At 42.6% G+C, this 71,588-nt stretch overlaps 2 protein-coding genes across 6 annotated transcripts in view; both read left to right on the top strand.

Moving 5' to 3' along the window:
- Positions 1-11,959: 11,959 nt before the first annotated feature.
- On the top strand, positions 11,960-38,743 carry PRPS2 (phosphoribosyl pyrophosphate synthetase 2). 4 transcript variants are annotated; one of them, XM_057718767.1, is made up of 8 exons: positions 11,972-12,200; positions 17,213-17,396; positions 24,975-25,073; positions 26,437-26,561; positions 33,285-33,458; positions 34,379-34,538; positions 36,232-36,338; positions 38,300-38,743. In XM_057718767.1, the coding sequence occupies exons 1-7, from the start codon at positions 12,079-12,081 to the stop codon at positions 36,322-36,324; spliced, it is 957 nt and encodes a 318-aa protein (XP_057574750.1). In that variant the 5' UTR covers positions 11,972-12,078; the 3' UTR covers positions 36,325-36,338; positions 38,300-38,743. The 4 variants fall into 4 exon arrangements, with proteins under 4 accessions (XP_057574748.1, XP_057574750.1, XP_057574749.1 ...); XM_057718766.1 differs by having other exon boundaries at positions 38,279-38,743; XM_057718765.1 differs by lacking the exon at positions 38,300-38,743 and having other exon boundaries at positions 11,960-12,200; positions 36,232-37,301.
- Positions 38,744-54,636: 15,893 nt separating this feature from the next.
- TLR7 (toll like receptor 7) overlaps positions 54,637-71,588 on the top strand; it is a 22,144-nt gene continuing 5,192 nt past the window's right edge. The window contains exons 1-2 of one of the 2 annotated variants that reach the window (XM_057719024.1): positions 54,637-54,783; positions 55,147-55,247. In XM_057719024.1, coding sequence (XP_057575007.1) covers positions 55,245-55,247 — 3 coding nt within the window. In that variant the 5' untranslated portion in view covers positions 54,637-54,783; positions 55,147-55,244. Of the gene's footprint in view, positions 54,784-55,146; positions 55,248-68,888; positions 69,057-71,588 lie in introns of those variants that run through there. The other variant, XM_057719025.1, reaches the window with a different exon arrangement.

Genomic DNA, 71,588 nt, shown 5'->3' with positions numbered 1-71,588 from the left:
AATGCAGGGGATACGGGTTCGTTCCCTGGTCCGGGAAGATCCCACATGCCTCGGAGCAGCTAAGCCCGTGCGCCACAACTACTGAAGTCCAAGGGCCTAGAGCCCGTGCTTCGCAACAAGAGAAGCCATCGCAATGAGAAGCCCGAGCACCGCAACGAAGAGTAGCCCCCGCTTGCTGCAACTAGAGGAAGTATACGCGCAGCGACAAAGACCCAACACAGCCAAAAATAAATAAATTAATTAATTTAAAAAATTAAAAAAATAAACTACAGTTGACCCTTGAACAATGCATGGGGGTTTGTGGCCAGACCTTCCTCGAAGTTGAAAATCTGCGTATAACTTATAGTTGGCCCTTTAGCCCTCCCAATCTAAGATTCCTTTCTATCCATGATTCAATCAACCCCTTACTCTGGTATTTGCTATCGAAAAAAATGTGCTTATAAGTGGACCCACACAGTTCAAACCCATGTTGGTTGAAGAGTCAACTGTATATAAAAGACCATGTGTGAAATACGTCCAATCAACTACCTCACAAAATACACGTTGAACAAGCAAGTTGTCCACAAACATTACTATAGTAAGTGGTACAAGTAAGTCAGAAATAAGGTCTAATATACAATTGAGTTCAAGTGTAGAGAGGGTGAAAGCAAAAATTCCAGAAAGAACAAGGTATCTTAAGACAATTGGGGAAACCAATGTCAGTAGATCAGAGGGTCTGTTAGGGAAGCTTGTAGGTGACAAGTCTGGAAGAAAATGAGAGCACACTGGTATAGACTTGAATTCCATGTTGACACAGCAGACAATAGCATCGCTCATTTAATTTCGCTTAAAATATACTTTTGTAATCACAGCAAGGCTTCTCTATTCGTCTCTGTTCTACCAGTTTCCTAGCTTCTGATATTCAATGGATTTTTCTTCACCAAGTTAATGAAATAGAAGCTGTGTACTAGTAAAGATTAAGCGCAAATAAAGGGCCAGAAGAAAAGGAAAGAGCTGTAGCTGTAAGACACAGCTACACACACACACACACACACACACACACACACACACAAACACACACACACGACCATCTAATCTTTAAATCCACCTCCATCAGGATTTCTCAGTCTCTGCGCTATTGGCATTTTGGTCTGGATACTTCTTTGTGGTGGGCTGTCCTGTGCATAGCAAGATGTTTAGCTGTGTCCCTGGTCTCTGCTCGTTACATGCCAGCATTAGCCCCCAAGCTGAGACAAACAGAAATGTCTCCAGACATAGTCACACATCCCCTAGGGGGCAAAATTGTCCCTGATGGAGAACCACTGGCCGAGAGACAGGCATATTTATTAGGGAGTGTATTCTATGGTACTGGCATTCAAGTTGTTAGAACTACCAGGTGGAATCACATGAAATAGCTGTTTTTGTAGGTCATAAATAGTTCAGTATCAGTCATTTCATGTTTCAACCTGAAATTGATATATTTCTCTACTAATTGGTAAATAGTAAGATAGCAGGTGCTATGAGTAGTAAGAATAATTAATAACGTGCTTTCTAATATAAATTTAGAGCCAAACTTTGCCATGTCATTGAATGTTATGATAACCAATCATTGGGGAGGCTGCATGACTCAGTAAATTAATACAGATATTAAATATATTAACATCCCAGCTAGAAAAAGTGGCTGGAAAATGTTTTTATTAATTTGCTATTGGTTCATTAAAACTTGAAAGTGAATTAAGCACTGAGAATAATATGGTTGCTATTAACATACATTCTCTGCTGATTAGATGAGAAATCACCAGACAGTACATCTCTCTGGCAGCTTTGAAGGCAGGTGGGGGCAGTGCCAGTATAGGGTGCCCAGCAGGCTGGAGCAGGGGGTGTTGGTGGCCCCATGTCTGAAGAACTATAGTTCTCATGGTCCACACCATGTAGAAAGCTCTGGTATCCACAGCTGAGCCAGCTGAGATCTGGAATACCCAGCCTGGTGGCCCCTGGGCTGCAACAAATCCAAGAGCTGCCATTGGGGCCCTAGTGACATCCATTGAAGGGGGACATCATTGGATGAGTTAGATGTGGTTCCTTGTGTCAAATCACAGCTCAGACAGGGGCATCGTTTAGTTGATCATAGCTGCATCAAACAAAAGATCATTTGGACAATTTCTAAAAATCAGGAATGATTTGGAAAGTATTTGATAATTAAGGAGCAATATGGGGCCCCTTAGATTATTTGGTAAATGGTCTTGGATGATACAGCTTAGTTTATTTAGAGACTAAAAGGGAACGCTCTTATAATTTTATTTATGTATGATTTTCGTATTAATTTTACTCCCGTTGCAGTTGTAAAATACATTCATTTCACCAGTGACCTATCATCAGATAATTAGCATCCCACTGGTTCCCAAAGGACAGCTCACCCTACCCAATATTGAAGAGTGAGCAATTATCTTCTGTTTCAATGTTTAAAAAAAAAAATCAAACTTGTACACAGAAAACAGAGAGTTCAAATCCTTGCCCACCACTAACCTTGGCTGCCTTACTTTTTCTGTATTAAACTGATAGGATTTATACCTGATGCTTTGTGTTTCACACAAGATGGGTATTTATTAAATTGTTTTATTGACTTAATTTAAAGCACCTGCAATTTAAAGGTCTGAATATTCTAGAGGAGTGTGTTTGAACTAAAATTCCTGATCATGGCTTGTTGCAGCCTTTCTCTTGCTATGATAGTATAACCTTGAAGGAGTGCCAATGGAGTTAATAATTGACTAAGTGTGCCTTTTTCCCCAAAGACACTTGAGCTGAAGCTTTTTCAAGCCTGAATAAGGTCACATTATTCCTCTTTCAAAAGATCAAGAAAATCACATCATGCTTTTGAGAAGTAGATAGATAGTAGGTAGATAGTTGTTATACGTTGGCATTCAGGGAAATGAACTTTTTTTGTTGCTGTTAAAAAGCTATGCTTGTAAATCAGATTCTTATATATGATAAACCTTCAGAAAGTATATGCTGAACTCGTTGACGTACTTTAGAATTTTATTTTGGAGAAAAAGAAAAAACTTTCCAAAAGTATTCATTTTATCTTTAAAAAAAATAATAAACACCCTTTTCACAAATAAACACTTTAAATAAACACCAAGAAAACATTGATTTCAACATCTCCCCACTACCTTTGCTAAATTAATTAGGTGGTGTATCTTTTTAACTGACTCCTCTGAGCCTGAGGAACACGAGATGTGTAACAAGGGAGCATCACAGCCCTAATGGCATGAATGATGGTGGGAAAAGAGGATGCTGGTCTACAGAACTAGGCCAAGAATAAAATGACCACAACTAAGAGCAGGTGCACCACTACATTGGGTGCTATTTTTTGCATTCACTGTGAATTCCTCCAAGGAAAAGTGTTTCAATATTCTGGGGAAAGAGAAGAAAAGGATGGGGCAATTCAGGATCCAGAAGGACAAAAGTCAATAATAGAACTGGAAAGATTAAGGGTGTGTTTGTGTGTGTGTGTGTGTCCCTTATTACACGATGATTAGAAAAACTTGTGTTGAGTTATTCTTCATGGCTCTAAGAAGTTTCTAGGGGTGTTAGATACTAATTCCTATTTTATCACTGGAGTGTTTATGAGAGTGGCTGTGTCTGCACAGCGTAGAGAGAAGTGGATCTTTCGGAAGATGCCAAATGATGAAGGGACTTTTGGTTGCTATTTATGTTGATCATGTCAATTGCAAAATAATCACATTTTCATTTGACCATGTGTTTATTCTCTCCACACACAAATTTAAGGAATATTGGTTGGAGAATATTTCTCATTTTTAAATTCTTCCCTGCCTGTCTTCTTTATTCCCCCAAAAAAGAAAAAGAAAATGAGAATCTGCCAAGCAATGTGCTAGATGAAGGACTGTGAAACTTCTTATGGCCCACGGGCCAAATCTAACCCACCTCGTTTCTGTACAGCCTTTGAGATAAGAATGGTTTTTACCTTTTTAAATATTGAGGGAAAAAAAATTTCATGACACACAAAAGTTAAATTGCAGTGCCTATAAATAAAGTTTTATTGAAACACAGCCACGTGCATTCATTTACATGTGTGGCTGCTTTTGTGCTACAACTGCAGACTTGAGTAGTTATGACAGAGATCCTGTGGTCCATAAAACTGAGAATATTTACCATCTGGCCAACCCCTGTGCTAGACTCTGAGGATAAATCTGTGACCAAGACTGACCCAACCCCTGACTGTGTTACCTACAGTCTAGTCAATAGGCAGTATGCAGCTAAAAGCAACAAGATGATAATTATAGATTAAGATAAATGCTATGAAGGCAGTCAACACAAGGAGCAAGGAGGTAAAGAAAAAGTGGAGTGGGATTGAGGGGAGGAAAGAGAATTGCAGTTTTTGGAGAGATTAAAGAAGTGACATTTATAAACTGAGGCCAAGACATCAAAGGAGCCAAGCCTGTGATGGAGGAGTCAGTGGAAAGAGCTTCCTAAGAGAGGAAGGCACATATGCAAAGGTCCTGTGGCCAGAAGGGCTCTTTATGTTGTAGGAAAGAGACAAGAGAAGCTGAAGGTCAGTGAAGGCACATGAAGTTGGAGGGTTAAGCAGGGCCAAATTTCAAGTACAATAGGAAGCCACTGACAGGTTGTAAGCAGGAGAGTGATGTGATGTAATTAGCTTTGATTTTAAACCAAAAACCAAAAAACAAAAACCATTCTGATTATTTTGTGGAAAGGGACTGGAGAAGCAAAGATCTTGGGATGAATATCATGGAGGAGACCAAGACTGGGGCTGACTGGTGGCCATGGAGATGGACAGAAGTGAACGGACTTGAGATTGAGACTTTGCAGACAGAACCAACAGCCTCAGCACATGAAAAGCAATGAAAAGCACATGAAAAGCAATAGTAAGTATTTAGGCCTTAAAGCCACAAGATCTCTGCCACAACTCCTCAACTCTGCCCTGGTGGCACAGAGCAGACAGACGTGTCAATGAAAATTTCCATCTGTTTGTGAATGTGTAAAGCTTTTGTAACGAAACAGGCTGTGAACAGAATTTGGCCTTGGTTTGCCCACCCATTATAGAGTTGGATATTCAAGCGTAGTCCTCAGGAGAGAGGATTGAACTGGAGATATGAACATGTAAATCATCAGGATTTACCAGATCATGGACCTGGATGGTGGCAAAGAGAGCTTGTAGAAAGATCAAAGAAAACAAAAGAGGCCGAGGCATTCTAGCAACATCCCAAGAAATGTTGGTTGAGCGGGATAATCTTTATCAAAATTGCGTTACTGTGATTTTTTTTTTAGAAGTGGGAGATATTATCATAAGGAAGAAGTACTCTTTTTATACATCACATTGATCTAAAATGGAAAGCCTTCTTCAGTTGCTCCTGCTTACAAGATGGAGTGATGTAAGAGGCAGTGGGTGCAGTAGTAAAAGCTGCCTGGCTCTACTACATAGCTGTGTGACCTTGGGCAAGTTACCTAACCTCTCTGTTTCCCAGTTTCTTTACCTGTGAAATGGAGATGAGAGTCATAAGACTGACTTCATAGGGTTGATGTGAAGGCCTGCAATGTAGTAAGTGCTATATGCACAAACAATATTATTATTCCTTCTCTCAGTGGTTACCTTATTCTAGAAACAGTTTGCAGCAGCTTGCTTTTTTGGTTCTTACTTAATTTAGACCCTTCACTTCTCTGTTTGGCTCACACAAAAATGAAGCTCAATTCAATTTAACTGACTGTTGCTCCGCTGCTCAGAACATTCCCCCACCTCCTCTCAACCCAGAAAACCTTCTATCCCCTTGAAGAACCTTCTGGCACCACCATTATAAAACTTCCTCTTGCTCCCATCTATGCCCTGGTTGGGAATTCCTGTGCAACTTAACCAGCTCTCAGAGTCTTTACCGTTGATCTAATTTCCAGAAGTGACTGATCCGACCCACATGAAAAGGAGATTCCCCTGGGCAGCATTAGATTGTATGTAATTACCCAAGAAATCGGCTAATTCCACCTTCACCTTGCCTCTCAAGAAAGCAAACTCTTTAATGACCAATTTTCACAGAAAGGAATTAGTTTAATAGTCATCTTCACTGGGTCCAAGTGAGGTTGACTTGTGTTCCTGTTTTGTTCTGGTTTTCATTTTATCACTTATTGTTACGGACTTGTTGATATTTAGATATTTTGTACATTTCAGGCCATTATCAATCCCTGAATTTTTGCTGTTCACATTGTCCCATTTTTGATGAGAAGTAACCACTTTAAGCCAGCTCCCTGATCCTGCAGAGATAGTCCTCCTTGTCCTGGAAAGAGCTGACACAGGGTGTCCTGGCTCATATTACCCGTCCCCTGCGTCAGACCTTGGACCTGCCAGATCTCTAAGGACCCCGGTTCCTTTCAGTGGGAGATAACATTTATACCAAACTCTGTACTCTAAAATCTGGTTGTTAAAAGGAAGAAAATGAAATTTTTGTCTTGATTTTCCAGTACAAACTATATTTTAGGGTAACCACGTAGCTGTAGAAGATGAAGGGATGTTCTTCTTTACTGGAGAATTCCAGTGAATATTTGTAGACAGGAAGGGATGATAGAATTAGAGAATTAGCATTTGTGAGGGTAGAAAAGAGCCTTATAATGAAGGAATCAGATCATCACCACCTTAAATCAGTATCATCTTCAATATCCCTAATAGGACAACCTGATATGTTAATATGTTAGATGTGATCATGGTATTGGAGTCATAAAGAAATGTCCTTATCTTTAAAAAAGTCTTACTGCGATATAACTCACATACTATTTGATTTATCCATCTAAAGTATAAAATTCAATGACTTTTAGTATATTCACCGAGCTGTGCATCCATTTCCATCATCAATTTTAGAACATTGTCATTAACCCCTAAGAAACTGCACACGCCTTAGCCATCACCTCCTAGTCCCGCCATCCTCCCATCTCCCAGCCCTAGGTAACCCCTAATTTGCTTGTCTATAGATTTGCCTATTCTGGACATGGAATTGTGCAATATGTGGTCCTTTGTGTCTGGCTTTTTTCACTTAGGATGCTGTTTTCCAGGTTCCATCCACATAATAGCACGTATCAGAACTTCATGCCTTTTTTATGGCTGAATAATATCACATTGTATGGAATGAGCACGTTTTGTTTATCCGCTCATTAGCTAATGGACATCTGGGTTGTTTTCATCTTTTGGCCATTGGGAACAGTGCTGCTGTAAACATTCATGTAAACTATGTCTCTGAGTACTTGTTTTCAGTTCTTTTGGCTGTATAACTAGGAGTGGAATTGCTGGGTCAGGTGGTAATTCCGTGTTTAACTGAGGAACCGCCAGACTGTTTTCCAAAGAAGCTGCACCATTTTACATTCCTACTAGCAGCATACGAGGGTGCCAGTTTTTCCACATTCTCACCAACATTTGTCATTATCCGTCTTCTTGACTATAGCCAACGTAATGGGTGTGAAGTGGTATCCTTGTGGTTTCCATTTGCCTTTCCCTGAAGGCTAATGATGTTGATCAGCTTTTCGTGTGCTTATTAGCCATTTGTCTATTTTCTTTGGAAAAATATCCAGATGCTTGGCCTATTTTTTTTTTTCATTCTTTTAATGGACTTGACTTTTTTAGAGCAGTTTTGGGTTCACAGTGAAATCGAGTGGAAGGTACAGAGAGTTCCGACATACCCCCTGCCTCCACATACCAGCCTCTCAAACTATCAACATCCTGTACCAGAGTACTACACTTGTTGCAATTGATGAACTGACATTGACGCATCATCCTCAACCAAGGTCAATAATTTACACTAGGGTTCACTCTTAGTGTTGTATATGTAGTCAATGGGTTTGGACAAATGTATAGACATGTATCTACCATTATAGTATCATACAGAATAGTTTCACTGCCCCCCAAAATCCTCTGTGCTCTACCTATTCATCCCTTCCTCCCCCTAACCCCTAGCAACCACTGATTATTTCACTGTCTCTGCAGTTTTGCCTTTTCTAGAATCATATACTATGTAACCTTTTCCATTTGTTTCTTTTACTTAGTAACTGCACATTTCAGTTCCTTTGTACCTTTTCATGGCTCCACAGCTCATTTCTTTGTATCACTGAATAATATTCCATTGTCTGGATGTAGTACAGTTTATGTATCCATTCCCCTACTGAAGGATATCTTGGTTGCTTCCAAGTTTTGGCAGTTATGAATGAAGCTGCTATAAACGGTCCAAGTGAGGGTTCCTTTGCCTGTTTTTGAATTGTCTTTTTATTGAGTTGTGGTCATGTTTATACATTCTAGATACAAGTCCCTCATCAGATATATGCATTGCAAACATTTTCTCCCATGCTTTGGGTTGTCTTTTCATTTTCTTGATGGTATCCTTTGAAGCACAAAAGTTTTTAATTTTGATGTCCAGCTTATCTATTTTTGTTGTTGCTGTTGCTTGTGCTTTTGGTGTCATAATAAAGAAACATTGCCTAATCCAAGGCCATGAAGATTTATACCTATGTTTTCTTCTGAGAATTTTATAGTTTTAGCTCTTATATTTGGGTCTTTGACCCATTTTGAGTTAATTTTTGTATATTATGTGATATCCATATCTTTTTATAGATGTAGACTGTCATTTTGAGGTGAATATATGATGACTGTAATTTAGAACACTTCAGAAAAAAACAGATGAAGGAACTATAGCAAAATTGTGACAGCTGCTAAATCTGGGTGATTGGTTTATGGGTGTTCATTTTACTCTCCTCTCTATTTAAAAAATATTTTTCTTTAAATAATAGAAAGGAAAAGGAAAAGATATAGAAATAAAAATCAGAAAAATACTTGATTATGAGTGAAAATGCCACTAATTGTAGGATAAACTACATTTTCTTGGAGGCTTCCTCAATTCCACATTCTGTCCAAGAAGTCAGTGCACTGGGTAGACAGCTGGTGGACTGGGGGACCTAGTATGCATGCCCTTATGTTGTCCCATACCACTTTGACGCTGGTCTTGGCCATGTGACTTGCTTTGGTCAATGGGACATTAGCAAACAGGATAAAAGTAGGGGCTTGATAAGCTCTTGCTCATCGAGGCTTATCTTCTTGGCACCCTCTTTCTTGGAACCCCGCGGCCCTGCTGTGAGGAGGAAGCCCAAGCAGCTCCAAGAAGAGGTTCACATGGAGGAAGAAAGGGACAGTGGTTTGTTCAGACAAGTGGTTCTCAACCTGGGGGGATTTTACTCTTTAGGGCACATTTAGCACTGGGGACACTTTTGATTGTCACAACTGGTGGGGAGGTGCTACTGGTAGAGGCCAGGAATGCTGCTAAACATCCTACAAGGAACAGGACAGGGCCCACAACAAAGAATTACCCAGCCCACATGTCAGTAGTGCCAAGGCTGAGACACCTGCTCTAGACCAAGGTTTCCCACAACACGGGTGCTATGGGTCAAGAATAAAGGGGCCTGGGAGAGAAAGTGTTCACACTTAAATAAAAAGCGGCTTTCTGGACAGTCTGCTACTCATCGTGATTTTAGATGATTCTCATCCATCCTAGTGGGAGACTTCCCCTTGTTTACCCTCAGCATTTAAGCATAGTAACGCATCAAAGTGTTGCGCCAACCATTTTATTAGTTGCCCCAACCCAGATATGGCCCCTCCCTGGTAGTATGGAAGTCATGGTTTGTGACAATTCAATCAGAGCTTCCAAATGCCCAACAATTAACAGATGTGGAGGACAGGGGCTGTAACTTCTACTGTTTATATTATAGAGTCCATCTGTTTTGTTAAAAAAGAACTGCAGTCCCACCATGCTAACAAGAAGCCACTTTCCCTCTGAGAAGAGTGTGTATATACTTTGTCTATGAGAGAAATTTTAAAGACGTAAAAATTATAGTAATACTGTTGGTAGTAAATTTTAATAGGAGAGTTTAAAATAATTACATTGGCAGACCCATTCAGTAAAAATTTTAAACATATCGTTGAATATGAGTACAGCGCTCATTGCTATGGTAATTATCCATAGAATACACAGATAATGTCATCGCAAGTAGGGTTCCCCCCCAAAATAATAGAGCACATACACATATCCAGGCGGGATGAAAAAGGGGCAGTAGTGCTGCCAAAAGTAGTGCTTTGGACAATTTTTTGGTAAGCAGGCAGATGCAGGAGTTTAAAAGAAACACTTGATGTGCTCGGTAGTCTAATCTGCAAAGTACATGGACCCAGATGAAAAATTCCAGTGATGTGAATAATCCCAACAACCCCCAAATCCTAAGAATATGGAGTCACATTAAAGCAGGCTACAAGCCACCTGCACGTGGCCTTCTCTTATACATGGAGAGCCGATGCTTGGCGACAGTAGGTAAAACGCAGCCATTTATCCAACCTGTTTAATCTGGTTTCATTGAGGAACGTTACACTGTGACCAGCATATCGACACAGGGGTCCTCCACCCCATGTAACTCATTCCCTTCCCCTACATTTGGTTTGTGCCCAGAGGTTGGCTTTTGGATTGTATTTGCTTCTTGAGAAAGCCTTTTTGTTCCTGTCTGCAGAGAGGGAAGGGAAGGCGGGGCCTCCAGGGATGTGGAGGGCTGCAGCTGGGGGCCACCTGGGGCCGTCTGCATTCCTGGGGTCAGGCCTTTGAGAAAGTGACAGGCAGGAGGTTGCGAAGCTGGAGCGAGGACCACCACATATACCTAAAAATGAGGAATCTGGAGGGGCCTTGGTTCGATCTAACATCGAGGACAACCTTGCCCCCTCCACCTGCGGTCAGAGCTCAGATGGTCACTGGCATTGTGGCTTTTTCAAGAATTCTGGGCAATTCTGTTCTTTGACTAAGGATTGGATGGTAAATAATTTAGGCTTTGTGGGCCAAGAGGCAAAATGGAGAGGATATTATGTAGCTACTTATATAACAAGAGAAAAAACTTCACGTTTTTATTGATGAAATTCAAAATAGAGTACAAGTTTTTTTCAGTACACACCCACTAATGAGAGGAAAGGAGTTCCTTTTTGAAAGGGATAATATTTCTCTTAACTGGGGTTCAATGGTATTGTAGCTATTATCACATACAAATGTTCAAGTGTGAAACAGTGCTTAGCTCTCCGGTGCAAACAGGCAGCATGTGGAACTGGCCTGCAGGCCAGTTTGCAGACCCTTGTGATCTGCACCAGTGATCTGCAATGGGTTTGGGGGTATTCCAGGTTGGTGGTCGCTCCTGCTGGCGAGGCACCTTCATCGCCCTTCCCTCACCCTCCCTCTGTGCCCAGTTAATCTGGTTCATTGGCTCTCCCCCGCGAAGCAGGAAAGGTCAAGATTAGGGCCTGGAGCTCTCCCACGGAGCAGGGCCACCCAGGGTTTCTCATCCTACCAGCCTCTGTGTGTAGCAGCCTCTGCCTCGCAGCACCCTCGGGTTCTTCCTCCAATCCTGCTCCCCCTCCCTCTCTCGCTCCTCTAGCTACTCCTACCGCCCCCATCCTCTCCAGCACCCCTTCCTCTCCCTCCCCTCTTCCTCCCTTCCCCCTCCAGCTCCTCCTCCCCCGCCCCGCTCCCTCAGTTCCTCCTCCTCCGGTCCCGCCGCTGTACTTTCCCACTCCACCTCCTCCTCCAGCTCCGCCTGCGTCAGATCGGCCTCCTTCAGCTCCTCCTACCCGGCCTGCGGCTGCGCTTTCCCACTCTTCCCACCCCGCAGCTTCTCCTCCCTCAGCTCCGCCCCTCCAGCTCCTCCTCCGGGACCCGCGACTGCGCTTTGCCGCTCCTCCGCCCCCTCCAGCTCCTCCTCCGAGAGCCGCGGCTGCGCTTTCTCACTCTTCCCACCCTGCAGCTCCTCCTCCCTTAGGCCCGCCCCCTCCAGCTCCTCCTCCGGGAACCGCGGCTGCGCTGTGCCGCTCCTCCGCCACATCCCGCTCCTCCCCTTTCAGCCCCGTGCCTCCAGCTCCTCCTCCCCCAGCTCCGCCCCTCCAGCTCCGCCCCCTCCGGCTCTTCTTAGCTCCGCTCCTCCGGGTGTCCGCCAGTCGCGCTTTCCCGCTCTCGCCGCAGGCTGCCTTGTTACCGCCGCCTCCGCCGCCCAGCGCCGCTTACAACCCCGCGCCTGGCCATGCCTAACATCGTGCTCTTCAGCGGCAGCTCGCACCAGGACCTGTCCCAGCGCGTGGCCGACCGGCTGGGCCTGGAGCTGGGCAAGGTGGTCACCAAGAAGTTCAGCAACCAGGAGACCAGGTGGGGGCCGAGCCGGGGAGGGCGCTGGGCGTGCGGCCGCGGTGCCGGGCCGGGACCGGCGCCTGCCTGGGACCCCCTCCGCGGCCGTCCGCTCCCCCTTCCGGGGCGGGACGGCCACGACGCGGCCTCCACGCCACCGCCGCGGCGTCCGGGAGAAGCCGAGGAGGGCGGCCCCAGCCAGGAAGAGCGACCTCGGGGCGGTCACAGGACACGGGGAGAGGTGGGCGCCGCTGGCGGGAACCGCATCGGTGCTGGGCGCGCGGGGAGGGACGGCCCTGGGCGTGCTCGCCCCGGGGTCCGCGTTCCTGCCTGGCTGCTCGGGAACCCCGGGCGCGCTAGGCAACGTCCCGCCCGCGTCCCCAGCCCGGGCTGCGCGCTGCCTTCGCCTGGGGCAGTTGAAAATGCAGCCTCCCCGCCCTGCCCCAGAGATTCCGACCCGAGGACTGGGCGGGGGGGGGGGGGGGTCGGCGTTTTAAAAGCTCCCAGGTGACAGTCCTGAGCTGGCAGGATGCAGACTTCTGAGTTCTCCAGAGGGTGTGGTCCTGCAGACGGTTTAAAGAGCAAGAGAACTTGAGGGCGCACGTGCTGGGATCCCCTGTGCTAACTCTTCTGCCTCAGAGGTGATGGACTGTTTTTTTTTTCCAGCTTCTTCGTCGTCCTGGGACTCTGCTGTGTCCAGCAGCAAGGCCGTGGCTTGAGTGTAACCGCTGCCCATGTCTCAGGGTCGCCTCTTTTAAGTGAAGTCAGGCTGGTGGCCCCCACCGAAGCCGGGCCAGCGGCTCCTTTTTTTCCACTTGCCTGAGTCCCCGCAGCTCTTGACTAATTTCAAGTTGGTCCCATTTCCTCCCCCCCCCAAATATCTTCCACTGTACTCAGTTACTAATCTTTTTTTTTTTTAAGTTACTGATCATTTTGATATCTTTGGCAGAGATTCAGTTCAGCCAACATTTCCAACAAGCAGTGCTGAAACAATTGTTGGCAGCTGCAGAAAAACCAAAAGAAAACTCCATCCATACTTCCCACCATTTCAGAAATGAACTTGAAATGGATTGTAGGCCTAAATGTAAAACCTAGAAGTAGAAATTGTAGGAGAAAACATGGGAGAAAAATTTTGATGACCTTGGGGTAGGTAAAGATTGCTTAGATACCGAGGGGTTATTATTATTACATAGAAAGAAGGTGGCGTTTGCTGTTGAGTCAGCTTTTTAGGATACGTGAAACCCTTCTTCCAGGTGGGAAATCACCATTACACGGCCCTGATGATAATGTAAGTGAAGAAACATTAGTGAATGAGTATCAGGTAATATGAATGCATGCGTCCTTCAGCTAAAGAATTCCACTTTGCAGAGTTTCATACAGAGGTCTCGGAGGATATCCAGGGCTCTGGAGAAGGATAGTATATTTAGATTTGAATGTGACACTATTTTATGTTTTTAATATCTAGACTATAAAAGGTTAGCTTCCTGTCTTTTCTCTTTCCCATGAACTGTCTAGGCCCAGAGGCTGATTTTTTATAAACAGGCCTCCCAGTACCAGATACTGTGCTAGCGATCCGGTTTTTACCATGTGGTCCTAGAGATGAGAAGCAGAAGGGCAAAAGGAAGAGAGAATTGATAACAATTCATGTCCAGGGACCCATTCCTGAATCTCTCCCTGAGCCAGGACCAGAAATCTGATTTGGCGTCTGCTGGTCCTCAACTCCTCCCATTACCCATTTTAAGAACTGTCTAATTGGACACAGAGTCTCATTATTTTACCTTCTCATCTCTAAATAATTTAAGCTCTGCAGGGAGACGTCAGCTCCAGCTTTACAATTGACCACTGAAATGCCACGATGACGTCCTAGAACAGCACTGATGATGGTGTCTGAAAGTCTGTTGTAACCCTTTATGCTGGTCAGTTAATGTGCACAGAGTGGCTAGTTGGATCGTAAGACCCAAAGTGCTGGTTATTTATTGTGTAACAAGTCACTCCAGAGCTTAATGGCTTGAAACTAATTGTTTATTTGACTCCGAGACCTGCAATTTGGGCAGGGCTCAGCAAGGAAGGCCCTGTGTGGTGGCATCTGGGGCTGGAGGATCCACTTGTAAGCTGGCTCACTCGCATGGCTGGTAAGTTGACACTAGCTTTGGCCTGGGGGCCTGGTTAGGAACCTCAGCACCTCTCTCCACAGGGCTGCTGGAGCTTCCTTATTAGAGCATGGAAACTGGGGCCCAAGCACAAGGATTCCACAACATAGGATGAAGGAGCTCCCAGTCTGTTAAGACCTGGGCCCCAAAGTCGGTGCATCGTCACTTCTGTCACATTGTGTTGTCAAGCATGAAATCCTCCCAGATCCAGGGGGAGGGGCCATAGACTACACTTCTTAACCGGAAAAGTGTTAGTCTGTGGCGTCTTCTAATTACCACACCCATTCGTTGTTGGCCCAGATAAACTCATCAGCCTTCTTATTTCAGGATCAGTAAAGAGCAGTGGATACTGCCTCCTGGCCATAGTTTTTAAAAGACCTAGAATAAAGATCAGTCGTGACCATCTTTATGAGCAGAAGCAGGAATAGCTTTGGGGGAAAGTTGCCATGGTGATCGTATGTATTTTCTGTCTTCCCAGACTGCTAGTCATGGGGATTGAGATTCCTTAGAAAAAATAGGCCAAAGAAGCTGAAATTTGGGGATAAACAGTCATAACACCAGGAGTTGTTGCCAAACTTTTTCTGTAAGGGGCCAGATAACATTTTAGGCTTTGTGGGCCCGTGGCGGCTCTGTTCTGTTGCTTCTTACAGTTCTGTAGGTTAAGTCCATCATGGGTCAGTGTTCCTTTCTGGAGGCTCTAGGGGAGAATCCGTTCCTTGCTTCCCCAGCTCTTAGCCCAGTCTGCCATCTTCAGGGCCAGCCACATAGCACATCTCTGACCCTACTTCAGTCCTCACATCTCTTTCTGTGAATCTGACCTCTTCTCTCTCCTTCTTCCATTTTTAAGGACCCTTGTGATCACATTGGGCCAACTAGAATAATCCAGGGTAAACTCCCTGTTTTAAGGTCACCTGACTAGTAGCCTTAATTCCATCTGCCACCTTGCTTCCCCTTTGCCCTTTAAACGAACATATTGAAAGGTTCTGGGGTTAGGACATAGATGTCTTTGGGAGGCCATGATTTTGCCCATTCTCAGCTCACGGGCTGTGGATTGTCAACCCCTGAGCTACATGATACTGTGATTTCCAGATTGACTTCACCTCACAGTTGATGTGATGTTCATGAAGAAATTACATTTAGCTCCTTGGTACTCGAGCTAGGAGGGAGAACATAGATTTCTGTCTGTCACATGCTCATCCTGAGGTTGGCATTGTACCCTTTCCATCCGTGGCAGAGCACATGCGAGGATAGGATCCACTGTTATGAAAACTCATTTTCAGATCATGTCAACTTGGAAAATGGCATTTTGTCTTCTATTTCTACTTGAAGTTGGGTAGAAGCTTCTGTTGCTAGACTACTACATGGTATTCCAAGTGCCATTTGTATTTACATTTTCTTTAGAAATTATTAGCTCTTTTAAGAAAATACCGTTGGGTATAATTGGCTTCTGATTGTAAGAGAAGGGATATGGGAAATTGTATATGTATGCCATTGTTGTGTGGACTTGTTTTCTTGTTGAACCCCCAGAATCCTATACCCGAAATTCAGAAACTTTCTGATAGGCAATTTTCAAAGACTTTAGCTCCTATTTGCTCTTTCTGAAGAAGCTACTGGAGGATGCCCATCAGTAAAACAAGGAAGTGCACCAAGAAAGTGTACAGAAAGTGGGAAATCAAAGGCAGGAGAGGGGTGAAGGGAATTCCCAGGAGACAGCTGTGCACAGGCAGAAAGAACCCAGGTTAGCCAGCTCAGGGAGAGAGCTGGGCAGGCCATGGAATGGAGATTGTGCTCAAGGCCTTTGACACTGACATTGTGGGGTTTAGTTTGTTAGCCAAGTGTTGAGGCTGCCATTTGTATTCAGTACTTGGAAAACTTAGTAGACGAAGAGGTAGGATAATTTCCTCTGGAGTAAACAAACCAAAAAAAAAAAAAGTGCATAGAAGGGGAATATAAACCTGGTTTTCAGTTTACTGTATGACTCAACTCTGAATGGCATGGACACGGTGAAAATGTAGCTCTCAGACTTGGTTGGAAAATACTGATCTATGTTGGGAGGATGGCAAGATGAGATGGGAAGGCTGCACACAGGTGCAAGCGATGGGACAGGGAGGAGACTGAGGTAAACCCTCATCCTCCGTAGTGAGGAGTCAGCACGTGATGCCTCAAATGAAAAACCCAGATGAAGCAATACAAACATCAGTGAGGGACTTTGAAGATAAATGTCTAAAAACCATATCAAGAGTTGAAATTAGTTGCCTCTGGGCTTTTTATGTGTTATAAGCCTTACAGAATGATTGGAATTTTTTAAGCAACGTGTATGTGTAAGGTTAACAAAAGTAAAAAACTAAAATATAGTGTTGAGCCAAAAAGAGTTAATGTAACAGGTCTGAGACAATTTCTAAAGAGCATATGAGATCCCCTCATATATGAAAAAGGTCCCTTTGCAAGGTGGTCCTTGGCTGGCTTCTGGGAACTTAGCTTTTGTGAGGTTTCCCGCCGTGCCCTGTGGGAATGGCTCACTGCTAAGCGGTGTAAAGCATGTGGTTCATGCCAAGTCCCTGGCCCCCAGTAAAACCCCAGGCACTGAGTCTTTGAGGAGCTTCCCCGGAAGACAGTGCTTTACATGTCTTGTCACAGCTCGTTGCCGGGGAAATTCACACGTCCTCTGTGACTCCACGAGAGTAAGGACTCTTGGAAGCTTGTGCCTGGTCTTCCCCGACCTTGCCCGTGTGCCTTTTCCCTTTGCTGATTTTGCTCTGTCTCCTCTCAGTGAAAGAAGTCATACCCGAGAGGAGCGCCGCCTGCCAAGTCCTAGCGAATCACAACCCTGCGAGTGGTCACAGGGATGCTTTCCTATTAACGGTGGCATCTTCCTTTCCCTAGTGTCGAGATTGGCGAAAGTGTGAGAGGGGAAGATGTGTACATCATCCAGAGTGGCTGCGGAGAAATCAACGACAACCTGATGGAACTCCTCATCATGATCAATGCCTGCAAGATCGCATCGTCCTCCAGGGTGACCGCCGTGATCCCGTGCTTCCCCTACGCCCGCCAAGACAAAAAGGACAAGGTATGGGGGCGGGGCTCCTGTCGGAGGAACCCGCTCTGGCTTAAGGGCTTCATTTATTTTCTCACTTAATACCTCTGAATCCCTGGAAGATGTTTGCTTTCTACTGTGATGATGGAGTAAATATGCCTTCTTGGCTTTATCAAAGTTTGTCTTTAAACCAGCCAGCATGTTAATATTTGTAGCTATATAAATAGATAAAGCATATTTTTGCAGGTGTGAAAATACTACTACTATAGTCCTTGTGATGAAATTGTTGTGTCTCTTTGTGGTGGTGGATAGAACTAAACACACACACAAAACACACACACCGGTGAGTATAAAGCACTGCGAGAAGTCCCAAGCAGACCACTGGCTTGTATCCATGTTAGGATGCCAGTTGAGATATCCTACCTTAGCTATGCAGAATGTTACGGTGAGAAACCGGGACAAGGATGCACTATCTCAGCATTGTTTCTTACAACTGCACGTGAGGCTACAGTTATCTCTAGATACCAAGTTTAATTTGTATCATTATCTTTTTAACGTTTCAAGAGGAATGAAGTTAATATTGTTGAGTTATTCTTTTTGTAACACTGGCGCTGTAGGGGGCTCTGTGAGTTTCTAGAAGAAACTGAAGAAGATTCGGTCTCTGCCTTCAAGAAAAATCAGGGAAGTTGGAGTCGGAGGGGAAGCTGAAAGGGGATTGGATTACTTTGCTAGGGCTGCTGTAACAAATGACCACAAACTGGGAGGCATAGAATGACAGAAATGTACTCTCTTACAGCCCTGTGGGCCAGACGTCAGAGGTCAAGGTGGCAGCAGGCTGTACTCCCTCTGAAGACTCTGGAGGGAGCCTTCTTCGCCTCTTCCTGTTTCTGGTGGCTCCTGCCATCCCTTGGTTCTGGTAGCCTCACTCCCATCTCTGCCTGTCTTCACATGGCTGCCTTCCTGTGTCTCTGTGTGTCCTTTCCCCTTGTATAAAAGGACAGTCATTGGATTTAAGGCCCACCCTAATCCAGAGTGATCTCCTTATCTTGATCATCACCTTAGTTACATCTGCAAAGACCCGATTTCCAAATGAGATCGCAGTCTGAGGTTCTGGAGGGACATGAGTTTTGGGATACCATTCAGTCCTCTACAGGGAGCAGCTCTGAAGCTGTTGTCCGCCTTGTATTTTATGAATAGATGGTCGGTTCTGCGTCAATCCTTTTCAGTTCGCTAGCATCTCAAAGACAGTAGGTAAATGAACAGGCATGACTGTATGTCAAGAAAACATTTATTTATGGACTTTGAAATGTGAGTTTCAGATAATTGCCACAAGCCATGAAATGTTGGGGTGTGTGGTGTGTAGGGGTGTGTGTGTCTGTCACTTTGTGACTTGGCTTTAGTTGTGAGCAGCCCAAACTTTTGGTCCCACCTGCTCCTGTGAAGCATATGACCTCCCACTTGTCATTTATGGAGCTGCTTTTATTCGAAACTTGATTTGCAAGTTTTATGTGCGCTTCTGGCTGCCGCATTTTGATTTATTTCTTTTGTCCCCTCAGTGCAGTCTGTTGTCTTAGCTCTTCCTCCCGTCTGTGTGTGTTTCCATGGGATTGTTTGGCATCTTCATTCTTGTCTGTGTCATAGAGAAGCTAATATTCTGCTACCATTTCTCTTCCATGTAGCAGGAGGTTTAGTAAATTCTGTGTTCTGTCACTTGTCATCAGATTTTCCTTTTATTTCTAGTAGCTTTGGTACTTGGCACTGAAATATTTGATACATTGCTTCTTCTTCAATAAATTACTCCTTTTATTATTACTTGGCCCTTTCCCACTGTGTAACGATTTGGAACCCTGACTTATCTTTTGTTTTTTGTTTTTTTTTGTTGGTTGGTTTTTTTTATCTTTTTTTTACCCTAACTTTCTTTTTAACTGATACAAATATTGAGACTCCCACATTTTTTGTTTGCAGGTATCTGATTGGCAGTTACCTCTTGTTCCCAGATTGTATTTTCAAACTTTGTTTCTTATGTTTAATCATACTGAAGTCTTTGTTATGTAGAGAAACTAGCACAGTCTGCATGGCTGGTGTCCTGCCCCCACAGGGGTATGACGGCACTCCTGGCCTCTGGCCTCTACTTGCCAGCAGTGCCCTCTGCCACTGCACTGAGGAAGAGCTCTCCAGAGCTCTTGAAACCCTAGTGGACTTAGCTGTTCCCTGAAACTGCGTTGTTCAACTATCTCTTGATCCACGTTCCTATTATTGGACATTGAGATGGGTTCTCTTTAGGGGGCCATTTTGAGCACCAGTTTCTTTCCTTCCTTTCACTGTTACTTAGTCACTTTGCTGTAAGTGTGTTTCTTGGAAACACCGTGGTAGCTGCTTTTTGTTTTTACCCTGATAAGACAATTCCATGACTTTCTGAACTTAACTGCTGATGGAAGAGGTAAGATGATCACCGTCAGCAACACAGAAGCAAGGCTGTGACAGCAGTTGAGAGACGGCACCAGTAGCAGCAGGGGGAATCCGGGGTTCAGAAATGGTGCGCCTTATTGTTGGAGAAAACTGATAGCAAAGAAGGGATCAAAGAGGGCTGTATTTGCTTCCGATTGCTGCTGTAATAAATTATTATAAACTGGGTGGCTTCAAACAACAGAAATGTATTCTCTCACAGTTGTGGAGGCCAGAAGTTGAAAATCAAGGTACAGCAGGGTCACACTCCATCTGGAGGCTCCAGGGGAAGATTCTTCTTGGCCTCTTTCAGCTGCTGGCAACTGCCACGCTCCTTAGCTTAAGGCCATATCCCCCTGACCTCTGCTTCCAGCTTCATGTGTCCTCTCCTCTTGCCTCTGTCGGATCTCCCTCTTTAAGGATGCATATGATAGCATCCAGGGCCCTCTGGGATCATCTTCCCATCTCAGAATCCTTAGTATAACCACATCTGCAAAGGGCCTCTTTCCATATAAAGTAATAGTCACACAGGCTCCAGGGGTTAGGACTTGATATCTTTGGGGCCACTGTTCAGCCCACTCCAGGGGGTCTCAACAGGTCACTGATGTATGAATAAGTGGGTATTTTGGGGACAGTTCAAGCTTTGAGATAGTGTCATTATTATATCATTTATCATCAAAGTCAGGCTACTTGAGAGCTTGAAAGGGGATTCTGTGAATAATGATGCCAGGAAACAAGTGTCCACCGGACTGTCCCAGGTGGGTGGACTCATGGCCACCCTTTCTATAGCCTGTCTCTTTGGGACTGACCTTGGAGGCGGCAGGACATGTTGATTGTTCTGACACTGTCATTTCTGACCTATCACTGTAGTCAAGGTGACTTGTGTTGCAGTAAGGAGAGAGACCGTTTCTTTCACCACCCTGGTCGAAAGGGAAATGCTTAATTTTGTCTCGTCATTTGAGGTGTGCCTTTGTATTTTTTAAATTGCTGCTAATAATTTTTCTAACTATTCATTTCTTTCCTTAGATCAAATGGACTGGCTTTGTATCAGGAAACTTTTGAAGTGAGGGTAACAAAGGATTTCGTAAGCCCTTAAGAGAAGCGGCTGGAGCCTATGAGCATAATTCATGTACCAGCCAGGGCGAGTGATGAGGAGACCCACGGTGATGGGGAAAATGCTTCTCCCCGCTTTCAGCTTCACTTAGGTAGGCTAAAGGCCACGTAGTGTTTGAATGTGATGGGCTCAGAGAGAAATTCTCCTCAGTCACTGGAGGAGCCCTGGGGAGCCCCCCAGACCTGTCCTTTCCTTCCCATAGACTGTGCTGTCTGTGGTGTCTAAGACACAATGGAATTCTGTGCAGTCAATCTACTTAGAGTTACCTGCAAAGAAGCAGAGAAAAAGCTAGAGCCTTTTAACCAGATTCAAAGCTCGCTTCGTTATTTTTAGCCTCACTGCTTGTTTTCAAGCAAGCGCTGCACATCTGTCCAATTTTATTGTCGGTTTTATTCGTACATGTAAGAAACCAGGGGCAAGTTCTGACAGTGAAGGAAAGGTTTCATGATGATACATCAGCGCAATGTAATAGTAACATGGAAAAGAGGTGACAGTATAGTATTCCTTGGAAAAGGCATGGTGTGGAGTGGTCTGAGCTCTGGGGTAAGACTTTGGAGTCAAGGGGACTTGGGTTTGACCGTCAGTGCTGTTATTTACTCTTGTTCCTCTGTGTCTTTATTTCCTCCTCTGGAAGTTAAGGATAGTATCTGCTGCTACTTAGAAAGTGCTTGGCATATGATACACGAGTGGGCAGACTTTTTCCCAAAAGAACCAGGTGTCAGATTGTTGAGGCTTTGTGTACCACTGGGTCTCTGTTCAAATTGCTCAGCTGCACCATTTGGTGTGAAAATAGCCATATTTAATATGTAAATGAAGGGGCATGGCTATGTTCCGCTAAAATTTTATGGGCATTGAAATATGAATTTCACACACTTTTCAAATATCACAAAATACTGCTTTTGATTGGTTTTCAGCAGCTTGAAAACCTAAAAACCATGCTTAGCTTACAGGTTGTAGGGAAACAGACCATGGGCTGTCTAGGCCCGTGGGCAGCAGTCCCCTGACCTCTGCTCTAGTGGGTGCTCAATAATTGCTAGTTTCCTTCCCTGCTAAAGACTGTATGACGTGGGCATGGCTGGAAATAATTACTTTTGAGGGGGTAGAAGACTTGGAGCTTTTTTTTTTTCCCAGAGTTTTCAAGGTTATGTTCTATTTTCACTGATTAAATTGTTTCTTTTGATTTCTTAACTGGAGAAATTGAGGACAGTTGTGCTGACACAAATGTCTACATTCTTGTCAATTTTTAAAGCTTCATGAAGTTTACACTTTTTAGCAGGGCAGCAGCTGATACCTTGAATAAAATCTGAGTCTCTGGAGAGTCTTTGTCCAGGTTGGTCCAACTCACAAAATATCTGCCCTTTATCCATGGTTCATTAGGCGAGTTGAATGTTTTATTTTCAGTTGCTGTAGCTGACTACCTTTGTTGAAATGTCATACTAATTTTTCTCTTTCTTGGTTATAAAGTCAGTTAAAACTTGTGAGTCATTTTTCCTGCAAGATGCAGTTGGGTGTTCAGGCAAATTGTGAAAGACGGTCCAGAAACCAAATTTGAAAACAGTTTGAAGGAGATCAGAAAGTATGAATTTAGAAATGACTCCTGTGCTTTGGCTCTCAGGAGTAAGAAATGCTTGATGCCGTGGAGAGACGAGAATGGAGGACTCTTTTTGTAGGTTATCAACTTAGAGGAAGAGCCCCAAATTGAGGAGCATTGAGAGTCAGATTCCCAGCATTCGATTTATTCTTTTAATTATCCTGGAATTTTGTTAGATTAGGTAATTCTCGCAGTCAGTGAAGTGAATGACTAAGCCTCAGAAACTTGGTGTTATAGAGATCCTGTTATTAAATATTTACTGAAAAACTGTTGTATGCAAGGTACAGAGCTGGGGCTGCAGGTGATGTGGAAATCTCCAAAACCAATTCTTTGCCCTTGAGGGACAAATAGTCTAGTTGTGAACTCTGCATCCTAGATAAAATATCTTCTGATGTCCATCTTTAAGCAGGCGGCATAAAGTGGTCCCATATCGTGGTGGCCAAATGCTGTGTCCCTTTAGAAGGGACAGATCATTTCTCTCTGGAGTTCTCAGAGTGCCTTAAAGTTTGGAACTTTAAGAGATTGGAACCAGATCTGGAGGATCAAACACGTTGGGTCTGCAGAGATGGGGGTGGAATAAGGGTAAGGTGGGTGTGTGGGTGTAGATGGCAAGGCTTAAAGTGTTCTACGGAAGAGGGAGAGAGTGGGCCCAGGACCCACTGTGCGGGGGACCCCTCCTTGAGGCTGGGGAGTAGGGTGGGGGCAGACCAGTTCTCCATAGCTAGAGTCACACTGACAGGAGGGCTTTTTATCTCAAAGGCAACATGAAACAGAGCGGGGGAATTACATGATGAAAACATGAGTTAGTTGAACAGGTTGACAGTTCAAAAACATTAGAAAACTGTTGCTCCATAATCTCACTTTCTACATCTACTGTTAACATCTACTTTTAACATTTGGTGTGTTTACTCTCATTTTTTGTGTGTGAAAAAAAAGATGTGTGTGTGTGTGTGTGTTATAAAGTAGTAGGTTTCTTTATTAGAAAAGAATGGTGTTATTAGAGAAAATAAAAATAGTCTGTTCACATTGTGATATAATTCCTGTGTGTATTTTTACATGAATATACTATGTGTGTGTGTATTTAAGAGATCATTCATTTGTTATTATTTTGAATGAAATCTTTTCTGTTTTCAGCTTTGAGATATAATTGACATATAACATTGTAAGTTTGAATGAAATCTTCAGTTAAGCTTACATTTTCTTTTTTGTGGTATAGAGGAATAACATTGTTTATAGCAAAATGCTGAACTCTTTTCCTAGGTCTAATCATGCCTGTATAGTCCCTTGGATTGTTTCAACGTGAACAGAGTTACTGTCCATCATTTTTGGTGTGGAAGCTAAAGCTATGGAGAAGTTAGCTTCTAACCTTCAGAGAGGATGCAATGTCACACTGCGTCTGTTTCTCTAAATATCAAATTATCCATCACCTTAAGGTGTTCTTTCTTGGATCTTGCTTTTGTTGAATTTGTGATAGGCTTCGCTCCCAGCTGTTGTGCAGAAACTCATCTTTATGGGCTAGCCTTGGCCTTCAGGGCTATGCAGGATGTGCCCCTGCCTCCCTTCCGGCATCCCCTTGTACTCTGTCTTGGACAACTGCCTGTAGCTACACTAGGCTTAGGTCCCTGGATGTGACCTCTCAACCTTCATGATGTCACATGGGCTGCTCTTTCTGCAGCACTAGTTTCCCGCCTCTGCTAGTCCCACCTTAAAAAGCAGTTTCCTCAGAGGGGCCTCTGAGAACCAGTGTCTTTTTTTTATTATTTATTTATTTATCTATCTATTGGCTGCATTGGGTCTTCATTGCTGCACACGGGCTTTCTCTAGTTGCTGCAAGTGGGGGCTACTCTTCATTGTGGTGCACGGGCTCGTCATTGTGGTGGCTTCTTTTTGCAGAGCACGGGCTCTAGGCACATGAGCTTCAGTAGTTGCAGCACATGGGCTCAGTAGTTGTGGCCCACGGGCTCTAGCGCACAGGCTCAATAACAACCAGTGTCTTTTAACTAGATGTCCTTCATGTTCTTGTGTCTGTCTGTCTGTCTGTCTCTCTCACTCTCACCTTCTCTCTCAGTACTTATTATTCTACACAGTTATCACAATTGGAATTATATAAATTATGATATTACATGTATTTATGTTTAATTATTTGCTTCTGTTATTTGTTTTATATACCCAGTGTCAAGCACACTGTCTCACAATAGTAGATGTAAATAATTAATATTTGGTGACTCAAATGGGATGAGTATCTTTTGCTGTTATAACCTATAACTTTCTTTATTAATAATTAAATAATTTAAATGACTAAGTTCAAATTATTGAAGTCTTAATTTTAAATTATTAATGTTAATTTTCTCCATATGTAATAAAGCATCTGTGATTCATCTTTCTCCTGTAACTCTTCAGGGGAGAAATCTGGATGTCTCCATCTGTCCCCTGTTATAAAATCCGTGCCTTTATGTTTTAGAGTCGTGCTCCAATTTCGGCGAAACTCGTGGCCAACATGCTCTCAGTCGCTGGGGCAGATCACATCATCACCATGGACCTGCATGCCTCTCAGATCCAGGTTCTAGCATTTTCTTTGTTGTCCTTGGCTGTGGTGGGGGCTTAATGCAGGTGGTGAAATCCTAACTCTCTGTTAAGTTAAATAATTTTTGAAGAAGGTAACACTACTTGTGTTTTTAAGTTTCTATGTGGCGGCTCTTGGATTTCCATCTATTTTACTGAACTTAGAAATATAATTTACTGTTGATATTGCCTGTCTCCACCACCACTTTGCCTCTACTCACTTTTGGAGGAGCAGGAATGGCTTCTTGGTAATAAACTCTAATTCCATCTCAACTTCTGGAAAATAATTAGAATGGGAGAGTCATAATGTAAGTTTTTTAAAACTCTTAACGACTTAGTTCCTTCATCTGTAAAACAGGCCAAATTACACTATGCCTGCTCTGTCATATAGTGAATGGTGAATTATTTGGCTCACAGTAAGGTGCTTAAGAAACAGCAAACCTCTTCCCCACTGATCTACAAAGCCATTCTGCTATACCTTAGGATAGAGGTGATCATACGATAATAGACCATGTCCCCAGATTGAACCGAAATCTGCTTCTGAAACATGTATCTTTTTTTTTTTTTTATTCAACAAATTTTTTTTTGGATCTTGATTGGAGTGTAATAGCTTTACACTGTTGTGCCAGTTTCCGCTGTACAACAAGCGAATCAGCTGTATTTATACATATATCCCCATATCCCCTCCCTCTTGAGCCTCCCTCCCAAGCATCCTTCCCTCCCTCCATATCCCACCCCTTTAGGTCATCAGCAGTCATCGAGTTGATCTCCCTGTGTTAGGCAGTTGCTTTCCACTAGCTATCTACATTTGGCAGTATATAAATGTCAATACTACTCTTTCATTTTGTTCCAGCTTCTCCTTCCCCACCTCCCCATGTCCTGGAACATGTATCTTTTGATTTAATTCTCTTTGAATTAAGAAAAGGGAGTCTGCACAGACATAGAAAACAAACTTATGGTTACTAAAGGGGAAAGGTTGGGGAGGGATAAGTTAGGAGCTTGGGATTAGCAGATACACACTGCTATTTATAAAATAGATAATCAACAAGGTCCTGCTGTAGAGCACAAGGAACTATATTCAATATCTTGAAGTAACCTATAATGGAAAAAATCTAGAAAACATTTTATATGTGTATATAAATATATATATAACTGAATCACTTTGCTGTACACCTGAAACTAACACAACATTGTCAATCAACTATACTTCAATTAAAAAAAGAAATTAAGAAAAAAGAAATAAAAAAAGGGGAATCTGTTGAAAAGGCTTCTTTTGAATAAAAAAATTTGAATTTTATTTCATGAAAGAGAAGATCTTTTAAAAAACCCTGTGATAATGTGACACCCGCTTCTCCCCTTAGGGGTTCTTTGATATCCCTGTGGATAACTTGTATGCAGAGCCCGCGGTCCTTCAGTGGATTCGGGAGAATATTGCCGAATGGAAAAACTGCATCATTGTTTCACCTGATGCCGGAGGCGCCAAAAGGTACTGCACAGGCCCAGGCGGCACAAGGCATATTTGTGTTTGCTTACTGCTTTTTCCTTTCCGTATGTGTTAGGTAAGGAAGCATGTCTTAAATTACTTAACAGTTTATTTTGGAAATGGGCAAGTAAGTAGCCAACAGGCTTCACCTCCAGAGCAGAGAGCTGTCATCTTTAACATTTCATCACTCATGAAAGAAAAAAAAATACACACAGACGTTTGGTTGCAACAAAGAGTATATTTTGAGGGTTTTTAAGTTTTTATTTCTGATTCTAAAAGCAATGAGCCTAATTGGAAAATAAGGCTTTTACTTAACAACATGATTGACCAAACTAGTCCTTCTTACTAAAAACACTTAGAAATGGAAGCCAGAACAGAACAATTTTAAAATCCGTGTCCATTGTAAAGCAGCTATATTCCAATAAAAATTAATTAAAATAAAATCTGTATCCGCAGAGCAGCCGGAAAGAAAGGGAGAAAGTGGCCAAGAAATAAAGAAGGCTGACAGCCACACCCGGGGTGGCCTGGGGGATGGGTGTCAGATCCAGGAAGAGGCGGTGGCTTAGAAGAGGCTAATGCCCACGTGGGGGCCTCCGGAGAGAAGGGAGATGGCAGGAGGACCCCCTCCCTGTAGTCCAGAGAGGAAAGCCAGTCTTGCCCTGGGTCTTTGAACGTGGGGAGAAAGTAGCCACCTGTGAGAGCTCAAACCGAGGGTCTGTGCCACGGGCCGATGTGTGTTAGGATACGCACTCACCCCCTGGTGTGGGGGTCCCGATGCCGGGAAAATTGACCCCTGGCCACAAAGCCACTGCCAAAGGAGAATTCCACAAGGCCAGCTGTTCAGTAAGCACTCCCCGCTGAAGACCACCTCATTGTGCCCTGATGATCCAAGTTAGGAAACCGAGGGGGCACAGCCCACCGAGAGCCAGCGCCTGCAGATAACGGGGCGGCCGGCGGCCAACACCATGGGGTCACAGAACAGTTGCTAGACTGTGAAAGGATGTTGGACAGAAACTGACATGACAGTAAAAGCATCAGAGCACAGGCGCACTGAATGGCATAAATAACGGTACTGAGCAGCAGATCCAGAGACTCAAGGAATTAAGGAGCAATCAGTACAGACAGTTGAGGATCAGGGGTGAGGACGATAGAATGCCGATTTGATACAGAGTGCTTTACTGTGTGCCGAGACTCAGCGACTCAGTCACCGTGTAGAACTGCGCAGCTGCTCGCTGGGGGTGGGGGTGGACAGTGGAGGGGGAGAGCGGAATGGAGCTTTAATGCTCAGGTGGGGGCCTCTGTCAGGAAGGGAGAGGTGAAAGCTCTGTCTGCCAGTCTAGTGAGAAAGCAAGGAAGCTCATGAGTGTTTACACGGTAATAAACCTGCCATGAGAGAGCAGTGCCCATCAAGCTTGGGGACATCTTTAAAATGCAAATGCCCATCCTTCATCCTCTCCGCAGCCAAGCTGAGGACCTAGAATCAAAATTAAAAGCTCCCCGTCACATGCAAGCACCCCGAGTGTCATCTGCTTAAGACAACAGGGGGACGTGAGCAACATTTTGGAATAATTTCTCTTGGAAATGCTTGCAGTTTACTTAGAAACTTAACTGAAGTCACACGACGGAATCTGCAGGCGAATGCATTGGTGTGCTCGAAGGTTAGAGGTGAAGAAGTGGGCTGAGAGGGAGCATAAGACATAACTTATGCTGTTTTTTGTTTGTTTGTTTTTAAAGCTCTTTATTGGAATATAATTGCTTTACACTCTTGTGCCAGTTTTTGAGGTACACCAAAGTGAATCAGCTGTATTTATACACATGTCCCCATATCCCCATATCCCCACCCTCCTGCAACTCCCTTATGCTGTTTTTTAATAACAGCTTTATTGAAATGTAATTCACATACCTCCAGTTCATCCATTTAAAGTGCGCAGGTCAGTGGTTTTCGTGTATTCAGAGGTAGGCATCTATCACCACTGTCTAATTCCAGAACATTTGCGTGACTCCAGAAGGAAACCTGTACCCACTGGCAGTCACTCCCCACTCCCTCTCCCTCCAGCCCTTGGCCACCACTAATCTCCATTGTGTCTATGGAATTGTCTCTCTGGGGGGCTCATATGGATCATAAAATAAGTGGCTTTTGTGTCAGGCATATTTCTTTTTTTGACCAGAACAACGTACTTTGGTAGCTAACAAGCCAAAAGAATAATAGATTCCACAAACTTGTGTGGTCTTGTCTTTTCCCATTCCAACCCTATTTTTTTTATATATAGGGTGATGTCTCCCATTTCCTTCTTGAGAGGCCTCTATTCCTTGCAAAGTCAGAATGACGCTATTCAAACATATATCCCCCTCTTTATTTCACACGGATGGCAATATGCTGCACATACTTCTCCACTGTGCTTTTTAAAAGCATGTTCTGCCTTAGCATCAGTTCCACAGCTGTGTAGTAGGTCTGCTTTCTTGGTTTTTGCAGGTAGGTAATAGTCCCTTTTGTGCGGATGTCATGATGCCTTTAACCAGTCTCGTGTTCCTCTGTAGTAGGTGCTGTTGTTTGTGTTCTTAGGCACATTCCTGCAGCCTGACACTCACTTTCACGTTTCATATACATGTGCAAGTAGGATGCGGTCTCAGAACTGCTGTTGCCAAGTCCAAGGGCATGAGTTGATGGACAGGGTCAAAATTTGGTTTTTCAAAGAAGGTAGACCATTGGGATTAGCAGGTAAAACTACTATATACAAAATAAACAACAAGGACCTATTGTATAGCATAGGGAACTATGTTTAATATCTTATAATAAACCGTAGTGGAAAAGAATCTGAAAAAGAATATATATATGTATGTATAACTGAATCACTTTGCTGCACACCAGAAACTAACAGAACATTGTAAATCAACTATACTTCAATTAAAAAGAAAAAAAGAAGCTAGACCAGTTGACCTTCCCAAGTGTGGATGCCAGCGACTTTGTACACAGGCTTGTCCGCACAGCAGATGATCAGACTTCTTTTACTTTACAGATCAGCTGAGTGATACATGGCATCGCTTCCTGTTAACTCCAGCTGCTGTGCATAAGGTCGAGCACTCTTTCCAGCACGTTTATTTTTTGTTCATACCTTTTGCCTATTCTGTCAGCTGGAGGCCTCTTCCTCTGGTTTGTTAAAGAGTTCTATGCAGGCAGGAAGTGACATCTCTGCTTCTCGTGTATAGTAAATAATTCCCCAAGTATTTCACTTCTTCCCCTTTTGTATTTTTCTTCCCTGCAGGACTTTTCCTGCATTCTTAGGTAGTCATAGCTATCTCTTTTTCACATTATGGCTTCTGGGTTTATGAAGGATTCACCCTTAACGTTATTCTTCTGTATTTTATATATTTTAAGAGTTGCTTTTTCCCTTTCTGTTTTAATTGAATTTTATTTTTAAAAAATATTTCGATTATTTTGTTTTTTGGCTGTGTCAGGTCTTAGTTGCAGTATGTGGGATTTTTATTGTGGCACGCAAGATCTTTTTCAGTTGCCGCGTGTGGGCTCTTCCTTGCAGCGTGCGGGCTTCTCTCTAGTTGCGGCGTGTGGGCTCTGTAGTTTGTGGCATGTGAGCTTCTCTAGTTGGGGCTCGCATACTCAGTAGTGGCGGTGCTCGGGCTTAGTTGCCCCACACCTTGTGGGATTTTAGTTCCCCAACCAGGGATTGAACCCGCGTCCCCTGCATTGGAAGGTGGATTTTTAACCACTGGACCACCAGGGAAGTCCCGCTTTTTTCCTTTTCAATGTTTTGATTTTTCTTCCATCGGAAGTTTGTTTTGGAATAAAGAGTGAATTAAGAATCCAACTCCATCTGTCCTCAGCTATCTGAATTGTTCCAAAACTATTAAATAATCAGTTTTTCTCCCATTGATTTGAAATACCATCTTTTATTATATACCAGGTTCCCCCATCTACTTGCCAACCCCTGCTTAAAAAGTGCAGAATCAGCCCGCCAGAGGAAATGGCCAGCAGCAAGATGCTGTTTTTGTTCAGATCCCCTTCAAAGCAGTTCCTCTCAGGCCATCCCTGCTCCCTCTCTGCCTGGAAGGGCAAGCTTTTCAGGGGCGTGCATTTCAGATTTTTTGTCACCTCGGTTCCTTTTTCCTCCAATCTTTGCCACACATCCTTGTCGTCATTGTATCCTGGAGTAAGCTGTTCCCCAACTGAGAAAATAGCCTCACAGGTAACACATGATACATGCAGTTGACATTATCTGTGCCTTCTTTGCTTGATACGAGAAGTCATATTTCACACACACACACAAAATAAGTATCTATCCGACAAATTGGAACTTATTGCTATAGAAAGAACTTTGAGTCTTGATTTGTTCCGGGTAAAACTTAATGACTCCACAAAAAATATCACCACAAGAGGTCACTCGTGGGTAGTCTTTGAAGGTGAGGAAAAACTAAACCTTAGGAAGCACACCACTGTTGAGATAGTCAATATTAACCTAAAATTGGTTTGGGAAGTTGGTAAAACTAAGTAATTCCGATTTGACTTTTTTCCTTTTTCTTTTGGAAACAATGTAATAGTGTATCCAGAAGAAATGGAAATCAAACAATATATTATTTTTGTTCTAGCTTTTCCGCCCTAGATTTCTGTCTGATACGCAGTCTCAACATTGTATTGTATGTTAGGAATAGGTATTAAGTTTCAGTTTTATACACCTGGAAAAGAAGAGTTGGAACCTGTGGAGGGAATAGGAATGTTCTCGCAACGCAGGGGGCTTTTTGCAAGGATATTTTCCTTTCTTTTCTGTTTCTGACATTACCATTGGGTACCTGAAGTGACTGGGGCTCCCCACTCCTGTTCCATACCTTCCCGCCCCTCCCCCTCAAGCTGCATAGCTCAGCCTCTTTCCCACGCAGGCCTCCGCGCCCCCTGCCAGTATGTGTGTTCACAGGCCTAGGAGAGAGGATCACCTGGCAGATGTGTCCAGTTATGCTTGGACTTGAGTGGCTTCAAGCCCCAAATGGTGGCGCTTCTCCCCACAGCGTGTGGGGCTGTGGACCAGGGCCCTGCCGTACCGAGATCCTCCCTTACAAATATGCAGGATTTTAATATATATGCACGTACATAAGGTGTTGAAGAGTCTTTTCTTTGGAAAACCTGTCTTGGTGTTCTGAGAAACTAGCTTTCCTTAATGGGAGTTTAAATGGCTTTTATGAAATTGGCATATAGAGAGTAGTATAGTTTTAAGGCAATTATGGGGCAAAATTTTTGTCAGCATTCAAGTTCTATTCTATTTATATATACATATATATGTATAATTTTTTTTTACCACAATTAAAAAAAATACTGATTGTTGAATGTTCTCGGAAACAAGCAGGGGTAACCTGTGGTACACAGTGCCCTTCATGCTGCCCTCTTGGCCCCAGAAAGTGGGTTCCTCTCAGCGACTTGGCCGCGTTCTCCTTGATCAGAGCACTCACAGAGCGCCCCTCCTGGTCGCCATCTGAGGAGGACACAGTGAATGGGACCAGGACTTAAAAAGCGTCCAGAGGTTGTATCCTCCAGTCACTGCATATTAAACTGGGGTGTGTGAATGTATATGTTTTGGTCCCTCGATAAAAATTTGTTCAGCTGAATTGCATAATGAGTGACTGTGATTTTAAAAGTGAAAGAGGAAAATCTTCATGTCACCTTATGTCTATGGCATTATTTTGCGCAGTTTCATCATTGAAGTTGTTCTTCACAGGAAAAATCTACAATGGCCCGGGCTTACCAGCAAGCCTGGCCTGCCACCTTCTCCTTCTTTTGCCAGTTTACCTTTTGGAGCTGATGACTTTTGAGCATTTGCTTTAGTTGGGCAAGGGCCTGGACTGTGATTACAGTCTCTGGAGGCCTCGAGTCCAGTGAAGCCCCTTGTCATAAGCCTGTGGATTACGTGCCTGTACTACGCAGGACTTTGTCCCTGCTGCCTGCTCCCCAAACTGGGCAGTTAGTGGTTTCTAAATAACTTGCTTCCAGTTGTGCCCCTGACTTGAAAAGGTACCCACAAACTCTAACCCGTTGAGTGTCAGCTTCTTAGCTAGGCGTTTTAGCCTGTGGTCAAGGCGCCCTGGCTTCCTTCCCCAGCTGCCACAAACGCAAGGCCACGCCCTGGCACTTTTCTCCCCATGGGTTGCTTAATACATATCCCAGACCAGGCCTGGCTTTGCAAGGGAGGCCTGATTCTTGCGTTATCTTGAGTGTGACTAGTTACGACAGTCCTAAAATACAGCTGTGAAGAACACAGTTTTTTTGTATTGACAGTTTTGACATATCTGCCTGTGTGTTTTTTTTTTTTTTTTTTGCCTGTGTGTTTTTTTAAAAAATAAATCTAGAGTTTTTAAATGTAATTTTGGGAATACATTTTCAGAATTAGTCTGTAATTTTTTCCCTATATATATATTTTTTTAACTTTTATATTGGAATATAGTTGGTTAACAGTGTTGTGTTAGTTTCAGGTGTATAGCAAAAGAATTCAATTATACATATGCTTGTATCTATTCTTTTGCAAATTCTTTTCCCATTTAGGTTGTTACATAATATTGAACAGAATTCTCTGTGCTATACAGGAGGTCCTTGTTGGTTATCTGTTTTAAATATAACAGTGTGTACATGTCAGTCCCAAACTCCCAATCTATCCCTCCCCCTAACCCTGCACCCCGGTAACCAGAAGTTTGTTGTCTAAGTCTCTGTGTGTCTGTGTCCTTGAACAGGGTCACGTCAATTGCAGACCGGTTGAATGTGGAATTTGCCTTGATTCACAAGGAGAGGAAGAAGGCGAATGAAGTGGACCGGATGGTTCTGGTGGGCGACGTGAAGGACCGCGTGGCCATCCTCGTGGATGACATGGCCGACACGTGTGGCACCATCTGCCATGCTGCGGACAAGTACGAGGGTGGTTTGGGACCATTTTGGAGAGTGTTAGGACGTCTCATTAAGAAAGGAAAAATGTCAGCAGTTAAAAACTAGGCTCACTTTTCCTAATTATTACTGATTGCTTAGTAGTAGTTTTTCAGACCAAAATCAATTCTAGGCCCATTTGTTTTTTCTTGGTAGGGAAAACACCATGGTCCTTTATGACCTGGTTTTCATTTTCAAGGTTGAACTTTCAGTGTATTTTTTAAAAAGTTCAGAGAATGTGCTTCTCCTGAAATTGAGCACAGGAGGAAAAAACAGTCTTTCGGCCTCTTCAGGCCCTTGTTTCCTTGTGCTCACCTTCACTCCAGCCTTCTCAGCCATCGGCTTCCAGGAACTTAGAGCTGGGCTGTCCCGGCGTGGGAGCCAGTGCCCAGCCGTGCATGGCTGCAGAATGCGTGGACTGTGGCCTGTCTGACTTGAGATGCGCTGAGAGGGTAAAATGCACAGCAGGTTTCAAAGACAGAACAAAACAAAGAGGATATAATATCTTGGTGTTTTATGATGATTGTATGTCAGCATGGTGACATTTTGGCTTTACTGTTTTGAACCTGGGCAGTGTTGTTCCTTGGGAGACATTTGACAATATCTGGAGACGTTTTTGGTTGTGACAACTGAGGGGAGGGGTGTTGCTATTGGGTAGAGGCCGAGGATGTGCTGCACAACAAAGAATTATCTGGGCCCAACGCCAAGGTTGATAATCCTTGAGTTAAGGGAATACAAAATGCTTGGCCAGCACATACCTTGAAAGATGCTGTTTTAGACTGATAAATGTGAGTGAAATTGGTTTCATGTTTTCCTTTGTGGGGCACAGTTATTTCTTTTAAATTCACACTAAGGGGAGAATATTTCAAGCATGTTTGTGTGCACTTAATTTTTTTGTCTTTTATAGGCTACTCTCGGCCGGAGCCACCAAAGTTTATGCTATCCTTACCCATGGGATCTTCTCTGGGCCAGCTATTTCCAGAATAAATAATGCCTCCTTTGAGGCTGTTGTTGTGACCAACACTATTCCCCAAGAGGACAAAATGAAACACTGCTCCAAGATTCAGGTACTGGCTATACTGCAGGCAGAGCCAAGCAGTGGGGCAACTAGCATCTTGTGTGTGGGACCACTTTCTAAGGCAGATGTCAGCAGAGGTTGTAGCTTCCTGTAATGAGAAGGTATGATACATGTTAGATGTCTGGGAAAGACTGGGGCCAGCAGAGGTCAAAGTATAAATAGTAAGTGAATAAAGCCACAATAAGGAACATTAAGAAACAGCTGTGCTAAAGCTAAACAGAATTATCACACGACCCAACCTGGTCTACCTCCAGGGTAATTCCCCCAGATCTGAAAACGAGTGTTCAAACAAAACCTTATGCATGAACATTCATAGCAGGCCTTATTCACAGTAGCCAGAAGGTGGAAATGACCAAATGTCCACCAACAGTTGAATGGATAACCAGAGTGTGGCCTCTTCATACTATGAGCTATTCCTCAGCCTTAAAAAGGAAGGGGGTTCTGATGCATGAATCAACATGGATGAATCTTGAAAGCGGTATGCTAAGTGAAAGAAGCCAATCAAAAGGACAAATATTGTGTGGTATTTAAACTAGATTCCACTTACCTGAGGGCCCTAGAGTAGTCAGATTCATAGAGAGGGGAAGCAGAGTGGTGGCTGCCAGAAGCGGGGGATGGGGACTTAGTGTTTAATGGGTACAGGGTTTCTGTTTAGGATGGTGAAAAAGTTTGGGAAATGGTTACATACCACTGGGAATATAATTAATGCCACTGAGTTGTATACTTAAAAATGGTTAAAATGGCAACTTTTATGGTACATATATTTTGCCACAGCTTTTTAAAATTGGGAGGGAAAACAGAGAAGCAGCTTGGCTGTGCCAAGAGTCTCCGAGCTTTACTCCTCCTACCCCTCCTGACTTAGGAGGCCCCCAGAGAGTTGGCAATGATCCCTTAACACCAACTGGCCTGAAATAAGTTGAAGGGGCTTGAGTCCTTGTTTTGCCTCTATATCTTGGTAAATCTTGGCAAGTCCTTTCATTGCTGGAAGCCTCCATTCCCATCATTAGAGCGTAAAGATGGGTCAGAGTGATCTGCTTCATGATTTCTCATCCATTGGAGAGCAACACAGTTCGTTTGGCACCAGGAGATTCGTTCAAGAATGATCAAAATAGCTGTGCCTTAGATTTTCATGTGTGATTCTCAGTAGTTCAGAGTCAGCAAATTAAAGCCCATGACCCCAGTCCAGCGCACCATCTGTTTTTGTAAATAAAGTTTTATTGGAACACAGCCATACCCATTCATTTATGTATTGTCTATGGCTGTTCTCATGCTGACCCCAGAGTTAGATGATTACAGCTGTGCTGTTAGACGTTGCAGTTTCTGTGTTTTCAGAAACTGAGAGAGAGAAAAACCTTCCACATAGTGATTGAGTACAAATAATTTTAAAACAACAAACGCCCAAAGAAAAGGATGTCTCTGGTTAACAGTGGCCCTGAAAAGCCTTTGAAGTATCTGCACTGAAATATCTCACTTCCAGGATCCCATACAGGATCGTAATTGGAAGACATACCCAAAACTCTCTGTCCTCTCATAAGAAATGGCTGGGTGGGGGGTTGATAATAGCACATCTTAATGTGCTGGAGAAAGCATTTCTAGGCTTTCTGGCTTCTAAGTTTCTGATTAAACATGGCTGATATGTCCCACTTCCCTCTCCCCATTTCTGTCTTTTCATTGGTGTTTAGGTGATTGACATTTCAATGATCTTGGCCGAGGCGATTCGAAGGACCCACAACGGTGAATCTGTGTCTTACCTGTTCAGCCACGTCCCACTGTAAATCCAGGATGTGAGGTGTGGAAGCAAGCCTGCTCTGGCTTCTGACTTGCGTGCATTTGTCTGGGTTTTTAGCTTTAGGACTGAGCAGTTAGATTAATGCAAAAGCATCAGATCTTTGTATACTCCAAGGTCCACAGTTTCCCCCACTTAAATATCTCGACCATTAATTTTCAGTTTGGTGGGGAGTGCAGTGGCTATTTGATCTTTAAGTGAACCATCTTAAATGAGAAATGTTTTGTTATCTTGATTTGTTCTGATAGGTGACCTTTTTTTCCTCTGTGAGTACTTTGAGGCCACAACTTTCAAGTTTTTAATTCCATTGTGGAAGTTCATAGTTTATGTATTTCAACGTTAGCAAAGGTCACTTCAGAGTAAAGCCTCTGTGTAAATATACAATGATAATGCCTATGGACATTAGGGTGAAACCCTGTAGAGAATTAGCCTTTTAATTCTGAGTGAATCTTAGAGAATTTATAATACCTTGAATTTTGAATATTTGTTTTAGTAATCAGGTTTCCAATAAACCATTTGGGTTATTATGCTTAATTTGGACCAAATTTTACGTAGCTGAAGGTGGCCACTGACATGTTTATTTCTGGTAAACATTAGACATATCAGAGGCAGTGTAGTTCAGGATTTTTTTATTGCCACTTCTAAAAAACATAACTGTCACTTATCTGAAATACCTTGTTCTTAAGTTCCAAAATTATGTTCAGCAATAGATGTGATTGAGAAACTGTTTTGAGATAGTCTCCAATTTCACTGTCACATTCATGCTCTGTGCATCCCAGATGCACCATGTCCTGCCATCTTGTTTTTTAACATCCTGTTTTTAGCTCTAGCTCTTACTTTGCCTTTTTTTCCCCGAGAGTTTCATACTGTGGATTTCCACCACACAAAGACTACTTTCCTAAGTCCCCTCACATTTACTAGTCCAATCGCTGTTTTGCTTTTGACGTGATAAAAAGGTGAATTTTTTGTGGGTGCCTCCAAATGCATATTTAAACATTAGTGTTGATCTCATGGTCTTCTGCCTTTTGTAATCACAAGTAGCAAGCCTCCTAGGCAACAGATTATTTTAACTAAAGCTGTTACATGAAAAATGTGGGTGAGAAAGGCCTACAAAAAAAGGACAAGTAAGTAAACATTAGTTGCTCCATGAAGTTAATGTTCAAATGGTGGCCCAGGTGTGATGGTGCAGGGACGATAGCTTTATCCACAGGTGGCCTTTGACGACTCCTGAGTGAGAAATTTTACTGAGTGCACGTTGGTGGACAACCGAGTGCTTCTACCCCCAAAGAAGAAAATGTACCTGCATAGACAAAGCCCAGGAATAATAAATAACAGTCTCCTCCTTCTGCTGAATCTCAAAACTTAAAAAGAAGAAAGTCTCTGATCTAAATTCTGTAGGTAGAAAAATGAAATGTATTTAAAATCATTAACAAACCTGAATATCAGTCTTTAAGGTTTCAAACTTCACTACAGCAGAGGTTGAATCAAAGTTTAAAAGCATCATTTTAGTCATTGCAGAAACTAGCATTTTGCTGTACCTTAAGATGGCTTTTGAGAAAAAATCATAGCATAGCCTGGTAACGTCAGCTATGCAATACGATGGACTCTATCTAGACAAGAGTTGGTCTGAGATATGTAAAGAGCCTATTTAGATGTATGTAATTTTTATTTTTGACAAATGAGTGATATCTGTATTTCTTGAAATTTCTATGCATAGAGAAATGAAAATGTAGTTATATGAACGCACGCAGGTAAACGGCTTGGCATCCTAGTGTAGACATGGTGACAGTGACTAAAACCAGTTGATTTAAAGGTGTTCATTTCATCTAAGAGTTAAGAGTCTAACACATAGAGTTAGTTTTAAGATAATGATCTGCAGATAAAGATATAAAAATCGGTATTATTCTTCAGATTAAGAACTGATTGTTTCTATGGTTATTTAGCTCCACTTTTGTATTTTAAAGTACTTCCGGTACATCTATCAACTAAATAGACTATACTTAGCCCTGCGTGGCGGCAATGTAGTTCAACAAAGATGATGAAGACGGCTTTGAGAAGAGCTTAATCCCAGAACTTACGCATCCTTTGCTGCTTGTGCGGAAACATTTCAGCGAAACCACCAAATGTGTTGGTCCTATCCGCCTCTGCTGGATGGAGGTCAACTTAGCATACATCTAACCAAAATGGGGAGCCAGAGAAATACGAATATACCAAAGTTGCTCAGTTTCCAACTTAAATTACGTTAATCAACTTAAAGAGATTCGTATTTTAACTTACCTTTGGTAGAGATGACGTCAGATGATTCAGGAACTACATCATTTGCAGTGCTTGTATTGGTTTAGAATATAGGATTTGAAGATCTTCCAACATTGTACTAAAAACATTTCAATAAAATCATGCTCCTTCTTTCTTTCATACCTTGTATCATCATTGTGGAATAATGTTTTGATGGAGTGATGTGTTTTGATGGGGTACCTTGACGTGTTGGCTACATCATGGCTATAGCCCAGTATATAAAATTACAGAAAAGCCAGAAGTTCATTGAAGTCAGCTCGTCTCCATTTTGAAGGTGTTTCCGAAGAACTGATGAGCAGTCTCCTTGCCCCAAAGCATAATATCTGGGCCACATAAGAATTGTAGATGTTTGCTCTGAACGTGAAGATCACGCTGTGTGTTTACACATCAGAGTAGCCGTGTTCAATATTCATAGGTCAGAAGTGACCAAACTTAAATGTAGGCCCCTTAGAAATTTTTCGTGTGCTTTGATTTCAGAAGCACCAGGAAGAGCTTGAGTTTCTTGCTTCCATAACACAGCTCCCTATTCTGTGATGCTTTAAATTACTCTCGTGGGGACAAAGTAAATTTTTTTTTCTTGGCCACACTGCGCAGCATGTGGGATCTTAGTTCCCTGACCAGGGATCTAACCCACGCCCCCTGCAGTAGAAGCACAGGGTCTTAACCACTGGACCACCAGGGACGTCCTGGACAAAGTAAATTTCTAATTATGATTCTTCCAGGCAAGGTCAGCTTTAAAATGTAGATAATGCTCACAGGGGCAACATTTTGTCTTAAAAGTCCCAGTGAAATATAAAGAACTAAAACCAAGTCCACTGGAGAAGATCACAGTTTAAGACTGAACAGGATAGAATGTACTAGAAGGGAGGAAGAAAATGGAGAGATGGAAACGCCAAAATCACTTCGCCAACTTTACAGTTTCACCTCATTAATGCTGTCATACCTCTTTGGAAGTGTTTGATTTCATGGGGCAGGTCCCATCCAACCCACCAGCTGAGCTACTGGGTGGACAGGCTGAGTGTCAAAGGGGAAGATACAATACTAAGGGGCTCAAAGGATCGAATGAGGCTGGAGAGGTGAAAAGGTGTGAAGGGACTGCTATTACCGATGATACTTAATGGCAGAATTTTCCAGAACCAATGGCTGTACCCCAGCATGGAATGAAGCAGGACAGCATACAGTGTCTGGTACTTACTATGTTTGAGTGAGGATAGCCAGTGAAGATGGAAGTCGGGCTGAAACGTACTGCCTTATCCTTTGTGTACATTGCATGGAGAAGCCGACAGAGCTGCTCCTTTTCACTGCAAATCTTTACCTAATTGGTTTATCTCCTGCACCCTGGGAACACTGCCCTCCACCTTTCCCCTTATGGGATCCTTTCCGATTCCACATTCTGGATTGGTTTGCTCTACTGTCACCTCTAAGCTCTTGTTTTCTCTTCTGAAAGAGCGTGATGCTCAGAAACAGACTCCACCACTTACTAGAGTTAAGCCGGGCGACAACAAAAGCTCTTTGGGCTAGATGCTTATCCCCTCTGTGCCTCAGTTTCCCTATATGTGAAATGGGATAATAGTACCTCTCTTAGAGCATGTGATGAGGATTAAATGAGATATCTGTAAAGAGCTTAGAACTGAGTGTTTTGTATGTTAACCTCAGTTTTTAGAACAGGCATCTTATATCTTTCCTTTGAAAGAATCTAAGTCTGAAGAAGCAGGATTTTCATGCACTTTCTAGATGCGAAGCCATGTGCCTGTGAGCTAGTCACAAACACAGTCCCCTCACCCAGGGGTACATTGTCCTGGCATGTGACCGGCTCCGCCAAGGGTAGTATTTGGTGATGACAAACGGTTGCATGTTGAAGATACTTTGCTGGGCTATAGACATGACAGGAATAGATGCCATGTGGTCATGGAGATGGTGACCAGTTGAGGCCGTTTACAGCAATCTGATTCCATTCACTATCCCAACATTAAAAAAAAATCGGTGCCCAATATAAACAGCACTTTTCACTGTTCTAATGGCTAAGTCCTGTGGTTGGAAGAAAACCCAGCTGAACTCATTCTACGAGAGCAATAGAAAGAGAATAGCAAAGCAAAAAATGTAATGCAATGAAAAGTGCCCTAAATTGGGACTGTGGCAATCTAGGTTCTGGTTCCTGATATGCTACCAGCAAGCTGTATGCCCCAGGGAAAAAGTCTACACCACTCTGAGTGGCTTTGTGAAAATGAGGCGGTAGTTAATTGCTGAAGTCCCCAGCAGTTTTGTTTTTTTTTTTTAATTTTATTTATTTATTATTTTTGGGGGTCCCCAGCAGTTTTAATAGGCTGGGGACTTCAGCCTATGCTAGATTGAATTGCAATATTTCTACTAACTGAAGGCTGTGGTTCTAATGTGGCAAAGATGGTTCCTTCCCCATCAGGTGAACACCCATTTTGGGCTTGCAGGGGACTTTCTCAGTGTTACCTCTGGAAGTCCTAGGTCCCAGGAAAGCCTGCAGTCCTGGGCACGCCAGGATGCTCGGTCACTCTAATTCTCTTTCTGCTAATGTGGATGGTTCTGGGTCCCCAGCACCACCTTGGCTAAGGAATCCCACAAGCATGGCTCTGACCTTGTGCCAGTTGCAATAAAAAGGAGGCTATATGACAAGCCCAACAATGTGCCAATGACCTGTGGCATCACGGTTTTAAAAAATCCATTATCAATTAACTGTGGACGCTGAAGGCTGTAGTCACAAATAAAAGAGGGAAAAGAGGGAACACTTTTAGGAAACGTATCAAGACCAGGCTTGACTGGCAGCCCTTCCGCAGAGCTGCCTTTAAGGCCATAAGTGGCCTTTAAAGACCCTGGGCGACAGTCCGGACAGAAGGCAGAGTGCCCCAAATATTCGCTGATAGACATCACCCTTCTGTGTTTTGAGGGATTCTTACATCTGTGAGCACTTGACCTGCTGTGTCTGAGGATGCATGATTCTCTGATTTTCCTTGTGCAGGGAGTGTTCAATCTACTGTCTTCTTGCCTCGAAGGTAAGACTGACCATGAGTTACAGAAACATTGTGAGGACTTAGACTGAATTTGTGTCACTTTGTCAGGTCATCAGAGTGATTCTTAATGTACGTATTTTAATGTACATTTCCTATAGAATGAACTCAGGAAGTGCCACTGACTGTATACTCGTCTGAAGAACCAAGGAAGGACCCTAAGTTTCTTGAAGCCTCAGAATATTCTGTTTTTAGGACCAGGGCTGCAGAGCAACCTACTAAAGCATTGAAAGGGACAGATCCCTCACCACAGTAACTGTGCGTTCATTTCCCCACTGACGGCTTTCATAGCCTTCAAAGAGCAACACTTCCGTGAAGACACAATTCATGAACAGTGTCCTATGAATAAAAGCACACGGAGGAAGAGCAGTTGGCACAAGAAGGCTGATTTTTGATGAGTCAGTAATTCCTTCCTGACGTGCGTTGGTGCAGCCGTAAACGCAGTCTCGACCCTTGTCATTTGGAGATGTTTTGTTTTATGTGTGCAACTTACAGGAACTATAATCCAGCTGAGAAATACCTCTTGCTCTTCTGTCTTTTGACTGTTAGGAACGTCTTGGTTCAGACAGATGTCAAACGGAAGATTTGTATCTGTAGTCTTCTGGGCTGCCTTGATGATTTCCTCCATGGGCAAAGCAAAGGAGCGGGTCTCACATTCACTCACCCATTTGTTCTTGACAGAGCAGTTACTGGGAGACCATTGTGTTAGGACAGGGCTCTGATGTAAGTCCCAGATCAATGAAACACATGAGCAAGGCTTACATGTATCAAGCCTTTAGAGGCCACAGGGATTGTTTTATACACAAGCATATCATATAGGGAGGATGATTGCCCCACCCTTGTAGACATGATCATTCATTTGGAGCAAGGGCAATGGTGCAGGGTGTGTTTTCTTTTTGTTTTTTTTAGTATTTTTGTTGGTGTATTTCTCTTCTTTCAGTATTGTAAAAAAAAAAAAAAATCTGCAGTCGGAATCACTTATGTCAGTCCTACCAAGACAGCCATACTCAGCATTAAAATGTAAATAGAACAAATGTGCGCTTGTTCAAAAGTGCATCTCTTCCAGGTTAAAAACCTGCTTTAGGAGACTCTGTTGTTTTCATAGCCATTTCTGGTGCGCTTCTGCTGTTAATCATTTTTTCTTACGTTTATTAGCTTCTTAAGTTTATTACATATTTTCCTCAGAGCCAATTTTATCTTCAATAAACGTCTCAAGGTCCCTGATAATCAGGAAGCATTTCGGAATGGGGTGGGGGAGGGAAGCTGGATAAACTAAGGAGCAGCAGCCTTTCTCTGGGGTCAGACACCTTCCCCCCAGGGAATGTCCCTCCGCTCCTGCTCCCCTTTGTCCCTCTGGCCTTTGCCTCCTGGGATAATTTCTTTCTTTTCTTTTTTGGGGGTGGGGGGATTGCACATATGTATTTATTTACATTTTGTATTGGAGTATAGTTGATTTAAAATGTGTTAGTTTCAGGTGTACAGCAAAGTGAATCCGGTATACATATAGCCAGTCTTTTTTAGATTCTTTTCTCATATAGACCATTAGAGAGTATTGAAAAGAGTTCCCTGTGGTATACATAGGTCCTTATTAATTATCTATTTTATGTATAATAGTGTGTGTCAGGACAATTTATTTCAGCACTGTTGGCATTTTGGACTAGATAATTCCTTTTTGTGGGGCTGTCCTGTGCCTCGTGGGATGTTTCGCAGCATCCTGGGCTTCCACTCTCTAGATGCCAGCAGTAGCCCCCCACCTTCCCTGGCGGCCAACACATACACATTTGTGACAACCCAAAAAACGTCTCCAGGTATTGCCAGATATTCCCTGGGGGCAAAAATCACCCCTCGTTGAGAACCATTGATTTATTTTAACCAGGACCTTGTTCCTTAATCCTCTTTCCTGACGTTCAGGTCAGAAGTCAGAGGAGATCCGTCCTGGCCCTTGGTCCAATCTCAAGTAGAACAGCATTTTAGAACAAATTGGATAAGACAATGGCAATCATAAGTCATTTTAAAAACATGAACACCAGTGTTTGCTATAACATGAAACTTACACCAAAGTAATCGCATTATCCTTTCGATGCAGGGCTTCAAACACCGATCCCTATGTCTGCCATGAATTGGGGTGAGATCCCAAATAAATCATGAAGTGCTTTTCGCTCCCTCCATTTCCTCTCAGAACGCTTTCAGCCTTAGAATGGGTTACAAGGTGTGTTTTTTGTTTTTGTTTTTTGTTTGAATCAAGAAACTGATTAAGGTAATCTTTAAAGAGGTGACTGAATTTTAGTCTGACTTCAACGGTGACATCCAGAGAGCTGAGATTCCCCTGCGCCGTGCAGGTGGTGGGTTTCTTGGCCGTTCCATGATTGAACTCTCGTGTGCTAAGTTGGTCAGGGTCTAACGTGGTTACATCATAGAGTGCATCACCTCTCTTGTCAAATGTCGTGGAATTGATAAGATTTTGGAGTTAGGTGGAACATTTGAGACTCATTTTACAGATGAGGAAATTAAGGTCCAAAGAGATGAAGTGACTGACTCAAAGTCACACTGTTCTTTAAAAGAAGCACTGTGGTTGGTAAATGGGCCTCTTGCTTCTTCCACTGGACGTGTTTCCTCTAACCCAGGTGTTTCCTCCCACATTCCAATCACTATCTCACAAAGATGAAGAAATTTATCATTAAGCCTCAGGGCAGTGAGAAAAAGCACAAAATATGGTGCGGTAACTTCATCAACCTGGAATGCTTGCTTCTGCAAGTTGGGTTGTTCGCTTTTCTTCTTCAGAAAAAAGGTCTTTCATTGCACTCATGGCATTTGCCTGGTCATGACTTTTTCAGAGTTATGCTTGCATGGGGAGATTAAAATAACAACCCTAGGTCTTGGGTGTTTTTAAGATAACAGTAATTCTGTAAGGCAGTGGTTCTCAAAGTGTGGTCCTGGATTAGTGGCATCGCCAGGGAACTTGGGAGAAATGCAAATTCTTGGGCCCTAGCCCAGACCTATTGGATCAGAAACTCTGGGTATAGGGGTGTGGCAGGCATGGGGTTCGACACACTCAAGTTTGAGAACTACACTGGGAGGCTAGGTCCTCTGGTTTAGTAGTTAGCAAACTTTGGTTGTGTATGGGGCCACCTAAGAAGCTTTTTAAAACATTGCTTAAAATGAAATGAACTTCTAAAAATTGTAACTCTGTGTGGTGATGGATGTTAACTAGACTTATAATGGTGATCAGTTGGCAATATATACAAGTATTGAATCTTCATGTTGTACACTTGAAACTAATAATTCTATATGTCAGTTGTACCTTAGAAAAAAAATGAAATTGATGCCTGGGCCTTGCCCCCAGAGATTCTGACTTAGTTGGCCGGTGGAGCATCAGGTATCAGGATAATTAAAGACCCTCAGTGGCTCGGTTGTACTGTGCAGCCAAGCTTGAACCATTCCTGATGGCTAAGTCCATGCTACATGCCGAGCTTATGTACCCCATGCATTGCGTAGGGGAAGATCCTTTCCTTCTTGAAGAAGATGGTCCTGACTCTAGTAAGTTACAATCAGTTTAATTACGCTTACTTATAATTCTTGTTTTCAGCTGAAAAGGTATGCCTTCCTGTGGACATTTGGAGAGAATAGCAACTTTCAGTTTATCTGAAGATTCAAGTGTACCTAGACTAGAAATTTCTGATATTTGTTTTCACTTACCCCAGAACTATTATTGCCAGGCACTTAGTAGCTTGGAATATTTGAGTTGTTTCTAATGCTTTGATTTTATGGACAGAAAAAAACAATGCTTATTTTCTAGAAACACAAAGTTTAAGATTCCATTGGTGAAAGTAGAGTTATTACCAAAAAATATTGAAATTAACACTACTTAATCATTTGTAATAATAGGTTCAACACACACTCCTTAATGTCCAAGGAATTTCCAATGATTTTATTAATGTGGGAATCTCCTTTAAAAAAGAGTATCTTTAGGAGGGAAGCCGGAACCAAGAGAAAAATAATAGGAGCAGTTTTATTTAACAGCATTTTTTTCAATATCATTGGTTGGTTAAATAACAAAGTCAGTTAAATCGAGTCTATTTTTTTATTGAAGCATAATTGGTTTACAGTGTTGTGTTGGTTGCTGGTGTCAGCAAAGTGGTTCAGTTTTATAGATATGTGTGTGTGTGTATAATATTCTCTTTCAGATTCTTTTCTATTATAGTTTATTACAAGATATTGATTATAGTTCCCTGTGCTCTACAGTAGGACCTTGTTTGTTTTATATAAAGTAGTGTGTATCTGTTAACCCCAAACTCCTAATTTATCCCTCCCCTGCTTTCCCCTTTGGTAACCATAAGTTTGTTTTTTATATCTGTGAGTCTGTTTCTGTCTCATAAATAAGTTCATTTCTGTCATATTTTAGATTCCACATATAAGTGATCTCATGTGATATTTGTCTTTCTCTGGCTTACTTCACTTAGTAGGATAATCTCTGGGTCCATCCCTATTGCTGCAAATGGCATTATTTCATTCTTTCTTATGGCTGAGTAGTACCCCATTGTGTATATGCACCACATCTTCTTTATCCATTCTTCTGTTGATGGACATTTAGGTTGCTTCCATGTCTTAGCGTTGTGAATAGTGCTGAATGTACATAGGGGTGCATGTATCTTTTCAAATTATAGTTTTGTCTAGATATATGCCCAGGAGTGGGATTGCTGAATCATATGGCAACTCTAGTTTTTTAAGGAACCTCCATACTGTTTTCCATAGTGGCTGCACTAACTTATATTCCCGCCAACAGTGTAGGAGGGTTCCCTTTTCTCCACACCCAAGGACTCTTATTAAAAAAGGATCTATATGCGACTTAAATATTGTATTTTAACTTGAATTATATAAATGGACTTATTTGGGGAGATAATTCTCCACGGGTCTCTTGCAGTTCTCTACATCTCATGAACAGAGGCATTCACAGCCTTGGTTCTGGATAATCTTTTCAAGGATGTTTGTATAGTGAGCAGAAGGTAGCGGGTAGTTGTGGAAGACAGAGATAGCGTCCCTTTTTGGAGCAGGTGGCTGGTTTGTTTGCTGTCTGGTCTAGTAATGACGATGTCTCCCTCTGGGCAAAGTTCAGCGAGGTTTGCTTGCAGCCCATTACAAGTGTACGGGTTCTCTAAACTCGGGGTTCCTCGGCTGTGCTGCAAACCCACTTCGTGCATAGCGTCCACCCAGAGCCACTCCGTGGCATTGAGGGGACAGAGGGAAGCTGCTGTGCCATGAGTGCTAAAGTCCTTTGTCCCTGACCCAGGAGTCTCTCATATTCTGTCAGCATCCAGGAACCTTTGGCAGATGAACTTGGTAGCTGGCAAGTATGGTACCATCTCAAACCTTTCACAGTGCCTGACAGTGCCTTATATTCACCCATTGTTTTTAGGTAGGGCCAAAGCCCCTTGAGTATGGGCCCAAGATTACCTGTCTGCCACAAACCACACCTGGAATACATTAGCTATTTTTTTTTTTTATTATTTTAACTGGAGTGAGAACTTAAAAACATATGCACAGCAATCTGAGTACAGAATCTTTTCAGATATTTTCCCCTTTTTATTTATTTCATCCACATCTAACTTGATAACTTATTAATCAGAATTCTTCAGGGAGACTGAACCAATCAGAGATCTTGATACATAGATATAGATATGGATTTATAGTAAGGTGTTGGCTCAGACGATTGTGGGGGCTTGGAAATCTGAAATCTGTAGGCCAGGTGGCAGGCCGGAAACTCTGGCAGGATTTCTGTGTGACAGCCTTAAGGCAAAATTCCTTCTCCTCTGGGAAATCTCAGTTTTTGCTCTTAAGTCCTTCAGCTAATTTGCTGAGGCCAGCTGACATTATCGGGGCAATCTCTTACTTCAAGCTGATTGTAAAGCTTAATCACACCTACAAAATACCTCCACAGCAAAGTTTAAACTAGTGTTTGACTAAACAACTGAGCACCATAGCCTAGCCAAGTTGGCACAGAAAATGAACCATCATGAAAATAATAAAAAAAAAAGAAGAAAAACAAAATGAACCATCATGATAGCCTTTTTCTTTTTTAAGCAGCTTATTTTGGCTGCCTGTCAAAAACATTCAACTCTCTGTTTATGCTCATATTTAATTGAGCTCATATTTAATTAAAAACATAACTGGGATAAAAAAGGTTTAGAAACCAATACAACTGAATCTTGGAAATCAACTCAACTGGTGGACACAAAAGGGCATACATACTAGTAGCCGACTGACTTTGGGATGTTCAGATGAGTCAACATTTTTTTGTTTTTACAAAAGGAATGGAGAATGCAGGTTAACCAATCAGATTTGGTTAACCAATCAGACAATAAAGAGAGGTCAGTCAAGAGAACTACTATGCCTGTCGGTCTCAAGCTTATCTGTCAATTGGAATCAGTTGGTCAGCTTGGAAAACTCCCAGTTACTCAAGCTTCACCCAGGAGTAGTGAAGTCAAAATCTTTGTGAGCCAGGCATCAGTCACTTTGTACCGATCCCTTTCCAACGTGCAGCCAAGATTGAGAACCTCTGGTTTAAGGTCATTTAAGGTCATGGCCACGAAGAAGCTCGCAAGGTCTGCTGCTTCCTCCCAACGTGTGAGTGTATCGGCGTTGGGACACTACATTTAGAAAGTATAAAGAGCAAGGAGAGTATATAAAAGACCAGAGCACCACCGTTAATGCCACCAATCAGTACAAGCCAGCTCCTACATTTTGGAGAATTTAAAAACATTTTCTCCTTAGCTAGAATTCCTGCAAATGGAATTGCTCCATCAAAGCAATCCTTGTTTTAAATTCTGATGTTTCAGTTGCTCACCAGAAAGGTTATGTCAGTTTGTACTCCTACCCAAAGTCCCTGAATCCTGGCCAGCACTGTGCAATGGCAGTCTTTTCCCCTTTTTTCCAATCTAATAATTTAAAAATACTTGGATGTTGTTTTATTTGCATTTTTGTAAGGACTTTATTGACTGCAAATATTTTACTTTATAGGTTCTATAAAGTAATATAATATAAATATTATATAGATGTACCCAAACCTTGTTAATCTATCACCTATTACTGCAGTATTTTTATCTTTTTTCGTCAAAAATAAAAGCACTTTATTACTGATTATAAAGTAATAGATATACATTGAAGAAATTTTGGTAAATACAAAAACAATAAATGAAAAAAGTGTTCATAATTACTTGGCAGTAACAATGGCTAAAAGGATAACATATAACCAAACAAGTGTTTGTTTTAAAACATTTTTTTGTTTATACTTCTCTTTTCCCGTGTCATTCAGTATTCTAATACGTGACTTTTAGAGGTTGCATAGTATTCTAAAGTAAAATGTTTTGAATCCAGGACCCTTCAAAGAATCTGAAACAACAGATTTTGGCTTAAATACATATCCCTTTACCTTTCTCTTGTATATATCACAAGTGGTAGGCCCTCAGTTTGGAGGTTCCGAATGAACTGTGCTTCCCGATATTCATGTTCTTGCGGAGTGCCTTTCCTTATTGACTGTGGGCTTGGCCAATAAATAGGACATTACCAAGGATGATGCAAACAAGGCTTAGTAGTGCTTGCACACTGGGGCTTATCTATATTGAAATGCTCACTCTTAGGATCTAATCACCATGAAAAGAAGCCCAAGCTAGCCACGTGGAAAGAAAAAGTGCAAGAGGTCACAGCCTCCCAACCGTCCCCACTGGGGCACCAGACATGTGAACAAAGCCATCTGACTGCAACCTCATGGAAGATCCCAATTGAGACAAACAGAATATCCCAGTGGAGCCCCAGCCAAATAACAGAACGGTGAACAAATACAACGGTTGCTGTTTTAAGCCGGTACTTAAAACTGTTGTTTTGGAGTGGCTTGTTACAGAGCAATAAATCACTGAAATATGACAGCTTCTATTATGAATAGTTACATCAAATATGGAAAATAAGCTCAAAAAGGACTTTTTTATCTGGTTGAATTGCTGAGGTCCTGGCTGATTTTCAAGAAGAACATGGGCAGTGGAGTAAAAAAAACATGAATGGCAACCCGGTTTTGTATAGTAGATGTATGACTTTTTGGAGTATTGACTTCCTCATGGGCAAACCAGGTTTTAACAATAGCTACCTCACAGGTGTTTTATTCTTAGGCTTTGCGAGTGATGGTGCTTCTAACTCCATGGTGTAATAAACATGAAGGAATGTGCGGGTATGAGGTCACATTTTTATTACAAAGCCATCTCTCTTGTATCCCAAGCGAGTGTTCTTGCCACTGTACGTTACTAATGAATCCACTTATGAGTCTACGAAAACCAGTTGGTGAGAGGAATTATCTGTGATGCCAACCTGGCAAAACTGCTTCTGATTTTCCAAGGCAGCAGGCAGAACTTCTCTCTTTTTAAGTCATCCACTCCATTATTTCCGTCAGGGCCTTTTTTCAAAGCATCCTATCCCTTGGACTCATCTGGTAAACTCTAATATTTACGTGGGACCAGCCCTCGACACGAAAGAAGGTTTTTATTATATGAATTTGCATATCCTGCCAAGGACTTTTTCAGAGAACACTTTCATTTCAAAGTAAAATGAAACTTACAGGACTAAGCAGAGACTTCACATTTCAGTTTAAAGGAGGAGGGGGAATAAAACAAAAGACAAGGTTAATTATGACACTGAGGCTTTACAGTGCTAAAAATATACTATATATGAAGGAACTGTGGAGGCTGTGTTCTATTTCCACGTGTCCTTTACAAAGAGCAGGCTCATGGTATCTGCAAATTTTTTTTATTAGTTTTTATTGGAGTATAGTTGCTTTACAATGTTGTGTTACTTTGCAAATTTCTAGTAAAGATTTTTATTTGAAAAACGTTCATGGTTGTATCCAACGGAAAGGGTTAAAATTTCAGCCTTATTATAAAAATACTATGATGCTTGTCATTAAACTTCTCTCTCCTTTTCCTCAAGCTAACCCTGACTTTCAGCATGCAAGAGTGGAAACAGCCAACAGATATTGGGGAAGCAGTGGGGTTTATCTGTCACTCACACGCTCGCCCAAATAGAGAAACACAGCATTAGCTGGAATAGAGCAGCTTATTTAAAGGATTTATTTAGGTTCCCAACAGCTTTAGGAGAGTATGTATGATGCTGTTTCCATTCAACCCCTTTGATGTCAATGTCAGAGTCAAATGGCAGTGCTGGGGCTCAAACCTGGGGTTTCTGTCCCCACTTGTGTACTTGTTCACCCACCACTCTGGATGCCGCTTGAGTCTGGCCTTCCTTTTAATTTCAGAAACTTAATCTTAGGACTCCTTCAATGTTTAATTCTCTAGATTAAAATATGACACTAAACTAGGGATACCAGATAAAATACAGGCTACCCAATTAAATTTGAACTTCAGACAAACTAACAAATAATCTTTTAATATCGGCATGTCCCAATTTGCTAAATTTACCAACCCTACACTAAACCTTAACTACCCACCAAGGGCCATTTCCATCTTATTTCCATCTAAAAGGAAAGAAAAAGAAATGCAGTGAGACTTAGAAAGCCAAGTATGAGGTATCCCAGCCAACGAGAGGCCTGTTCTCCCGAGATAAATAGAAGCACTCTATCCTCTCCATCATTAGCTTATTTTTCTCTTGAGCTGACTAACCTGTGGGGGCTTGGGCCCACGATGTCACCCAGATGGGGGTGGCTCACGGGGGCCACGACTAACTCTTGCAATCAAAATTGACCTAAGTGATCGAATTTTTCTTATTTTTATGGTCATTTTCATTTTCACCATCATGAAAAATGATTTTTAAGTACCAGCTATGGACGAGATGCTGGGGACAATGCATCCTTGTCTCAAGGTGTCTGCAGTATCATCGGGGACCCAGCAGATAGAATCAAAGATAAATAACAGGGGCTTCCCTGGTGGCGCAGTGGTGAAGAATCCTCCTGCCAATGCAGGGGACATGGGTTCGATCCCTGGTCTGGGAGGATCCCACATGCCACGGAGCGGCTAAGTCCATGTGCCACAACTACTGAGCCCATGCTCCACAACAACTGAAGCTTTTTGGTGTTTTCTTTCAGACTCTGGGGTTGTTGCTATTGGTCTTTTGTCTGTTTGTTGCTGTTGTTGTTGTCATACTTAGAATGACTTTCCCACTTCAAGATTATACAAATATTTATCTATGGTTTCTTCTAGTACTTTTTTAAAAAATTTATTTATTTTACTGGCTGTGTTGGGTCTTTTTTGCTGTGCGCGGGCTTTCTTTTAGTTGCAGTGAGTGGAGGCTACTCTTCATTGTGGTGCGTGGGCTCCTCATTGCCATGGCTTCTCTTGTTGCAGAGCATGGGCTCTAGGCACGTGGGCTTCAGTAGTTGCAGCACGTGGGCTCAATAGTTGTGGCTCACGGGCTCTAAAGCGCAGGCTCAATAGTTGTGGTGCACGGGCTTAGTTGCTCCGCGGCATGTGGGATCTTCCTGGAGCAGGGATCGAACCCGTGTCCCCTGCATTGGCAGGCGGATTCTCAACCACTGTGCCACCTAGGAAGCCCCTCTTCTAGTACTTTTAATGTTCAACGTCATACATTTAAATTTTTGAGCCATACGAAATTAATTTTGATGTAAGAAACAAGGTAAGACTACAGCTTAATTTTTGTTCTAAACTTTAAGCCAGTTGCCCCACTATATCTTTTTTTTAATTAATTAGTTTATTGGCTGCATTTGGTCTTTGTTGCTGCACGCGGGCTTTCTCTAGTTGCGGCACGTGAGGGCTACTCTTCACTGTGGCGCACAGGCTCCTCATTGTGGTGGCTTCTCTTGTGGAGCATGGGCTCTAGGTGCACGGGCTTCAGTAGTTGTGGCTCATGGGCTCTAGAGCTCAGGCACAGTAGTTGTGGCACACGGGCTTAGTTGCTCTGAGGCATGTGGGATCTTCCTGGAGCAGAGATTGAACCCGTATCCCCGGCATTGGCAGGCAGATTCTTAACCACTGCCACCTAGGAAGTCCCCCAACTTTATCTTAATAATTCCTTTTGCCATTGATGTGACTTTAATGTCCCATACGTGCTTTTACTTAACTTTGCTGTCTCCTCCTTTTCTCTGATATGCTGGCACCATGCCATCATAGGTAATACAGCGTTATAATGCGTTTATAGATGGAGAAGAGAAATCCTCCCCCTGTTACTTTTTCATTCAGAAATTACCTGATCTCACCGGGGTTCTTAACCCAGTCAGATCCAATGCCTCATTTTCATAAGAGATATCTGATCATGTACCCTTTCCTATCCAGATGATGACATTTATGGATAAGATAGCTCTAATCTTTGTGAAAAACAAAAAATGCCCAGCTGTGACCTCTAACCCTAATCATGATCTATTTCTCTTCATCTAGTTACATCTTCTCTGCATCTTTCAGGGTCCTGACAGAAAACAAGTGGCACACTCAGAGTAAGAAATTAATGCGTTTAGCAAAATGACTATTCATGACAGTGTGGACGGGATTTAGGGAAATCAGAAACAATGGTGTGACATTTCAAGGGTTGAGTCTTCACGACCCCAGGCTTAAAATGGCAAGGCGAAGAAACAATTAGTGGAATTCGGGAAAAGTGGCCATGAGGGGAGCATCACCTGACAAGAGCTTCATTGCAGGGTGGCAGCCAACCCACAGCATTGGAGAGGGAGGAGCCCAGGGGTAAATATTCTGACCTTTCTCCCCATTGGCCAGACCCAACCGGAAGTCTGCCAGCTAGTGAGGAAGATTGTATGACTCAGCCTCCTGGGACACAGAGCCGGGTGGGAAGGTGTGGAGAGCAGATTCAGAGGGGCAAGTGGATAGCGAGCAGCCTGCTAGGCAAGGCGTCATTGTCCCCTGGCCAGCTACCACCTTCTTCGTTCCCAAGCGTTTCCTGTCAGTTTTCTTCCCAGGTAGTTCGTATTTTGTTGCTGTTTTGCATGGAAGCTCTCCTGTTATCCATCTGGATTAGTTATTGTTTATATGTGAGAAAGCCATTGATTTGTACGTATTGTTTGCATGGCAAAGTGGTTTGATAAGAAGGCATTTGATTTTTGCTGGTGTGAATATCACTTCCATGGTATGTGACGTGGGAAAAGTCCAGTATCTTTTCTGCATTGATTCCATTATTTGTTTAAAAAAAAGGATAATAAGATATTTACTTCTTTTTTTTAGTATTTAATGAGATAATACATAGTAGAAAGGTTAAAAACAGGCTCGTTCACAATAAACTCTCGGTAAAGAGCACTTATTATCGTATCGAATAGTTTTTCAGCTGATCTGGGGCACTATTGACTTTGCAGTCCAGTAGATTAATCCTGATGGTTATCAGCTGGTTTTCTCGTGGCACACTTGGCAAGTTTCAGATTCTCTCCAGGTCGACTAGGTGGACTAAAGACCTTTAAACATAACTACCAATATTTTGACTCTCTCCAAAAGGCGCCAATAATCAATTCAGAAGGAAACAATGCTCCCAGGAACCCCACTTTGAGAAGCAGGTTTTACATGACCCTGGACTAAGAGTGCAGCTGCCCTCATTTCACTGAAGTGAGGCAACCAATTGGAAGCTCTGCCCCTGGTTAGAAACCAGAGTCCTTTTCAGCTGGGCCTAAGACAGAACGAGGGAAATTTAGACGTGTCTCTAAGATACCTGTAGAACAGTGGTTCTCAATGTGGGGCACTTTTGCCCCCCAGGGGATATTTTGCAATGTTTGGAGACATCTGCGATTGTCAAGGGCATCTAGTGGGTTCAGGTTAGGGATGTTGCTAAACATCTCACTATGCCACAAAGAATTATCTCACCAAATATGGCAGTAGTGCTGAGGTTGAGAAACTCCTAGAAAAAAGATTGGTCAACCGAGTTGCTTGGATTTAGACATGACATCGCCCCGATTGTGGCAGTAGAAATAAGAGGAACCTGCTGCTTCTGCAAACCTCATGTCTGAGATGGCTTAAATAGTCACGCTCCTCCCCCCAGCCCCCTAACCTTGTCTTTGCACTTGTCTTTCCACGGCTGGCAGCCTGGAGTCTCTGTGACTCTAGGTTTCCGGCAGCCCATCTATTCACCTCAGAAGACTCCAGACCTTCAAGCGCTCCATGCAGCCAAGAAAGGTATTTTCCACATTGGGACAAACTCAGATCATTTAGGTAACTAGATCTATGAGCCGTTCTCAGAGAGAGGGGGAGTGGAGGAGAGAGAATCCGAATCATATGGGGAAAAAAATTTTCTTTAGAATCTCACGAAGAGTTTTGGTATCTCAAATACCATTTCTTTGAAGATAAAGTTAGACTTTTTAATAATGTTAGAAATGGTTTTCTGAAATATGTCTCTAGTCTAGATAATTTTGAGGGAGTAAATACTATTAGTAGATGTTTTCAGCAGCATATGTTAGAGCAATGTTCCCAGCACGTTTTGAAGCTTCAGTACTTTGCTGTCTTTGAAATGTAAAGCTTGGTGTTTTCTCTTTACCTTAGTTGATGCTATTGGGTCCATCTCAGACTGATCTTGACACCTCTCATGCTCTGCTTTCTTCAACCAGACCTCTCTGTTTCATTTTGGAAGAAGACTAAAAATGGTAAGGACAGCTAAGAGATCCTTAAAAAGTGTTATCTGTCATTTTTTTGTGGGAAGAACCAAAGCCGGCTCGCAAGAGAGATGTTTAAGTTACCTGTACTTTATTTGCTGAGGAAAACTTCTTTCATGATCTTTCATAATCAAGATTAATCATGGGGGTGTTTTGTAATTTCAGGTTAATCAATACTTGCTCTGTCCAGCTTCCTCCAACAGTTAATGTGTCCTGCCCTGAAGAGGAGGGGATGTTTGAATTGGGGAAACAGCGTCTATGGGTCTTTTTTCACCTTACCTTTTTGGCTTTAAAACCATACAAATCTCTGAAGTTCCTTTGTGCTTTTTCTAGCATCAGGTGGCATCTGAATAAGTATGTGGGGAGTGGTGGGGACGCATAGGACTAGGAATACAGGGAGCCTGGGCTTGCGTGCGGTCAAAGAAAACCAGAACCGGACGGTAGATAAAGCTGTAAAAGCAGAGTTTGTCCAGGAACTGTTGCAGTCAGGGAAACGAGACCTCAGTGTAGGACTGGGCTCAGTTCCAAATACATCAGAGACACATGGAGATTTATAGCCCAGGAGCAGAGTGGAGGGTCAGTGGATGGAAAATTACTAAGAGGAAACATCAGGGGTTGGGCGGGCGGTTCTGGCTGGACCAACGTGACAGTGTTTTTGCTGAAAGCAAGCCAGGGAGATGGGATATCACCTGGGGAATGGGCGGTATGAGGGACTTGATCAGATAGCGAGGGTGATCAGATATCATGGTGAGGGATTCTTGCTAAACCTGGCCACATGGACACAAAAGCCCAAAGATCAAGCCCTAGTGACTTAGAGGAGCCTGTCTAAAGTTTAGTCAAGGAGAGAGTCTGTCAGTGCTGGCTCTCCCAGTCACTAGCTGGGGAACCTTAGGCTTATCACCTAAGCCCTCTGAAACTCAACTTTTTTTGACTATAAAATGAGCATCCCTATACCTCTCCAGTTGCCTTGCAGGACCATTGTGGAGGCTCAAATAACAGAATGTATGTTCACATCCTTTGCAAGTGGTGTGAGTTATTAGGCATGCCCAAAAAGTCATCAGAAAAAGACATCAGTGACCTTTTCTTGAAATTATTTTGTCACCCCAATTAGACACAATGGAGTACCTGCACCAGGAACCCACTCTGACTTCTAGATCTGAATGTTGGCTCCTGGGCTCATTTTGTGTCTAAGGTCTAATGAAGAGTTAACCACGGGCACTGTGTTACAGAGTAAATAACAGCTTAAAGTTTCATTTCCTAGAAACTCAGGTGTCTATTTTTAGGCAAACCCATGCCCACATCTGCCTTTTTGCCCCTTGAGGGATGGCCTGATAGGATTGATTGTAATAAAGAGAGCTCACATTTATTGACCACTTACTACAGATAGCATCGTGCTAAGAGCCGAATGTCTCTGTTTAGATTTTGCCCTCCAAGTAGCCTTGTGAGGCACAGATGAGGGAGCTGGGGTTTCAGGAGGGTAAGAGCTTGTGGTCTTGGCTGGGCAGCTCGACTCCGGAAGCAAGACACCCCTGCCCTACCTCTACCAAGCCTTGCACACACTCAGTCAACGTGGGCTTCAGTTATGATAGTTTACGCCTTAAGAAAAAAAAATTGGGATATCTTTTATAAGAAAAGACATGAAAACAGTTTTCAAAAGAAGAAATGGAGAAAGCCAGAAAGCCTAGGGAAATTATTTAATCTAATTAATAGTTATAGGTCAGACCCTTTGATATGCAAACTCCACTTCTAGAAACTCTTCTTAAAGAAATGATCAAGGATTGTCACTAGCAATTTATGAAGATAGTCTGTGCAGCATGGCTAAGAGAGGATCTCATGTCCAGCGCTGGGAAGGGGTTAATTAATTGTGGTCCACCCATTAAGTAGAATATTATGTAACCATCAAATCATACTTTTTAAAAGAATAGTGAATGACATAAGAAAATACTCATGATATAATAGTAAATGGAAAAAGCAAGCTAGAAATTAAGTATTGTATATTCCTGATGTTTTTTAGTGCGCATACTAGATGCCTGCTAAATGTTGGTTAATCTGTGATGACGGTTTGCATGAATAAATGAGTTACCTATTTTTCTTAATAGTTTCACAAAAGAGCCCTGCAGTCTAACCATTTTACAGTTGAGAAATCAGAGGCTTATGAGGGAAAGTGATTTACCAGTCAGAGAGCGCTGAAGTGGCAGAATAAGGATTTACAATCAAACCTTTCCACTGACAAAGCCCCCGCAAGTACTACAGTGCTTCTCACTGTGTGAAATAGATGCAGGAATGGGGAGATGGGTGTTAGAGGAAACATGCCAAAATAATAGTAGTTAAGGAATTTTATTTTTCTTTCTTTCTTTCTTTATTTGGCTGCATTGGGTCTTCATTGCTGCATGCGGGCTTTCTCTATTTGCAGCAGGTGGGGGCTTCTCTTTGTTGCGGTGCGCGGGCTTCTCAGTGTGGTGACTTCTCTTATTGTGGAGCACGGGCTCTAGGCGCATGGGCTTCAGTAGTTGGGGCACGTGGGCTCAGTAGTTGTGGCACACGGGCTTAGTTGCCCCGTGGCATGTGGGATCTTCCCAGACCAGGGATTGAATCTGTGTCCCCTGCATTGGCAGGTGAATTCTTAACCACTGCGCCACCAGGGAAGTCCTTAGTTAAGCAATTTTAAAAGTAAAAACATTCTGCTCTGTAGCAAATTTCTTCATTGCCAAAGAGTTAATAAGGAATTCATTTACTAAATTAATTAAAATTGATTATTTAAAAATTGGGAAGATGGTGCTGAAATTAAAAACAGCCGTTACAGATGAACCAACCAGCGTCTTTGCACCCCAAGAATAGATCATTTATATCTCAGAGGCCCACCAAAGTTGAGGGCTGGGATGGCAAATGATGGCTGTGGGTCACATCCAGTCTGCCACCTGTTTTTTGCATAACCCACAAAGTAAGAATTTTCTTATCTCTTTAAATGATTGAAAAAGTCGAAGAAAGAATACTGTTTTGTGACCCATAAAAGTTATATTCAAATTTTTGTGCCCACAAATAGCTTTATTGTTTGTGTATATGTTTACATATTGTATATAACTGTTTTTGCACTGCAGGGGCAAATTTGAGTAGTTTTGACAGAGGCTGTATGGTCTGCAAAACAAAATATTTACTGATTGGCCCTTTACCAAAAACGTGTGCCAGTTGTGATTTATGGGGAAAAAAAAGGAATAGGTTATAAGGTCAAATAAGATTTAATATCTTATGGTCTTCGGTGCCTGTTGCGATGCATAGTAGCTGTTGAGTGTCTAATTTATGTAAGACTACGTTATATCATTTTACTCTTTTATTTTGAAAGCGAGGTTTGTTGGGCTAAAATGGTAGAAAGGAAATGACAAAAAGTCTGTTTATTTAAGTATGTAGGTTATATCCTTGTACTTAATTTTTTGGTTGTTAAATATAATGAAACTTTGATGTCCATGGTAATTATACATTACAGAGGTTAGCCTATAATTAGAAATACTTCAAAATTTGCAAAAAGGGGATATTTGATCATAAGTCTATTAGGGAAATTCCCAGGGGAGGTGGCCTATAAAACAGTAGCACATAAGTGACTTCCCTTATTCATAGCCCTCAGTTAGCCCCTAGGGTGACAGATACAACCCATATCTAGTTATCAAACAATTCAGTGTCATGGCAACATGACAAAAGGTCAGTGAATTCAAATTCAAGGGTTTCCCATAATTGCTCCGCACTCCTTGCCTCTTCCAGGTCCCTTTCTCACGCTTCTCCAGCCAGCGCATCCATTTGCAGGATCCCCTCGGCGCCATGAAATCTTTTGCCTCCATAGCTTGGCTTCAGTGACTCCCTCCGCCAGAAATGCATATTCCAACGCTTCCTTTTCAACTCAGGCAGCGTGGCTTTTTTTCTGCTCTGTGATCTTGAAAATAAAGGAGCCGAGGACTCCAGAGCTGTGGTCCCCTGAAGTACGGCACATAGCAGCCCACAGGGGGTGCTCGGGTTGTTGGTCTTCAGACTGGCTGTGGGTAGATGAGTGAAGGATGGAGCAGATCCTCTCTTAGCTGAGCGCCAACAGTGAGTTTCAGGGCCTCACATATTCTCACCTTGAGGTGAATTTCCTTTTGTGAAGAATTTTGCTGCAAGTCATTAAATCTAATCAGATGATAGCTTTGCAAAATTACATAATAAAAACTGGAAGGGGCTGCAAATGAAATACAGAAAGGTGAGGGGTTCTACCTGCCACCAGGTGATCACCCCTGACTTCCTCTTCCTGGAGGACTCTCTCTACCTTCCCCTCTTTTCCATCCCCCCAGCCCTTCCTGCCGGCTCCTCACTCCTAGCCGATAACTTGGCTTCCTGCTTCCCTGAGTGCCTCAAGGAACTGGAAGAGATCGCCCCGCGGCTCCCCTCTGCATGTGTGCCCATCTAGAGCTTCTGCACCCGCCCGTCCTGCCTGACCTCCTGTCAAGTTCCCCACCATTGCGTAGCAGATCACCCCAAAACCCACTGGCTTGAAACAACCACTGCCCTGGAGTGTTATGTGTGGCAGGCCCATGGGTTGGCTGGGTTCCTTGAGGCAGCTCTAGCACTGGGTGTGTCCCCCACTTGCAGTCCATGTCTGGGGCTGGACTCACCCCCTCACAGATCTGGTGCCTGGATGGGGAGACTCCACAGCTGCGAGCTGCCTCTGTCTCCAGGTGGTCTCTCCAATATAGCAGCCGTGTTTTCCCTGGGCTCTTCCAAGGCTGATGGCTCAGGGCTCCAAGTCAAGTGGAGAGAGAGAAAGAGAGAGAGATCAGGAGAGAGAAGGAGTGCTTGGTGAGGTGGAAAGTCTCCCACCTTTTCTGTCCCAGCCTGGGAAGTCCTGCAACATCACTTCTCCGGCTGCTCTCCTCCAGATATGGAAAAAAAGCCTGCCCAGGATTAAAGAAGAATGGGAGATAGATGGGAGATAGGTGAACCAATTTGCGGACTCTTACACTAAGGATGGAATTTTTATGCTCTGCGCTAAAGCCAGTCTCCGCGCCCACATCCTCCCATCTCTCCTGCATCTTCATCGGTATTATTATTAGTGGTGGGGGTTTTTTGGAAGTTTTTTTCCACTCTCACCAGCATTGCAACATGCTGTTCTTCCTCCCAGCCTCAAATAAATCCTCTTGACCCTCTTGGCTCTGGGAACTACCGCCAGTATCTTTGTTCCCCTTCGCAGGAAACTTCCCAGAAATGTTTGCTGCCTCCAGCCCCTCTCCTCACATTCTTCCAAGAACTTGAAAGTCATATTTGATTTGGCTTCACCTTCAAAATCTATCCAGTATCTGGCAAGTTCTTACCACCTCCACCGCTGCCAGCTGGGGCTTTTGCTTAAATTACTGTAATAGCCTGTTGACTGGTCCCCACGCTTCTACACTCACCCCCTCATTGTCTCTTTCAACACAGCAACCAGCATGATTCTTCTAACATGGAAGTCACTCTTTGGCTCAAAAACTTGCAGTAGATCAGCCTACCACTCCTTGTTGGGATGGTCGACAAGGCCCTGTCTGCACCTCTCTACTCCTGCTCCAGGAATAGTGGATCTTTTACCATTTTTGTGATGATTCCAGCATGTTTACACCTGGGGGCCTTTGCATGAGGCTCTTCCCTCTGCCTGGAATGCTTTTTCCCTGGACAGATATGTATGGCCAACATTCTCCTTTCCTTGAGCTGAAATGACATTTGCTCTGATGCCAACTTAATGATGCCCACTCAGACCACCGTATGTAGTCACTTCCCGATCCCCTTCACCCTGCCCTGCATTTTCTCTTTCCAGAGCACTTATCACTGAACAGCTGACATAATTATGACAGTGATAGATTTTTGAGTTTATTATTTGGAGGACATGAGCTCCAGAAGAGCAGGACGCTTTTCTGTTTGGTCCACTGATATGATCCAATGCACAGAAAAGGTACCTGGCACATAGCCGGTATCACTCGATACTGGTGGACTTGTTCATTTTTCACAATTTTCTTCCACGTTGTTACGATGAGGTTTTGTGACTTCCTCTGTCATTTTTTTAATGTTTTAATAAAAATAATACATATTCTTTATAAAAAACTCCAAGAGTAGAGAAGGGTATGACATGAAATTAGAAGTCCTTCGTTCCTACTCAGTGAAGGCCCCCTTCTTACCACTGCCCAGAAGAAATCACGGTTAAAAGTTTCTAGTGTCTTCCATACTTTGCACATACAAATCCGATTCATCATAAAGGGATCATATGCTATAGGTTATTTTGATGCTGCCTTAAAAATTCATTTTGTTCTTTATAACAAAGCAGTATATCTCACACAGCTTTTCATGTTAATACCTAGAGCCCTACCACATTCTTTTTAAAGGGATGTTTCATATTCCACTCCTGGTGGTTTCCCACTTCCACCCATTTCTCCAACTGCTGGATTTCCATCCACTGCTGCCTGTTCTTACTGTTTCAGAGAGCTGAATAAAGCTAATAAATGTAGCTGTATCTAAGACATAAGCAGTATTATTATTAAAAAATGCACTAGTGTTTTCTGGGATTGTTTTTTGTTTTGTTTTGTTTCTTTTTTTTTTTTTTCCTCTCTGTGGAATCCTTAGGAAGTTTACAGTGGTTGGAAGCTTTGCTTAGACTATTTTGAAAGAACAGCAGCCCGAGGTTCTGCGGGGCTAGAAAGGAGCGTGGAAGTCATTTAGCTCAACCCCCATAGTGTGTAGATGAGAAAGTCAAGGTTTAGGAGAATTCAGTCAGTAAGTGTGCATCAGAGCAGCTGACTTTTTAAATTTAATTTAATTTTTATTTATTTTTAAGTGAAGTATAGTTGATTTACAGTATTGTGTTAGTTTCAGGTGTACAGCAAATGATTCAGTTATACATGCATACGTGTGTGTGTATCTATACTCTTTTTTTTCATTCTATTCCATTATAGGTTATTACAGGATATTGAGTTCCCTGTGCTATATGGTAGGACCTTGTTGTTTATCTATTTTATATATAGTTATGTGTATATTTTAATCCCAAACTTCTAATTTATCCCCCTCCCCTGCTATCCCCTTTGGTAACCATGTTTGTTTTCTATGTCTGTGAGTCTGTTTCTGTTTTGTAAATAAGTTCATTTGTATCACTTTTTTAGATTCCACATATATCATATGATATTTGTCTTACTTCACTTAGTGTGATAATCTCTAGGCTGACTCCTGATCTGACTTTGAGTTCACAGGAGCTAAGCCCCAGAATAAATAAACATGAGAAGTCAGACTAATCCTAGTCTTCCTCTAACTTGTTGAAGACAGCAAACCACTTAACCTCATTTCCTCCCTCCGGCCATCTGTCTTTCTAACTCCTCAGATTGCATCCATGTCATGAGCTTGCGAAGTCTTGAAGCTAAAAAGTTGGCAAAGAACAAAGTTACACTCATCTAGGTCCATGTGTTTTCCTATTAGGAGTCATAGCTCTACGACCATAGACATTCTAGCAGGAATCTAAAATCAATCTTACATCAGGAGAAAACACTTCTGAATACCATCCTGCCACAAAAATGAGGCATCTAAGGGGACACGTGTCACCTCTTCACAGGGTTGTGTATTTAAGCCTCTGTTTGAGGGGTGGACAGGCAGCATTACCTTTAGGCCTGCCTGACCAGCCCCCATCCCACAAACTCTTTTTTTCTCCCCCTCCATGGATTTCCTTGAAAGCAGAGAGTTCAATGCTTAGGAATATACACAGCTTCTGAGACACAGCAGTGGAGGAATTTGGTTCCTAATTGGGCAGGAATGGTGTCTAACTCGTAATCATTCCCCTACTGCATCTAACATGGTGCCTTGCATGGAGGAGATTTCCAGTAATGTTTGTTGAATGACTACTTGAACATATACTTCTTTATTATGAAGCTAAAGCTCAGCCTGCCTTTAAATTTATAAATTCATAAACTATGTTAACATAGCATTATTGGGCATGAATGCACTCATAAGAAATACATGATCCGAAAAGTCTCTTTTTTCCCCTTGAGTTGGTCCCATTCAGATCACAAATATCTTTTCTTAATATTTGGACATTTTTCTTGTGAAAACTCCAAATAGCACAATATCAAAACATTAGACGGCCAAGAACCCTTTAACTGAAAAGGAAATTAACCAAGATACAGGTATGCATCATACCAAATGGAACAACACGAAGTAACTGGAAGATGACTGGTCAAAATGGAGTTTGAATCTTGGTTTGAAAATGCCCCTCTCACCTCTGTTTTCTCATCAATGAAACGGGAATTATGTCTTTTCAACTTCATTGTCAGGGCTCAGTGATGTGATATAAACAATGTATCTACTTTGTCATCTGGCATATAATACCTGATAAATGGCAGTTATTATAAAAAAAACCCACAAATGATTGCCTGGTGACGGCATGAATTCTGCGTTTTCCATTTTAACAAAAAGAGGTGATTTACCGAGAGAACAGAGCACCTGTGCATACAGAATCAAACATTCCCATTTTTACCATAATTAGCTCGCTAATTGAGCATCCAAATTTACACAGTGTATTTGCATGTGTAATTAGCTATGATTCATGACTAAAGCCGGGCCTGTTATGGTATATTATGCTATTTTACAAATCAAATTCCTGAAAGACTTATATCTTTGACAATCATTGCCAAAAAAGAAAAAAAACAAAATAAGGTGGATTGTTTGTATGAAATGAAAAAGCAGACCTGGCATCATGCTGAATGAAACTTACACTAAAAAATAGCATTAGTTGAAGTGAAGGTCCTAGCTTCAGTCTGAAGAAGGTAGTTCCCCATGGTTTGAAAGGGGAAATTTCCATACTTGGGGAAATTTCCATGGGAATAAAGGAATATTGCACATTTTAAAAGCATCTTCTCAAGAATATCTTTTCTGTTCGGAAGCCGCAAAGGTATTATATCCTCTTGATCAGAGCCCATCTGAGTTCCAGGCAGCTGGCGTGGAAAGCTGAGAGAAGGCTTGTCTGCCATACAGCGTTCCAAGGGCTATTTGGGTTGGGACTCAATGACTGAGTATAAGACAGGGACAGTCCTATCCTGTCTGTGCCTGTTCCCAGGAGAGACAAATGAGCTCTGTGCTCTCACAAGGGATTCAGGCTCAAGGGGGCAGAACTTTTCAGAAAATAGATTGTGTAGGAATCCTTCTGCGCATCTGCTTCCCACAGCCTCCCTCTGACTCCACCCCCATTTCTTTTGTGGCTCTTTTCCCATTTTAATCCTTCTTTTAGAGGCCCTCAGCCCTCCTGGTCTCTCCTCATACCCTTGTCAAAAATCTGATCTTTGGAAAGACTGTAGTATTCATGATCATTGAACGTGAGCCTTCCATGGGATTTTAAGAATCTTTAAAGCCTCGATTTACTCAGCAGATATTTATCTTGTGCTCAGGAGGTGGCAGGCATCATCATCACAAGTAAAGGCAAACAAGGCCGTGGGCCTCAGATTGTTTACCACCTTGAGGGAGAGATGGGTGAGTTGATACCAAGACTTCTGGTAAGGTAGGCTAGCAGGATGGCTGAGGGCCAGCTCTGTATCTGAGCCGCCTAGATCTCACTACAGGCAAGTTCTTTAGCCTCTGTATCTCACTGTCCTCATTGTAAATGAACCTTTTTATTGGGATGAGGATGAAATAATTGGCTAAATGCTATTGGGTGAAATTAGTGGCATGTGAATGGATTTAGAGGTTTATAGGTAGTATGATTTTTTTCTGATATTTGGCAGACTTGGGCTGAATTTGCTTGGAGTTAGTTCCACGTGCAAGTGGAAGGTTTTGTCTAGACCAGGGGTCTGAAAACTATGAGCTGTGGATCAAGTCTGTCCTGCCACCTGTTTTTGTGAGTTAAGAAAGGTTTTTACCACTTTAATTCTTATGTTCTACATGGTTATTTAAGTGCCCACATAGCCTCAATTTGGTCTCAACTGTTGACTGGCCCTTTACAGAAGCAGTTTGCCAAGCCCTGGTCTAGAGCAGCGCTGTCTAATAGAGCTTTCTACAGTGATGGAAAATGTTCCGTATCTGCATGCTCGAATACGGTAGCCATGAGCCTGATGTGACTTTGAGCCCTTGAAATATGGTTAGTGTGACGGAAAAACTGAATTAGAAAATTGCACTTAATTTTAATTCATTTAAATTTAAGCAACCACATGTGACCGGTGGCTATCACATTGGATAGAGCAGCTTTAGACCATTTAAGTCTAGAGATTCTGTATTCTCTCAGTGTTCCTCTCTCTCAATTTAATCAACTTCCCAGAGGCTGTCTGAGTCAAGAGGAAGGCAGCACTCTTAATTAGATTTTGGGGGCCCTGGGCTGGCTTTCACTGTCTGCTAGAAAATGCTTAATGGAAAGTGCTAGAAAAATGCATGTAAGCATATATTTACTTCCTCTTAATGCTGTATCCATAACATCTGCTGTTGTTTGGGGTAAGGCAGTTGGATTTTTCAACCCCACAAGGCCCCAAATTAAGGAAGTCTTAATCATCTTTAGAGTTTAGGCTGCAGGCAGAGCAAACCTCACTTAGTGAAGCTCTGTTTCCTTCCATTCCTGTTTGCAGAACTAGAGGTAAAGTTAGCTTCCCTTCCCTGCTAGGCTAACTTCAGCCCTAGGTCATTTCTCTCATAAGATTGCCTGGAATGGTAAGAAGTCATCAACACATACCATCATTATGAATATTGTCAAACCATTTCCCCTAAAAGTAGAGTCACAATTGGCATTCTGTGGATGTCATGTACAGTGTGGTGATTATAGTTAATAATACATATTGCATATTTGAAAGTTGCTATGACAGTAAATCTTAAAAGTTCTCATCACAAGAAAAAAGTTGTAACTGTGCCATGATGCACAGTAACTAAACTTACTATGGTGGTCATTTCGCAATATATACATATATTAAATCATTATGTTGTACACCTAAAACTAGTACAATGTTATATGTCAATTATATCTCAATAAAACCAGAAAAACAAAAGTCACAGTTGGAAGGTATTCTGCCTTCCAAGATAGTGTAGGTGATAGTTGTATCAAGTGTTTTTGTGATAGTGTAACATGGGTCACTCGTTTTTTAGCTTCCAATACCTGAGTCTTTCTTTCCTTCTTTTTAAATTAATTTTAGTAAAGTATAGTTGATTTACATGTGTTAATTTCCACTGTACAACAGAGTGATTCAGTTATACATATATGTATATGTTCTTTTTCATATTCTTTTCCATTATGGTTTATTACAGGATACTGAATATAGTTCCCTGTGTTCTGCAGTAGGACCTTGTTGTTTATCCGTTCTGCATATAATAGTTTGCATCTGCTAATCCCAAACTCCCAGTCCTTCTCTCCCCCACCCCTCCTTGCCAACCACAAGTCTGTTCTCTGTGAGTCTGTTTCTGTTTAATAGATATGTACATTTGGGTCATATTTTAGATTCCACATATAAGTGACATCATATCCAATACCTGAGTCTTTCTTGCCCATAGTCTGATGATATCAGTATCACATATTTTAGGTTCTCTCATGGGCAGCAATTTATTTCCAAGTTCTAAATTCTACAGTGGCTAAAATTAGGTTTGCATTCATGCAATAGAAATTCCAATTAACACTGGCTGAGCATAACAATCTTATGATTGCTCGTAAACTAGAAGTCAGCAGTTCAGAGCCTTCATTTCCACTCTGCTCTATGAGAGCATGTGAGGATCTAGGTACTCTGGATCATCTACCTTGTTGCTTCACCAGCCCTAGCACATTGTCCTTATTTGCATCATCCAAGATGGTGGCTACAATATCCATATTACAAGAAGCCAGATGGAAGCAGACAGGAGGAAGAGGAATAGTCTCACTGTTTAAGGACATGTCCCAGAAATGACACATCTCACTTCCTCTCCCATCACGTTGGCTTTAACTTAGTTATATGGTCATAGCTGCAAGGGAGTCTGGGAAATGTAATCTTTTTTCAGAGTGGCATGTGCCCAACTGTAAATGGAGATTCTATCACTATGAGATGAAAGAAAGAGGGAAAATATATAGACATAGAACAATCTCTGGAGCCTTTGAGAATAATAAAAAGAATTGGGAGTATCAGAAAATACTCCTGGAATAAGAACAACATACAGTTAATCTACATATATGCAAGTAGCAGCATCTCATCTGGAAAGAACTGATGGTATACCATATTCTGTTTTAAATCTGTGTATTTTTTCTCTCCTCCACTAGGCTTTGAGCTCTTTAAGGGCAGAGACTCTATGTCTGCTGCCCCTAGGAGGTATCCAATAAATATTTGTCAAATGAAAGAATGAATGAGTCAGTGGAATTCTGATTTTTTTAAATAAATGCTTCCTCACCAGATACTTGGTACAGTTTCAAGCTGAAGAATTGTTGGGGGATTTTCCAGTCCAGGTCCATTGTCTTGATCTAGGAAGTTTGTCTGGGTCCTTGGCATCCCATGTTGTTTCTGTGTCCATCATCCTCTTGCAGGGGATCTTCTCCTGAGCACAGTGCATGCCTCCAAAGGGTACATAGAGAGTGAACTACCAAGGCAGGGCAGGACCCAGTTCATCCAACCTCCATCTGGAGTTCTTTTCACAACCTCATGTGTAATCCGTGGAGTAAGAGATGAGAAGAGAAAGGAATTGCTTCTGTCTGGGTTGATCCCAGAAAGCTTCTTGAAGAAGATAGGTTTGAACTGGGCATTATAAAAGCAGAGCTTCCTAAACCTTTCCCCACAAGGAACCCCAGGGCAAATGAAGAGGCAGAATGTGACCCCTGAGGAGTCTGGGGGTGTAGCCTGAAGGAACCTACTCCAAGGAGATATTTCTTTTAACTAATTTGTTCTGTTTCACTATTCATTCATTCATGCATTCATTCTTTCATTCATGTATTTAGCAAACATAAGGCAGCATTAATTAAGTACCAGGCATTGTTTTACATGAGGACACACAAAACCCTGCTCTCTCGAAGCTTACATTTTCACGCAGAATAGATATAAAACAAATAAGGACAAAAACTAGAAGCACATAAATGATCAACAAGATAATTTCTGATTGTGCTTAAGGCTATGAAAGAAAGCACAGTAGTCAAATACAGAGGATACTCCTCTCTGTAAAATGGAGATAATCATAGAGGTCTACAATTCCAAAATCCCCTAACTGAAAGCTTTGTCCTAACTCAGTTGATGGCAAACATGACTTGATCTGAATTCATTTGGAGGTGAATCTTGACCTGAACCAAATGATCTAGTAGGAGGAGGAGGAGGAGGAGGAGTTCTTCTTCTTTTTAAAAAATCCCATTTAGAGTGGACAGTCCTGTGCTTCACTGCACACATTTTTGTGTGTTTGATTATGAGATGCTGCGCCAGACTCCAATTGGAGTATTACGTAACATGAGGTACCTGCAGCGTATTACCTTCTACAGTCTGAAAAATTCTGAGTTCCAAAACACATCTAATTCCAAAGGTTGTGGATAAGAGATCAAAGACCTGTAGTGCCCCCCTCAGGCAGTTGTTATGAGGATTAAATGAGTTAATATATGTAAAGCACTGAAAACTCTGCCCAGAGTGTGGTAAGTGCTACCTAAGGTAATTACTGTTCCTGTGTTTATCACTGTTATTACATGGGAGGGTATTTAGAAAAGTTGCTCAGAGACGACCTCTCTGAGGATGTGTCATTTAAGCAGACACCCAAGGGATGAGAATGACCTGGCTGTGGGAAGAGGAGGAGAAAGATCATTTCAGAAAGAGGGAACAGCAAGTGCCAAGACTGGCTCAAATGCAGAACAGAAAACAGGCCGGATATCTGGTATGTGGTCAAAGAAGGGGAAAGGTGGTTCAAGGTCAGAGTGGTAGGCTGGAGTCAGAACATGCACAATGTAAACTTCGGTAAAGACTTTGGACTTCATTCAAAATGTAATAAGAAATCACTTTAGTTGATCTGGTTCATGTTTATAAAGACTGCTCTGATGCTCCTGACGGATGATTTGTGGAGGAGGAGGGGAGTCAGGGAGACCAGGCGGGAGTCCAGTGTGGTAGTCCAGGTGAGACCTCATGGCGAAGTGGAGTAGGGTGGGGGTAGTAGACAGGGGGAAAAGTGGACAGGTACAAGAAAAATTTAGAAATAAGGGAGAAAAAGACTTTCTGACTGATTTTGCATTCATTATAATTTATAATATGTCCATGTATAGAGGCTACAGATGTCACAGTCATTGTCTCCAGTGTGTTAAGGTCGGTGGTTTGCTGGACCCAGCTCCTACAGGCTTGCCAGAACAATTCTGCACATCTCTCTCCAACTCTGCATTCAGGGACATCACACTGGCAGCTCGAAAGTGACCGTGATGGGAGTATTTACACTACAGGAATTGGCAAATGCTACAAATCAGGACTTAACAAATCAGAAATTGGGGGGATGGGGGAGAAAGCTGGTTGTTAAACATTTACCAGCGCACCACAGTTATTTTTTTTTCTATAACTAGCTTCTTTTCTCTTGGAGCCTCCATTTCCCCCCAATCACAAAAATATTTAAACTAGGCATTCCCTGGAAAGCTCAATTTGATGAGTGCTGTCTCAGTCACTTCACGTGTTTTTTTTTTTTAATTAATTTTTTAAAAAATTTATTGGCTGCATTGGCTCTTTGTTGCTGTGCGTGGGCTTTCTCTAGTTGCAGCTGGGGGGCTACTCTTTGTTGCAGTGCACAGGGTTCTCATTGCAGTAGCTTCTCTTGTTGCAGAGCACGGGCTCTAGGTGCATGGGCTTCAGTAGTTGTGGCACAAGGGCTCAGTAGTTGTGGCTTGTGGGCTCTAGAGCTCATGCTCAGTAGTTGTGGCGCACGGGCTTAGCAGCTCCGGGGCATGTGGGATCTTCCTGGACCAGGGCTCGAACTCGTGTCCCCTGCATTGGCAGGAGGATTCTTAACCACTGTGCTACCAGGGAAGCCCCCTTCACGTTTTTAACTCAATTCAGGGGTCCTTCCGCTTTTTTCCCAGGGTCTCATCTGGGTTCATGGGAATGGGATTGGAAGAGGGCACCTGGTTCATGATTTGTCCTTTATCCATTTGGTCCCCATCCGGACCTCCCTGGTCCTTAATATCACTCTTAGCAGTGTTACTTATTGCCTTTTGATAGTGGGATACATGAACCCATCCTGTCTTCCGACAGAAGAACAGCTGGGGATGAGGTTCAGGGTCTGGGATCCTGTTATCAGGGACCATACAAATAACTCACTGTACTTCTCCCCTTTCCCTCTTCTAAAGCCCTTCCCTTCATCTTGACTTAATCCCTCCTCCCTGAGTGGTGGACACTTTTCCTAAATCTTTGAGTGAGATTGATGCCCAAAAAAGATATACTGTTTAGCTAAGGGCTTCCCATACTCCCTGGCCTTTGCTATATCTTCCCAGGGATCTGAGTGCTCCCGATTGAGAAGTATAGCCTTAAAGGATAACCAGAATTCTGGTGGGTGGATACGACAGGGAAGAGTACTCCAGCGAACTGCAAGCTGGCCTTGGGCTTAGTGATTAGAGAAGCTGGTAGGGGAGTTGTATGAGGTCAACCTAGACAAAGAGGTGGGGCCAAGTTATGGAAGACTTTGGATTCCGTGATAAAAAGTGAAGGCTTATTTGGTAAATAATAAAGAAGAAGAAAACCATTTAAAGATTTCAGAGCAATATCATCTGAAAGCTTCTTGGGAAGCTTGATGGATAGGCTAGATTGGAAGAGTGAGAGCCTGGGGACAAGGGTGAGGTTTTGGAGCGGACCAAGGGTGGAATCATCTCAGCTGAGATTGTGTCAGCTAAAATGGCAAAGCAAGGAGGACGTCGAGAAGGACAACAAAAGAGGTCAACTGGACTCAGTGCATGGTTTTAATCATGGGGAGGAGACAGGGAGGTGAAAGGGAAAAAAAAGTATCGTAACTCTAATTCCAACAAACTTTAGGCATGTAAAGATGTGTGAAGAAGCTCTCTGAGATCCTTCTTAACCATCTGGCATTAGAGGAAAAGAAAGCTGAGGGGAAATTTTGCTTATTTACCCTCTATTAGAGGAATTAAGGGAAGTAAGCACTTGGTTTATTAAATAGCAGCATGACTGGTTGATTCAGTCAGTTGGGAGGAAGAAAGCGTTAGTTATCTGGAAGCCTGTTGTAGAGACTGGATCATTCCATGGATAAGCACTGGTTAAACAAAAACCAGTGTTCTGGAGGAGAATATTGATAGAAATCCTGAAACTTGAGAGCAAGCCTATGGTTAAACCACCTCCTATGCAGGGCAAGCTCGAGTTAATATGATGGTTAGTAGAGCTCTTCAGTGCGTCCCATATTCCCTTTTAAGGCCTTTCTCCCCAG

This window comes from Hippopotamus amphibius, chromosome X (genome assembly GCF_030028045.1).
Source record: "Hippopotamus amphibius kiboko isolate mHipAmp2 chromosome X, mHipAmp2.hap2, whole genome shotgun sequence".
NCBI classification, from domain to species: Eukaryota; Metazoa; Chordata; class Mammalia; order Artiodactyla; family Hippopotamidae; genus Hippopotamus; species Hippopotamus amphibius.
Note: the sequence above shows the minus strand (reverse complement) of the source record. Positions and strands in the feature narration are given on the sequence as shown.

Excerpts from the sequence above, each read along its gene's own strand:
- PRPS2 (XM_057718767.1), top strand. The coding sequence starts at position 12,079 with ATGCCTAACATCGTGCTCTTCAGCGGCAGCTCGCACCAGGACCTGTCC. Across the intron at positions 17,397-24,974 it reads GCCAAGACAAAAAGGACAAG|AGTCGTGCTCCAATTTCGGC; the intron begins GTATGGGGGCGG and ends TTTATGTTTTAG. Across the intron at positions 25,074-26,436 it reads TGCATGCCTCTCAGATCCAG|GGGTTCTTTGATATCCCTGT; the intron begins GTTCTAGCATTT and ends TTCTCCCCTTAG.